Source organism: Vicia villosa, unplaced genomic scaffold, assembly GCF_029867415.1.
Source record: "Vicia villosa cultivar HV-30 ecotype Madison, WI unplaced genomic scaffold, Vvil1.0 ctg.000327F_1_1, whole genome shotgun sequence".
NCBI classification, from domain to species: Eukaryota; Viridiplantae; Streptophyta; class Magnoliopsida; order Fabales; family Fabaceae; genus Vicia; species Vicia villosa.
Window position 1 is genome coordinate 813,419 of NW_026705147.1, and position 72,089 is coordinate 885,507.

The window sequence follows — 72,089 nt, forward strand, 5'->3', positions numbered from 1 at the left end:
GAAGAAACGAGGCTTTTGTAAATATCATGGTTTTTTAGGCCATAAAACCTCACAATGTTTTCTTTTCAGGGATCTAATCCAGAATGCTATCAAGGATGGACGTCTGAAATTTGCTGATAAGGCAAATAACCATATGAAGGTTGACGCAGATCCCTTGAATGTTGCTGACACTAACTTGTGTGAACCATTCGATGTCAACATGGTGGAAGTGTCTGAAACTGATATTGCTGAATTGGAATTAATTTCATCTGGAAAGCAGGCTACTGAGAGCCTAAATGACGGTACAACCTTTAATACTGATGTTGAAGAATCTGCCAAGACCGAAATCAATGAAGATGCAGAGGGGAAAACCAGCGAGGCCACTAAATACCTCAGGATGAAACTCCAACAGATAAAGATCTCCGAGGTTTCCCCAGCAGGTGTCAACATGGTGAATGTTAGACAGCCTTTGTCTGAAATAGAGGAGTTAGAAAAGTGTTTATTGAGAGAACAAGGAAATGTCAATGTGGTGAAATTCCCACTAAAAGTTGAAAGTTTGAAAGACTATCTCTGGAGGTGTCACGAGAGGAATTCTTGACAAATGCTAATGTGTCCAAGATGCTCGATCATGCTGAATCGAAAGGTCCAAGCTAACTATGATAGGGCCCAACGTGAAAGGATGGAACAACCTTGGAGAGGAGGAAACCTGTTGCTGAAGGTTTATCCAAGGCCAGAAGAAAGCTTGGTGGGTTTCTTAGTCAGGTGTCACAAGGAAAACACAAAAATAGTTATGTGCCCCAGATGCGGGGCAGTCTATGATAGCCTTATGGCACAATCATTCGAAAGAACTATACTCACTACTGGTAGAGAGTCTCAAGGACTCCGTCCCAACATGTATGTGTTCGACAATCGAACACCATCAAGAAGGCCTGATAGTCCTCATCCTAAAGCTCGAAGAGTGACATTCAAGCTTCATGCAAACATACCCATGGATAGATGGACATAAGCTGGTGCAAGAAACAACAAGTGGCGAAGTTGGGACCAAGGAGGAAGGACTGCAATGGCTTATAGAAAGCAATTCCAGACCTCAATTCGAGAGATGTACAGGTTGGAGAATTATAAAGGCAAGCATCCTATGTCCAGATCCTAGTGGAGAAGGCACCAAAGGATGAAGAAAGCCCAGAAGGAATACAAGGCAAAGGAGGTTGGAGAGTCTAGTAGTACCAAAGTCCCAATGCAGGGGGCAAGATCAAGCAAACCTATGTTAGAACGCTAGCTATTCAGTTCTGAAAATGAGAAAGAAGAAGAAAAGATGCATTCCAGTCCTTGGAAAGAGGACGATAGGATGACAAATGACTTCGACTCAGACGGAGTGTCATCCATAAACTTTAATTGCAATGTTGTGTCAGTACTCCCTCATGAGTTTACCCAAGAGACAGAAGCTGAAGATTGTGAGGAAGCTGATGTAGAAGAGATGGCAAGACACAAACCTGTGTGTTATTATGTGCTAAACAACGGGGCTGTCGAAAAGCAGAATGCCTTCTTTGAGAGGCCTGATGAAGGTATGAGAAACCATCTAAAACCACTTTACATGAGGGCTAAGATTGAAAATGTTGGCATTAACAAAGTCCTAGTAGATGGGGCGGGTAGCAGTGAATCTAATTCCCCAGTACATGTTGAAAAGAATTGGAATGTTTGACACTGATATAAGGCCACATAACATGGTCTTGTCTAACTACGAAGGCAAAGTAGGGCAAACTTTGGGAGTCATCCAAGTGAACTTAACCGTGGGTTCGGTCACAAGGCCAACGATGTTCATGGTGATACCAGCAAAAGCGAATTATAACCTTTTGCTAGGAAGAGAATGGATCCATGGAGTTGCTGTAGTACCTTCGACTATGCATCAGAGGTTAACCATCTGGAGAGAGGATGGCATAGTCGAAAACATCAAAGGAGATCAAAGTTACTACATGGCTGAAGTTAACCAAGTCAATAAAACCAGTTTCGACAGGAACTTGGCTAACATAGGGCCTTGCCATGCTGTGGAAGATTTATACTCCCCGACTAAGAATGCTCTATACTATTTATCTTTACATCCAAACGAATTTCAGTGGAACAAAGAAATAATGGATGGTCTAGAAGATACGACACCAATGGAGCATTTGCCACCAATACGGCCAACAGGCTGGGACGACGACGTTGATGATGTCTGAGTCATCCTTCTTCGAAAGGATTTCGGCTTACATAGCCGAGAACAAAAGAAAAACGGCTCTCGAAGCCGAATTATTAAACATGATTGTCGATGCAATTCAAAAAGAGGCAGAAGCGACGGGTCCTGGGATACATTTTATCCCTCAACCTCTTGACGACAGAGTTCAAGTTGAAAAGATCTCAGGTGAAGAGGCAAATCAAAGGCTGGACGCGATCTACGATGAAGAACCCTTGGGATTCGAGAAAGAACCAATGGCGTCAAATATAAAGATGTTAGCCCAAGATCCACTCGAAGAAGTAAATCTTGGAGACGAAAATCAGAAGAGGGTAACATACGTCAGTGCAAAGTTAGAGCCAGCCTTGAAATCAAGAGTCATTGCGTTATTGAAAGAAAACAAAGATTGCTTCGCCTGGGACTACGATGAGATGCCTAGTTTAGGGAGAGATTTGGTCGAATTAAAGCTGCCTATAAAGGAAGGGAAGAAGCCCATCAAGCAAACTCCTAGGAGGTTCGCTTCAAAGTTTCTCTCGAAGATCAAAATAGAGGTCGAAAGACTTCTCCGCTGCAAGTTCATCAGAACTACAAGGTATGTTGAGTGGGTTGCTAGTATTGTGCCTGTTATTAAAAAGAACGGTTCATTAAGAGTATGCTTAGATTTTTGTGATCTAAATGCAGCAACTCCTAAGGATGAATATCCCATGCCTGTGGCAGAAATGCTAGTAGATTCAGCCGCAGGCTTCGAGTACCTAAGTATGTTGGATGGATATTCTGGGTATAACCAGATCTTCATTGCAGAAGAAGATGTGTCCAAAACAGCTTTTCGTTGCCCGGGGGCAATAGACACCTACGAATGGGTTGTAATGCCTTTTGGTCTGAAAAATGCTGGGGCAACTTATCAAAGAGCAATGAATTCTATATTCCATGATTTTATAGAAACTTCATGCAAGTGTACATAGATGACATTGTTATAAAATTTGTTTCAGATCACAGTCATCTTGGCCATCTGAGCCAATCATTCGAAAGAATGAGAAAACATGGCTTAAAGATGAATCCCCTTAAATGTGCTTTCTTTGTGCAGGCTGGAGATTTCCTGGGCTTCGTAGTCCACAAAAAGGGAATAGAAATTAATCAGAATAAAACAAAGGCTATTATGGAAATAAAGCCTCTATCCACGAAGAAAGAACTACAATCTTTATTGGGAAAGATAAACTTCTTAAGAAGATTTATCTCTAACTTGAGTGGACGCACGCAAGCTTTTTCCCCTTACTTCGACTGAAGCAAGGAAGGTTCGAATGGCATGCTGAACATCAAGAAGCTTTTGAGAAAATTAAGCAATATTTGATGCATCCACCAATATTGTCTCCCCCAAATGGGAAGAAGCACATGCGCCTGTATATCTCAGCTTCAGATAATACAATAGGCAGCATGTTAGCTCAAGAAGATGACAATGACATCGAAAGAGCCATTTATTACTTAAGTAGAGTACTCAATGATGCAGAGACTAGGTATAGCGCAATAGAAAAACTCTGCCTTTGTTTATATTTCTCTTGTATTAAACTCAAGTATTATATAAAGGCAATTGATGTTTATGTTTCATCTCATTTTGATGTCATTAAACATATGCTATCTAAACCAATATTGCATAGTCGAATTGGCAAATGGGCTTTGGCCCTTACTGAGTACTCTCTAATCTTTCAACCCCTTAAGGCAATGAAGGGACAAATCGTGTCAGACTTCATTGTTGACCATGCAGTGATTGATAATCCTCAGCAATATGTAGAGTTGAAGCCTTGGAAGTTATACTTCGATGGTTCAGCGCATAAAGAAGAAAGTGGCGTTGGGATACTAATAATTTCTCCTGATGGAATTCCAACAAAGCTCAAGTACAAGATTGAAGGCCCCTTATGCTCTAACAACGAAGCTGAGTACGAAGCGCTGATCGCTGGACTTGAAGCTTTGTTAGAATTGGGCGCAACCAGAGTCGAAATTAAAGGATACTCAGAGCTAGTGATTAAGCAACCGACGAAGGAATACAAATGTATCAAAGAGAATCTGATCATGTATTTTGTCATAGCAAATAGACTGCTTAAAAAAATAGAGTATGTGGAGTTAAAACACGTCTCAAGGGTGAACAATCAAGAAGCGGATGATTTGGCATAATTAGCCTCAGGATACAGGGTATCAAAGGAAAAACTAGAAGAACTGATCGAAGTAAGAGGCAAAGCAATGGCCTAAAAGCTATGTCCAAGTGATCTGGAGAATTCACAATTAGGCTTCGCTAACGAAGAGGAATTTGAAGTTCTAAATATCGACTCCTTAGCAGATACAGATTGGAGGAGTCTAATTATAAACTATTTGAAAGATCCTTCAACGGATACAGATAAAAAGGTGAAGTATAGAGCCTTATCATACATCTTGATGGGAAATGAATTGTTTAAGAAAACTCCTGAAGGTGTTTTACTAAAGTGTCTGGGCGAAGCTGAAGCATACTTGGCTCTCTCGAACGTACACAATGGGGCATGTGGTGCTCACTAAGCGGGGCAAAAAATGAAATGGCTTTTGTTTCGCTATGGAATGTATTGGCCCACTATGTTAAAAGATTGCATAGAGTTTGCAAAAGGGTGTCAAGAATGTCAAAAACATGCAAGTATTCAACATGCACCTGCAAATGAATTAAGTTCAATAATAAACCCATGGCCTTTCAGAGGCTGGGCATTAGACTTAATTGGAGAAATTCGTCCCACATCGTCCAAAGATCAAAGATATATTTTAGTAGGAATAAACTACTACACAAAATAGGTCGAGGCGATACCACTAGCTAATGTGGATCAAGAGGCCGTAATTGAGTTCATTCAAAGACACATTTTATATAGATTTGGAATCTCAGAAAGTATAACCACAGATCAAGGATCAGTGTTTACTGGTCGAAAGATGCAAGAATTCGCCAAAGAAATGGGGTTCAAGTTATTTACTTCTACACCTTATTATGCTCAAGCAAATGGACAGGTCGAAGCAGCCAATAAAGTGATAATTGGTCTTATTAAGAAACATGTAGGGAAGAAACCTAAGAATTGGCATAAGACTTTGGACCAAGCACTTTGGGCTTGTCGAACATCACCAAAAGAAGCTACTAATACTACACCTTTCCAGTTGACGTTTGGACACGATGTAGTGCTTCCAGTCGAAATATACTTACAATCAGTCCGGATCCAAATTCAAGCAGAAATTCCCCCAAACATGTATTGGGAAATGATGATGAACAAATTAGTTGATCTGGACGAAGACAGACTTCGAGCGCTGGAAATGATAAAAAGACAAAAAGAAAGAGTGTCGAGAGCATACAACTAAAAGGTGAAAGGTAAAACATTTATTAATAATGACTTAGTTTGGAAAGTTATTTTGCCTATAGATCGAAAGAATCAGGCTTTAGGCAAATGGTCCCCACACTAGGAAGGACCCTTTCGAATCTTAAAAGTGTTCTCAAATAATGCTTATGAGATAGAAGAGTTGGCAGAAGATCGTAGGATTTTGAGAGTGAATGGGAAGTATCTGAAAAGGTACAAGCCACTCATGCACGAAGTAAAAATTGCAAAAACGTAAACATTAAAAGTATGCGCCATAGGCCAAAATGGTAAAACAAGCACCAAAATGGCTTCGTATCTAAGTGAGACATATTGTAAGAAAACTAAGAAGATAGAGCAATGCCAAAATATATTTCATTACAATTAAAAGAGTACATTCATCTTGGAAGATTGTGTTTGCATGCAAACCAAAGTTACAAAAATAGGGCACGCTAGAAGCTATCAAAAAAGCGTTTAAAAATTATAAACAATAAATAAGGCCTACAACGCCTCTAACAATGCCTCAAACAATGCACCCTTTAGTTGATCCTTTGCTCCAAACCTTCCAAGGATAACAAGGGCAATCTTTCTGCTTCAAAGAGATCTAGAGATCCCTCCATGCGCATTCTCCTCACTATGCCCTGTTTGACAAACATGTAGGATAACAACCTGCCGTAAGGAAGACATGTCGCTATGCCTTGACGAGAAGCAGCGATAGCAACAGCTTCGGCAAGTTGTTTGAAGATCAGCAATGGAAAATTGATTTTCCTTCCCCGGATAGCACAGAGTATGAACTCCATATCCTCCACCATTATGCTTTCTTGATCCTGATTTCGTGGGTGAAAGTTGCCCACTAAAAGTTGATGCTAAATCCTGATGATCTTGGCACTAAAAGGATCATTATCCAAGAGGGCCCTCAAGACAGAAGAGGTGGTCATGTTGAAGGAGTTATCATCAAACACTTCTCCAAAATTCTCACATCTCAGCAGTTCAGAGATAGTCGAGGGAGAAATGGTAATAGGGGATCTTCGAACCTTAGACACGATGGTGGTTCTTCCTTCTGGATCTATACGGAGGGACACAAACATCCAGAAGTCTGCCAACATGTTTGGATAAACAAATCCCTCCAAGATTCCCTGGTAAACCTGTAGTTGTTGGTTGGCAAAGAGTGCGTCAACATTGATTTGGTTCTCATCGAACTCTTCTACAGAAAGTTTGAATTCTTTCTTGATAAAAGACCTGATAGTACTGTAAGTTAAAGGTGTCATTGTAAACGAGGGAGTACAAAAAAGAAATTCTTCAAACTTTGTATTTAAAGGAGTACAAGAAGAAGAGAGAAAACTTTGATAGGAATATGGAAAGAGGATTAAGAAATGAGCATAATACTAAGGCTTATATATAGGAAGTTGGCCATAAAAGAGTGATTATTCTTTAAGTTTTGATTGGACCGTGTTTGGTTTTCCCAAGAGAAGTTATGGACTCCGCCGTTTCCCGCCTTGGAAGTTGAAGTGTAATCATTTTAGAAACTGATACACGCACGTCTCAAGTAGACGTTTTGAAAAAGTAATGTCATCATTTAATGATGGTTGAGGCAAGAGAAGTAGAAAAGTCAAGTCTAGGCTTGAGAGGTTGCGAAGAGTAATCATGTCACGTGGGTACACGAGGTCATTATGATAGTGGGAAAATGAATTTTTGACAATTTTAGGAATTGTTAAAATGTTATTTGTGACAGTCGCAGAATATAATGTATGGAGAATTGAAAGATAAATTGCACATACATTCCTTGGATAGTTTGATTATAAAATAAAGACTAAGTACGAAACAAAAAAAATAGTACAAGGGTTAAAACAATTAATCAAAGTCCTTAGGAAGATTAACTTTCATCTTGGAATATTAGGATTCCCATAGAGACAGACGGCGTTCGATTAATGCCTGTTGTTTTTTCAGCTCTTCGATTTCTGGCACTAATTTCTGTGCCATCTCGAGGTGTCGAATCCCCAACTGCGCCACTTCAGTCAATTTTTTCTGGTGGGATTGTTTGATTTCCTCCTGGCGAGACCTGGCAGTTTTTATCTTCTCTTCTAGGCGTTTAATTTCTTGTTCCCAGGATTTGATATCCACTTTACAAGTTTCATATTCCTTTTGGCATTTCTTACGCTTAAGATCAAGGGCATCATCCTTTTTTGTTGCATCTCCAGCAGCTTTCCACGAAGAACTATGAGAAGTCACTTTTGCTTTGAGTTGTTCTTCAACATTTCGCTTTCGAAGAGTATAAGCTTGAAGTTGATAAATCAGCAAACTCAGCGAAACAATTACTTAAGAAACTTCCTCGGAGACCAAGAGTAAATCCACCTTCTTCAAAAGATTGCTCAAACTAAAACAGCTGGTGGAATCCTTGCTTAGACCTTCGATGAGGTTGGTTTCAAAGAACTTTTCCTTTATTTGATGAAGAAGGTTTGGAATATCATCCTTCTTACCACCTTCCGCCAAGACATTTGAAGAAGTTTCAAGCCTGATAGGCGAAACACTATCGGCATTCATCATAGTCTTAAGGAAGCTTACAGGATCAGTATTCTTGAGTTGCTCTAGTTCTGTAGGAGTGAACGTAGCAGGGGTCTGCTTCGAAGTAGCCGCAGGAATAACGATAGTCCCGAAGGTCGATGTTTCATTAGTGCCTGGCGGAGGCAAATTGGAAGCCTCATCCGCAGCCTCATGTTCAGAGATAGTGTCTTCGCTTCCAGTTGGCTGCTCAACTACATTGGCACTGTTAGAACATTGAGGATTTTCTTCCATGTCTTCGTATTTACGGGTAGGTGGAGAAGCATCATTTGAATGACTTTCTTCAGCATGCACAGGTGGAACGATGGTTGCAATAGGATGAACGTCTTCGAGAACTGGAGAAAGGACAGGAGATTTACGTCGGGGAATACCTGTACGTGCAATTAAAACCTGTTAAGACTGAAAGGTTGAAAAATTGTGTGTTAATTAAAAAGAGCGGACGCGTACCTTGAAGATTATCAAGATCAATATTGAGATCTGATGTTTTGAGGTCAGAAGTAGCTGTGCCCACGTCATCCTACATTTACAAGGTAAGATGTAAACTTAGCCATTGAAGTTAAATATGAAAAAATGGTTATGTTATAAAATCCAAATACCTTGGTTGGGATATTATCTGGGATCGAGTTATGGCTCTCCACAACTGGGATAGTACTAGTAACCTTTAAAGGAGATTCTTCAGAAGATACCTTATCACTCGAAGAAGCAAGCTTCGAAGTCCCAGATCCTTTTTCTTTGGTCAAAGAAATGGTAGTCTTTTGTCTTTTCTTCGTTGCTTGTCTAGTACGAGGAGGAGATTTGTCCTCATCATCTGAAGCATTAGTGCGAGAAATTTTCCGCTTTAAGGGTGTCGGAGGCTTTGAACTCTGAAAATGCACATTAATCAAAGTGAGTAATATTCAGAAAATCGCACAAGTTAGAATATAAGGTATGTACGTACCGTGGGTTTCTTGCCAGTAGGGACAGAGTCACTCCCACTTGTCTTGGTGCTTTTCGAAGCTCCAACATCTTTCTGTGTAGGGGCTTCATTAATAATTTTCTTTTGAGTCACAACTGCGAACAAGATGGAAATCAGTATTTAAGTGAGAAAAGAAAGTTAGTCGAAGGATAATCCAAACTCCAACCTTCAGGTATAGGAGTCAAAACACGAACATGCTCAAGACTTAAATGAAGATGTCCATTGAAATTATCCAAGGTGTGCTTAGTTGGAACCACCCGTTCAACGCGTTTTTTAGATTGTTCGCAAAGAATTTTGGGAACATTCCCACACACAAACCAGTCTGGAAAAGGAGGACTTAGAACCACACCAAAATCAGCACTAGGTAGTGGAGGGAATTTTGGAGGATTAAGTTTAAAAGCCACTTCATAACTTAGTTCAGGTCGAACATACGTGGGCAATTTTAACTTATCCAGTTTAGCAGAAAACTTTTCACGTAAAGTGACCACAGCTTCACGAACGGTCCAACTAAGGTCATCAGGCCTGTAGATAGTTTCAAAGAATTTTTGAAAGGCTTGGATTTCTTTGATATGAGTCGAAGTACCTTTATGGAAGTTCTCCTGCACATCAGCAAAAGCTTCAGTTAGTTCTTGAGTAAGGCTCTCAACATCGAAGATTTGTGTAGTATAATAATCTGTCCACCATTGATGAAAATCTATAGTAGAATAGAAGGCAGGCTCGAAGGAGATGGGAGAGAGAGTTGTAATGCCAACATATTTGGAGATTTTGGATTCATATTCATCTTCAGCTAAATGCAGAGTGTGTAGACACATGTGATTCCTCTTGTCATACATGGATTTTGGTTTAAGCTGAACCAATCCAAATTGTCTGGATACCAGATTTGGTTGATAGCAAAGTAGACAACAATGACTTTTTGGAGATCGAAGTCGGTGGCATAACATTTTAGAAGTGAGGAAAGCCTCCCAAATAACCATAGATTCGGCTTGTTGATCTAGAGAAGTTGCTGGAAATTCTCGAGTAAACCACTCAGGACCTACTTTCCTTTTTACAAAAGGAGCCATGGAAGGGCTAAATTGATAACGTTTAGCGAACATCATCATGTACGCTAAAAAAGATTCCTGAAGCTTTCCCGTTTCTTCTTTTGGAGTCAGGTGAGCCAACCTAGTTCCTTCTACTGTTCAATTTTTAATGGCTGTATCTTCTTCATCCACAATAGCTACAACAACAAGAAGGGGCCAGGGAAAAGGAGAGATAATGTTTTGTAGTTCTTGACGAGATCTGTTGCTTCACCAAGGTTCTCGTAAAGGAATCCTAGAATTAATTGGCTTAAATTTAACTTTTTCCCAGCATTTATCTGGTTAGCCATACAAAGATATCTCTTTGCTACGTGGATAGACCTAGAACAAAAAACGCATCTCGAAAGCCTGAGTGCTAGAAATGCAATATATTCTTCATCAGTGACTTCTATGGTCGTGTGGACATGGTATCTTTGGATAAAAGCAGTATGTCGCTACCGCGAAAATTAACAGAGTCGCCACTAACATATTTATCCTGAAAAGGAATGGAATGCCAGCAAACCACAAAACAAAACAATGGTCTCACGACCACAGGAAAAGGGTAAGGGAGTCGGTTACGCGAGGGGAAGGTATTAGCACCCCTCGCGCCCATCGTACTCGATGGTATCCACGCCTGTGTCTAAATCTATGGGTGTGTAACAAATATGCACTAATCTGGACTAAAATGAATGCAGAATGTAGGGAAAAGAAAGGATTGTGCTCGCACGGGCCCTACCCCGCTGCCTACGTATCTGTTTTGCAGAATCAGAGCTATCGTAGCTCGGCTAACTAATTTCTGTTTGTTTTGTGTTTTTTAGGTGAACGAGTTACATTCACACTCCGCTGCTCGACCTTTGGAGACTTATGCTGGGAATGGAGCGGAAATAACAAGCTCTTAAGAAAAGAAAATCAAAGAGTGTGGTTTTTATTTTAAAGAATGCATGAGGAAAACCTAAGCTAAGGGGGAAAGCTTGCTACCTAATGTTATCATACAAAGGGTACAAGTCTGCGCTAAGCTATCAACCTACGAGGGAAAAGGGAAGCAAACAAATAGCACACAAACGAGCATCCACTCGTAAAGCAAACAAACCAACGGTACTGACCGAATAATAGAAAAGCGGTCCCGCCATAGCCAAGGGGAGCAACTCAACCCAAGTCAACCAAGCATTAGACCTCGCGAAAATGATCGGGCCATAGACAAGAGGGCGGACCCCTCTCAGCAACCAAGCCGTCACGGATCGTAAAGGAAAACGGTGCGTGCGTACACCGAGCATCAACGTCGAGCGACGCGAGCTATAGGAAAGGAGGGGGTCCGGCTACATGAACCCTTTTCCTGACATACTCGATAACAAGATCTTGTGCAGGTTCGGAAGCGAGCGACGCGTAGCGTGCGCATACCAAACGGACTCGATGAGACTAGGCGGGGGTTAATTGCTAACCCTTTCCGCATGCCTTCCATGAGGACTTAACGGAGTGCCATATAGGACTTATTACACCATGACTCCCTGCCGCAAAGCACAAATGTAAACACACCAACAAAAACAGAGCCTCTTTCGAGGGCTTGGCCAGATGAATGTCTAGGTCCTACTTCTCATGTTATAGGATGATGCGAGAAAGCGATAAAGTGCGAGAGAAATAAAATGAAACGGAATCAATACCAAACGGATGATGATCCGTAAACTAAACGAAACAAGGCGAAGAAAGCAGAATCCCGCAAGCGAGCTAGCAAGCAAAAAGCAAATAGTCAGCACACCGATTAGCCACAAAAGCGCACAACGATCAACGTATGCATCAAGCATGATCACAATACACCTGCAAGACGAACAAGCAAACCAGACAAGCAGATATAAAGTAATAGTGATCGTATCTCCCGAATGAGAACACGATACGAGTGAATAGGATTGTGTCCTGAAAGTGAAACGGAACACACAAGTAACAAATGCCGGTCGGTGACTATCCAAGAGCCTTGCACACTAGCACACAAGTTAGAGATAACAAACATCGCAATCGGAATTGCGTTATTACCATAGAACGAAAGGAAATCGACAAGTAAGGTAAACATGAAATGGACAATGAAAAATCAAAGAGAAAACAAACATAAATGATCTACAAATTAATGGAAATCAAACATCTAGTAAGATAGTACATCTCATAAGCTTTCCGACGATATAAAGAACGAGCAAATCGGAGTTACGAGCAAAAAGTTATGCAAGATAGAAGTTAGAAAAGAAAACACAAAAAATTACACACAGGAACCGGTTCCTGCATAGGACAACCCGGTTCCTAGTACTAAAAACCAGAGGCAGAAAATTGGGAACTGGTTCCCACCTAGGGACAACCCGGTTCCTGGTACAAAATCACAGAAGCAAGCATATTTCAAGTTTCTGGGAACCGGTTCCCACCTAGGGACAACCCGGTTCCTGGCACACAAACCAGAGGGCAAACACAACGCAGGAAACGGTTCCCACCTAGGGACAACCCGGTTCCTGGTACTAAAAACCAGAGAATCAACAATTTTGGATTGAGTGGGAACCGGTTCCCGCCTGGGACAACCCGGTTCCTGGCGCAGCAAAACAGGTTTTTATGCATTTTTAAGGCTCCGGAGCCATTCACAATCAATCCAAACCGTACCGACTCGCCATCAAAGCAAACAAACATCGAATCATGGATTAAACGCGTGTCATACAAATCAAACGAGCATAATCATGCAAAGCGCGACGCGTCAAGCAAAGTAATTATCAAGCAAAAAGTGTGGTACATGCATTTATACAAACACGTTGAGTACATCGCAAACAACACGTATGAATATCGACAATTATACACACAAAATCATCAACGAATCACAGATTCAAACAGGAATATCACAATTCATCATCAACGAGCAACAATTATATGCAATCAACAAAAAATCCAAACACAATTCACATGAACACGACAAATTCGAGCAAAGTATGAACAAATTCACCGATCAATCATCATCAATCATCCATTAATCAAGAACAAGAGGTGGATCGGGATTCGAATTTGCATAATAATCAACAATTAAGAACTTAATTCGAGATCCGAAAACTTACCGAATGAAGATCTAACCGAAGCGCGAACACGAACACGATACGAACGCGAACACGACACGAACGCGACACGAACTCGAACGAAATCCAGAGGGAGAGAGAGTGAGGGCGCACAAGATTTGAGGAGAGAGATAAGGAAATCGAACTTCGAATCTTAATTCTTCAATCCATGTTCTTGATCTTGATGAAGATTGATGAGTTTTTGATGAAAGTTTTATGTAATTTGTGGTTTTGATAAGAGAATTGAGAGAAAGTGTTTGTGAAAAATTGGTGAATTCAAATTGTGAGCTTCCTCCCCGATTTGTGAAGAGCAATATGTTTATATAGTGTCAACGCGAAATGTCTAAATTGCCCTCGGTGCGTCTTATTTTGGCTCGTTTTTAAGGAAACTCGGTTCGGCTCTGAATTCCGGAATGAAACCAATGCCACTGTGAAGATGACCAAATTCTTGACTTGTCGCCGCGAGAATCACCTCGATCCGATAAGCGATGAAGAAAATACGCGCGTTTGAATGACGAGAAACGTCGATTCATCTGGCGCGACTGCGCGAAATTTTGTGAGTGTCGTTCAAAGAACTCAATAAAACCCTATCTTCGGCTCAAAATATGAACGGGCATGTGTGACGAAGAATTGAAGCTAACGAAATTTTTGAAAGAATGCCGCCGGAATGGACTTCATACGATAAAAATCGAAGAAGTTATGAATTTTTGAACTCGGCGCGACACACTCGAAAACACGCTCTTTCCCGAAACAACACGACGATCTTTAAAATTCTGGGAATTCTCCATGCATAATTGGCCTTTGGTCCGAACATATGAAATATTGATAATGATGCCACAGAGCTCCAGTTAAATTTTCAAGCGAATCCGACGAGCGGATTAGGAGATATGAATTTTCCGAGGCACGAAACCCTACATTCAGCACTGTTTTTCATTGCGAAACCTCAAGTAATTTGCAAATTTAACGACCTTCCTCAAAGAATTGGCTTCCGAGCCGAACACGAAAGTTGTAGATATCGTCGAAATAGTGGGGAAAACGCGGGAACTTAACTCATATCACCTCCCAAATAGGACTTGCGAATTTTCTAGCATTCCCACTATTTTAAACCATTCTTCACACCTTACTTCCTTAACACCTCAAGAACTCTTTATTATTTTTCTTGATTTTCGAGTGACGAAATAAACGTCGCTCATAACTTATAGCTAAAATAAAGAGGGCAAATTTTGGGGTGCAACACAGTATAAGTGACTTTTGCTTCATTAAACTAGATGGTGTCAGTATCCATGAAGTTGGGATCGAAGATTTCCCCAGTTGGTCGAAGCCCTGTAATAGCGGCTACATTGAAGAGGGTAGGGGTAATCATTCCACAAGGAAGGTGGAAAGTATTGTGAGAAGCATCCCAGAAGTGTACTGATGCTACTAACATGGTTTGGTTGTATTCTAAACCTGTTTTGGATAACTGGATTAGGTCATAAATCCCTAGTTCCTTCCAAAATGAAGCCTTTTGTTTTTCTACTTTAGTTAGCCAAGCGTAATACAGGTCGGGATCTTTTGCTAAAGGGGTTGACCTAAAGACTTTCACAAAATTGGTTAAATAGTTTAACCTAATTTTTTCTAAGGCTGCAGTAGCTTCAATTGAAGTATCATCTACATTGACAGGTTTAGCTAAGATTGGATGACCATCTTCATCTATTTTGTTCTTACTAACCAACGGCCTAGTTTTATAATAAGCAGGATAAAATTTACCCAGAGAAGGGTTATTTCCTCCAGGTAAAGGACCCATGAAGGCATGAGTTTTTCCAGAAAGTTCAAAAGGAATGATTACCTGAGAAGCGTAGATAGCGCGAGCCTCTGCGATATTTGGGTCTGGAATGTGTTGTTGATTCCCTATCTGTGTGGGATTTTGAAGCTTTTGAATAGGTTGGAGAGCATTTGAAGAAGACGCCATAGATGAGTTTGTTTTAAGAACTGGGTTAAACAAAACCAAAGAGGATTTCTTTTCTGTGATAATCGCAGGAGAATGAAAGTGGAAGTTGTGTGAAGGCAAAGGTTCAAGTATTTAAAGGTTTAACGGAAACCCTTTCAAATATTTTGGGTAAATGCCAAAGGACACACGGCAAGCGCTGATTTAATCCAACGGCGGTCGAACAATTGTTAGCCTTACTCCTAGTATATAGGAGCAATGATCACAAGTAATGACAAAACGTGGAAATGCACGTTCTGAAGAGACGTTTTTGAAAATGACAAGACGTTTTGAAAGTTGAGTTCTAAATGATTATGATGTTAGTCAGTTGTCTTGGAACTCTAAAAAATAAGTAAGACGAAATCTCATCATGACAAGAAACGCCTATTTCTCTTGTTTTCGAAACAGGCATTTATTGGGGGCAATTTGTTGGCTGGAGATTTCGTTTGAAGAAAATATTCTTTGAAGGATTAGAGTTCAAAGAAGAATGGTTACTGATGACCATTTCGAGAAATAAATGGCTACTGATGGCCATGTTCGAGGATGTTGTTTAAGTTGAAATAAAGATAATAAGTATTGGAGTTGGTTCGAAGTAAATTGTCTTTAAGACTTAAGCGTTTTTACGAAATACGAAGGGTACTGAAGCTTGGCGTGTTTTCGTAGCATTCTCGGTTTTGATCATGTTGCCACGTATCGAAAGAGAATTCAGGCGGGAGGATTTGAATTTCGAAATAGTCTGTGTAACCGAACAAGGACAGATGGCGCCCCAGGGATTCGAAGCGTATGCACGTGAGCAACGTGGCATCATGTTAATGTAGGACCGTTAGAGTCGAAATTAGTATAAATAAGGGTCTTAATGTTAGGATTCCGTGTGTTCATTTTGTACAAATCACTCACAAATTACTCAAGTATCAAGCGTTAAGAGAACGAGTTCGCTGAGAAATGTACGTATGACACCACCATTTTAAATACATTTGTATTCATCTTTATGCAAGTATATTTTCAATATTTTTCTATCTTTCGTTACATTCCAGTCATTTACATTCTTGCAACTTTATCTTTTGTTTAAACTTACTTCGGAGTATTTACTTTCTGCAATTTACATTCTTGTATTCTAAGTTTCTTGCAAGTTTATCTTTGCTCCATCTTTCACCAGAGTTATATTTACGTGTATAACAAGGTGATTGTTAGTCTTTACATTTTGTCTATTTATTTCTTATTTCGAAGACCAAATAACCAACCAATATGAACCAATTCATCACAAATGACAACCTTTTTGACTATGTCCTAGGATCAATCTAGTCGATCCTGCGAGTAACCAAAGTATATTTTATAGTTTGGAAGACTAGCGGTTGTTTACCGGAAATCACCGTAAACAATATCATAGAAGAAAGATGACTTCTGCCAATACTTCTAGATAAGAACTTTCTAAAGCTCAAGTCATATTCTTTCAAAATATGGTTCAGGCTAGGAATGGACTTTTCTGAGTCAGAAGGAGATCCAACATCTTTGTATAATTTTAAAACTTTTTCCTTTAGTTCAGAATTTTCCTCTTCCAGCTTCTTAGTTTCAGATTCAAATAGCTTTTTTAGCTTTTTGTATTTGATACTAAGATGAGCCTTGAGTTCCAGAAGTTCTGTTAGACTGGAAACTAACTCTTCTCTAGATAGTTCAGAAAATACCTCTTCAAAATCTGATTCTGATGTAGATTCTGATCCATCATCAACTGTGGCCATCAGTGCAATGTTTGCCTGCTCGCCTTCAGAGTCTAATTCTAGTTCAGATGAATCTGAATCATCCTAAGTTGCCATAAGACCTTTCTTCTTATGAAACTTCTTCTTGGGCTTCTCCTTCTGAAGCTTTGGACACTCATTCTTGTAGTGACCTGGCTCATTGCACTCAAAGCAAGTGACCTTCTTTTTGTCATATCTTCTGCTTCCATAAGATTCTCCTTTCTCAAGCTTCTTAGAACTTTTGAAGTTCTTAACCTTCCTATGCTTGCTCTTCCAGAGTTGGTTTACCCTTCTGGAGATCATGGACTGTTCATCTTCTTCTTCTGATTCTGATTCTTCAGAATCTTCTTCTTCAGCCTGAAAAGCGTTAGTGCATTTTTTATAATTATATTTTAATGCAATAGACTTACTTTTCTTCTGAGGTTCATTAGCATCCAGCTCTATTTCATGACTCCTCGGGGCGCTGATCAGCTCTTCCAAAGAGACTTCATTCAAATCCTTTGCTATCTTGAATGCAGTCACCATTGAGCCCCATCTTCTAGGCAAGCTTCTGATGATCTTCTTAACATGATCAGCTTTAGTGTATTACTTGTCAAGAACTCTTAATCCAGCAGTTAGCATTTGAAATCTTGAGAACATTTTCTCAATGTTTTCATCATCCTCCATCTTGAAGGCTTCATATTTCTGGATCAAGGCAAGAGCTTTAGTCTCCTTGACTTGGGCATTTCCCTCATGAGTCATTTTCAATGATTCATATATGTCATAGGCAGTTTCCCTGTTAGATATCTTCTCATACTCAGCGTGAGAGATAGCATTCAGCAAAACAGTCCTACACTTGTGATGATTTTTGAATTCTTTCTTTTGATCATCACTCATTTCTTGTCTTGTAAGCTTTACTCCTCTAGATTTCACTGGATGTTTGTAACCATCCACCAGAAGATCCCATAAGTCACCATCTAAACCAAGAAAGTAACTTTCAAGTTTATCTTTCCAATATTCAAAGTTTTCACCAATGTATATTGGTGGTCTAGTGTAACCATTGTTACCATTTCCATTGTGTTGCTCAGCAGAGCCAGATGTAGATGTAGTTATTGAAATTTCACCAGCCATCTAAACTTTGTGTTTTTCTCTTCCTGAATCTTTTCTAACACGGTTAAGTGCTTGTACCTTAGAACCGGCGCTCTGATGCCAATTGAAGGATAGAAAAACACTTAGAAAGGGGGGGGGGGTTGAATAAGTGTAGTTTTAAAACTCTTAAGATAAAAACAATTTGCACAATGATTTTTATCCTGGTTCGTTGTTAACTAAACTACTCCAGTCCACCCCCTTGGAGTGATTTACCTCACCTGAGGATTTAATCCACTAATCAACCTTGATTACAATGGTTTTCCACTTAGATACCCTCTAAGTCTTCTAGAGTATTCTGATCACACCTTGATCACTCTAGGAACCTTTTTCAAATGAATGTAAAATAAATTCTTACAAGAGTATTACAATGCTTCTTAATAAGCTATAATCACAACTGTGATATTTCTCTTAAGTTTAAGCTTAATCTCACTAAGATATTACAATAGTAATGAAGTGAGGTTGAAGATGAAGTTTGACAGCTTTTCACTTTGACAGCGTTTGTGTAAGTTTGCGTAGAGTATTGTATTGAGCTTCTCATCAGAACTTCTATTTATAGGCGTTTTGAGAAGATGACCGTTGGGATAATTTAATGCGTTGCGTGATCCGTACAACATTGCATTTAATGTTTCACTCTTTTGTCAACTACCTCGAGCCTTGCTTTTCCTGCTTTAATTGACTTTGCCTTTAATAGCTTCTAACATTCCTTTTGCCAGTCAGCGTAGCCTGCCATCTTGTACTTGCTTCTGATCTGATGTTTGTAGATACAATGTTTGAATTAATCAGAGTCAAACAGCTTGGTGCAGAGCATCTTCTTGTCTTCTGACCTTGAAGTGTTTCTAGTGTGATACCATGAGAACATCAGTGCTTCTGCTTCTGATCACAAGTTCTTCTGATGCTTCAATAGACCATGTTCTGATTCTGCTTGACCATCTTCTGATGTCTTGCCAGAGCATGTTCTGATGTTGCATGCTGAACCTTTTGTGTCAGTGCTTCTTGAGATGATTTTGTGCATACTCTTTATATATTTCCTGAAATGCAAATTGCATAGGATTAGAGTACCACATTGTCTCAAGCAAAATTCATATACATTGTTATCATCAAAACTAAGAATATTGATCAGAACAATTCTTGTTCTAACAATCTCGCGGCAATTTCGGCTCGTGCGAACCCAATTAACCATCTTGCAGTGAGCTTGTACAAGTCCCTTGACAATAGGCACGGGTAAACTCATCGAGGGTGCGTTCATTCTATAATCTAGCCGAGGTTTATTACACTTCTGGATTCCGCGTACTTGGGTATGGGTTTCGCATACTTGTTTGTCGTTTACTTGTGTACGATGAGTCCTATGGTGGACGATTCATGTGTTTGCTCCGTATGTGCACTGGATGTGAGGATAACCCCGAATCAATGGTGGATTCGGTTTTGTTGATGCATGTACCCTGTAGAACCGAGTGGACCCATAGGATATGAGGACTCACTGAGATTTAGTAATCTCACCCCAATCAACTTATCATTTTCAGGTGCAGTTTAGTAGTGGTTGGTCAGTAGCAGCTTTGGACTGAAGACTTGGAAGTGATGATGGCTCGGAGACCTCGTCAGATCTCATTTATCCGCTGTGCAGATCCATTGAAGACACATGTTTTGTAATTCTTATGAGAATTTCATGTTGTATTTTATATGGATCATCTTGTATCTTGACTTTTGTATGTACTCAATATCAATTTTTAACGTTTCATGCATAATATACTAGTCAGTCGTGTATGGGGTGTTACAGTTGGTATCAGAGCAGGTCGATTCTCAGCCGATCCATGAGACATCGCTAGCAAAATCCTTTCTTCCTCACATGTGTGCGTTGCTAGTCTGATTTTACTGTTATCTCATTCGGTCTTTCAACTTGATCAACTCATCGACTGAGTGCGTGACAGTAGGATTACGGCAGAGCCGCCACGAGGACTCGTAAACTTGTAATTGTTGTAACCCCAAGTAGTTGGAGTAGGATGAGTAATGGATTGTTTGGATGTTGTAAGTGGATAATATTGGAGTCGTCAAGCTTAAGGAGAGTGTTTGACGCGAAGTAGTGATACCCGAACTGTCAAGATGTAGATTGAGACAACTAGAACCCCTAGGATTTTGACTGGATGGAGTGAAACTTCCTCTAAGTCTTGGTAATAGCAAAGGAAATCCAGACAGGATTGAGAAAGAGCCTTGTAAGTGAGATTCTCCAAAGGTGTTGAGTTGGGAATTAGTAAGATTCAGTACCGATGATGCTGCCGGTGTTAGGTGTGACTGGTGAGCTGATAGGACAGAATGACCTTTGGAAATGCGGACAGGGGAGTCAGACCCTTCTGATTGCGCTGGTACGGACAGTAATTGGATGGGCGGAGTATTAGATCCTGATCCAACTTGAAGTACCCTAAGCAAGAGTAGTGACCTAGTAAATGTTGGTGGAATGTACGAATATGGTACCTTACGATTGGGCGAAGCTTGAACACCTTGTCGATAGAAGAGGACATGTTTTTCCCGTTCTTATCATTTTGTATTTAAGATCTGGAACTACGCTAGATGAAATAGGAAATGATATAGAAGCATGAAATGCAGTAACCTAAGTTCTTATTAGTTATGGTTCGTCTGACCCCGAGTGATGCCATAGAACTACGCTTGGCGTTGGGTGTTCAGGCAAACAAGAACTAGCACCTATCTGGAACGTCAGCAAGATGATCGCAGTTGCGTCGGTTGTTAGGAACCATATTATTCATATCTGAACTGAATTATCCTTGGAATCTATTGCGTGTGTGGGACGAGTGGGTACGCGCACTGCATGGTAATCCGAAGTTGAACTTCAATCTTCGTGCTTGGCGTTTTGGCTTTCCGAGTAAGTAAACCTTGATGTGTATCAGTCTCAGGTTTTAGCATCCTGAGGAGTATGATTCGAAGGACTTGAGGAACGATGAACCTATTGGCGACCGATGATGGAATATGCGAATTGTATCTTGGACTAGTTCGATGTGTGATGTATCTGGTAGAGTGTCTGTAGATACTCTGAGTAAGGAAATGTCAATCTTGGTAAAGCATAGACATTTTTGGTTTGAGAACTGCTAAGGAGTCTATAAGGGAGATGTTCGAAGTGCAAAGTGCAATTTATTGCATTGTGGCTACACTCTGATTGTTAGAAGCACTGCAATGAAGGATGCAGCCGTCGAGGAAGTCAGTTTAGTGTCAGATTCAAAGGTGGAACAAACATTAGATGACTGTGTGAATGGAGTGTGGCTATGGGAGGATTGTTATATCAGTAAGTCGCACGAGTTATCAGAGGTGATACTGCGCTAAGAGAATGAAGCCGTTTGGTTGGGAAGAAGCAATGCTAAACCGATAGAGTTTTCGTAAGCTGCAAAACGTTTATGAAGGGATCGTTATATCGGTTAAGTAACAAGACTTGTTGTAAGGGAAGACATAACAAGTTATGTGCTGTGGGAATCAATGGCGAGAGACGAATCTCTAAGTCAGGGAGAATTCGGCTTTCGACATTATGGAACCGTAGTGTGTGACTAAAGACGTGTTGAATGGATCTGACCCAGAATGATATAGTAAATAGAGACTTGGTTCTAGGAAGTACCCAACCTTGAGGAGTAGTCGACGTTGAGTGCTTAAATAGAAGTTCTGGAACGTGTTGTAACTGGACAACCGCAGATAAGGAACTGTTACATAGCAATGAAACTAATTGGATTGTGGACATGGTTGAATTCAGAGGATTTCAAGAAGTGTGTGTGTAACACCCGAGGCCGAAGAAGGCAAGGTTAGTCGCCACATCGGAATGAGAGGAATCCTGATGCTGTGTAGGTATGGGACTGCATGGTTGAAGGAAAGCTTGTAATGATTGATATGTACTACCTATACCAACAAGATACATGTTCTTTTTGGTAGCTCGTTCCATAAGAAATCCATAGTTAAGCGTGCTTGACTTGGAGCGATTCTGGGATGGATGACCTTCTGGGAAGTTTCCCAGGAAGCGTGCGAGTGAGGTCAAAGCATGCTGAAAATACCCGTGTTGGTTTATGGGGTCAGTCGATCGTCCCGAAAGCAGTCTGGACGTTACTGTGTGAGTGGTTGAAATCAGAGTAGTGCAACGGGTAAAGGAAGAACCAGATAAGTCTGAGGTAGGAACGAATGGACTATTTGTGGGATTTTATGTTGGGATGAAAGTATCTTCCTAAGGGAAATTGTCGAATCCGCATTTCGTTCATTCTAGTCTCTCGAGGATCCACCGTAAACTCGAGAGGTGTTGTCAATGGGTCAGCTTGGGAATATTTTTTGTGTGGATGGCATGCGGTCCGATGTTCGTAGGTTGTATCAGTTTAGCTTGTAAGTCACAAGGGTTGGACATAGTATCGTGACCGCCGGGATGCTGAAGGCTAGTGAGGACATTCAGTTGACGCAAGTTCTTTATGGTTATGTCTTGTGTACTATAATCGTGCAGGAAGACTTGGACAATGGTTACAGGTCAGCTGTTGAACTTCACCTCTCATCAGTGGAATCTTGTGTGAAGTTGTCAAATGTCAAGGCTATAGTTGCAAGATGATTACCCCTTTGCGGTTTACGGTGACAGTTGTTATGTCTAAACTGGAGTAAGGGTTAAAAGTGAGAAGATTCAGTTGTATAAAGTAAAGGTAAACTTGGGACAACCATCCTAACACTTTGGAAACCAGAAGTTAAGACCAAGACATTTGGCTAACGCCTAACGTCATTGTATGGACTTTTATGGAGAATAATTTGAAGTGTCATAATATAAAGGAATATTGTGGCAAAAATGTTTGGATGGGAAGTAATTCAAGTAGCCTGAGTGAATCAGTAAGTGTGTTGGACAAGGGTGAGCACAGCAGAGTTTGAACAGCAGATATCCAACATGAGTGGATTACTAGGGTTTCTGAAGTTTTGGAGATTCAGTGCAGAGCAATGAAGGTCAAAGACCTTGGAAGGATCTTTCCCCAAGTATGTCAAGACGAAGTACCTGAATAGACATGTTGCTTGACGGTTAAGCCTTCTAATCATGTATACTAGGACGCAAGAATTTTGGCAGATTATATTTCTTCGTATGGAATGACCCTCAGGCAGAGTAGTGAAGCTACCTAAAGGAGAAATGTAAGTAACATTTCGTCCCTTGTTGGGATAATTTGGAAAGGTTATTTCCCTGGTGATCAGATAGAATTCGAGGACGAATTCAATTTAAGTGGGGAAGAATGTAATATCCCACATTAATCTAAGCATAATTATGAAATACTAATAAGTATTGTGGATTAATTATGCATTAGGTAAGGTTAGTTGGGTTAGAAATAGATTGGTCAGAAACTAACCAAGTGGCATTGGTGTAATTATGGACTAGTTGGAGGGCATAAGGGGTATTAACCATCTTTTGCATGGCATTAAGGTAGTAGGTAGAGGCATATCTTTCCAATTCAGAATTTTGTGAAAGAGAAGTGGAGAGAGAAGTGGAAGAAGTCTTGCATCTCATTTCAAGTTTCCATTTTCGTATTCCATGGACAGCCCTCACTAAACAAGTCATAACTCTCTGCTCACAACTCCGATTCAGGTAATTCTCAAAGATTTGGATTCTACACGGAATTCTCTTCTATTTGGTATATTATTTTGTTCTAATAGCTTGTTTATTTGTGGAGAAAAAACGAGTTTGAAGTTGGGAGGTCCATGCTGAATGTGTGTCAAAGAGTGGTTACGGGTTTGATCATGTTAGAGGTGAAGTGTTGATCAAGGAGGAAGTCCAATGGCAGCAAGAACACAATCTTAACCTCTCTAAATCCATGGCGAGTCCTTAGTTAGAGGCTTGGGGGAAATTTGTGGTAATTTGCATGTTGGTGTTTAGGGATTTTTGAGTGATAATCCATGATCATTGATGCTAATGTGCTTTTAATGATTTATACTTCTTATTTATGTTGCAAATATGTTGTATTTATTGTTCTTCTGCACATGCAGGTGAAATAGAAGTGTTAAGGTACCCATGGCAGAACCAAAGCGTTTCTGCAATTTTTCTGGTTCTGAGATGGTCCGCTAAGCGGGCTAAGGCCGCTTAGCGGATGCTAAGCATTTTTCCAGAAATTCGAGATCCCGCTAAGCGGATGCTGTTTGTGAAAAATAAATTATCGCGAGTCCGCTAAGCGGATCCAAGCCGCTAAGCGGATACTGCTGATAGCAGAATTCTGTTTCTTACCCTTTAGGTGCAGTCTGGTTCCGGAATCGGTGTCGGGCTTTTCCTCAACCATTAGTACATATATGTACGTTTAATGTTTGGTGTTTTATAACACGAATTACCATTATTTCCGTTCGATTACTTATGTTGAATGTTATACATAATGTTAAATATGTTTATTCAACAATTCTTGTCTATTCATTTGTGATTGATTATGAATACTATGATGAGACAATGTATGAAAATATGTTGATATCCAAATGTTTTGGTTAAACATTCGGATTGGATTATCTTATGACCTTACGCTTGTTCTGTGTACGTATGCTTGAATCAAAGTGGCCGGTGGCTAGGTTGGGATGTATCTCTGACCATGGAGTCAAGGTATCTTCCTGGACCATGGGGTCCGTGGAATAGTCCGATGATGTGATCAAAGATCGTGCACCGGAGCTACCGTTGCAGTGTGCTTGTGAGGGTCGCGGGGCATTTTACTCACTTGGCGTTAACACACTTGTGTGCTCGGTATGGTGGAGTTATGTGGCCACGTAGGCTAATACATAATCGGTAACTCACCTCTAGTGAGGTCAAGTAGACTAACACTAGGCTTTCGCCCGATGGGCTCATGCGTCAAGGTGGCGGTTTGTACTCGGCGTAACCCACTTGCGTAAAGAAGGTTAATGGGACAATGAGGCCAATTAGGCTAAAGTCATCTCGCGGCCATTTCGGCTTGTGCGAACCCAATTAACCATCTTGTAGTGAGCTTGTACAAGTCCCCTGACAATAGGCATGGGTGAACTCATCGAGGGTGCGTTCATTCTATAATCTAGCAGAGGTTTATTACACTTCTGGATTCCCCGTACATGGGTATGGGTTTCGCATACTTGTTTGTCGTTTACTTGTGTACGATGAGTCCTATGGTGGAAGATTCATGTGTTTGCCCCGTATGTGTACTGGATGTGAGGATAACCCCGAATCAATGGTGGATTCGGTTTTGTTGATGCATGTACCCTGTAGAACCGAGTGGACCCATAGGATAGGAGGACTCACTGAGATTTAGTAATCTCACCCCAATCAACTTATCTTTTTCAGGTGCAGTTTAGTAGTGGTTGGTCAGTAGCAGGTTTGGACTGAAGACTTGGAAGTGATGATGGCTCGGAGACCTCGTCAGATCTGATTTTTCCGCTATGCAGATCTATTGAAGACACATGTTTTGTAATTCTTATGAGAATTTCATGTTGTATTTTATATGGATCATCCTGTATCTTGGCTTTTGTATGTACTCAATATCAATTTTTAATGTTTCATGCATAATATACTAGTCAGTTATGTATGGGGCGTTACAGTTGAATTAAAAATTACTTTATTATCACATATAATATTTTTAAAAAAATAAATTTATTCGACTCTCTATTAATTTAGTTAAATTTGTAGTATATTTAATATTTGATTTGATATTTGTTTCAAAAACTATAATAAGAATAAGAATGACTTAATTGGGTTTTTAATTGTCTAAACCTAATTCAATAGTATAAATAGGAAGATTTCTTTTTGAAAGATAGACACCTCAAAAAAATACGAAAGAAAAAACTAGTGAATTGAAGGAAATTGAAGGGCTGATACTCTTTTTTTCTTTTCTTATAATATAATTTATAGTTTTGTCGTTACATTTTTTGTTTCTCTTTTTTACCATTTGATTGATTAAATAATTAGGATCGATAGAGATTGAGGTAAAACATGACGGAAAGCTTCTTAATCTAAGATATTGTGTTCATAATGTTCTTATAAGTAATTTGAAGTTGAATTACTTTTTATTTATTAAAAATATAAAAATACAATAGTTGAAGTATACAAATTAAATTATTTCATTGTTTTTATAAATTATTTATTTATTTGTATAGGTGAATAAAAAATTACTTTAGTATCACATATACTATTTTTTTCTACATCAAAATGTATTTGATTTGATTTGATTTGATTGACTCTCAATTGATTTAATTTTAATGAATCTCTATTGATTTAATTTGATTTGTTTGGTATTTAACATTTGATTAAATTTTTGTTTCATAAACTTTAGTAAAGAATAAAATTGAATTAATTGGGTATTTTAATAGTCTTAACCTAATTCAACAGTATAAATAAGAACAATTCTTCTCGAAAAACAGACACCACCAAAAATTATAGAAGAGAAAACAACTGAATTAAGGAAATCAGAGAGCTGGTACTTTTTTTCTTCTTCTTTTCTTATGTTATAATTCATGGTTTGATCGTTACTTTTTCTTTATTTATTTTTTGAAAATATAGATGATATAACTAGTTTGTTTCTTATTATTTTGATTCCTTTGTTATTTTTTGTAATTATAGATGAACGAGAGAACAGAAAGTAACAATTATATCAATAATGATTAACAAAAATGACAAGTATACAATTAGAATTTAATGAGAAGTTTCTCTGTTATTATTAGGATCCTTTTCACATATCACTAAGCTTGTATTACATTGTTTAATCTGTATTTCATATTATATTTATTTATGATTAATCTCAGATGCTAATATAGTATATATAACATGTTTATTTCTTTGTTAATTCAGTTTTCAATGTCTGGAGATTACATATGCAATGCACCCGGATGTAACCGGTCTTTCGGATCTGTTATGGGTTTGCAAGGACATCAACGTGTTCATAAAGAACAAAAACCAAAGCAACCAAGACAAAGTCTAATATGCAGTCAGATCTGAACAAGGTTTTCTTATACATATGACGGAAACACACGGCGGATGGTCTTACGGTTCAAGAAACTAATTTGAACTATTTGCATTAAAATTAACATAGGAATAACATAAAATTTTTATGAATAATTAGGATTTTATTTTATTGGAATTTATGATATTTAATTTTATGAATTATAAAATTTAGTTGATTTGAAGACTATATCTTTGTAAAGGTTTTATATTGTCCTTTCAATTAATGTTATATATATATATATATATATATATATATATATATATATATATATATATATATATATATATATATATATATATGGATGAAAAATCTTTTTTCTTTAAAATTAATGTTTGACCACACAATTTAACGATTTATCATTAGCATCAATTACTAGCACTACTTGGTATATTAACATCAATTAATTGCTACTTTTGCACATCATATTAATCCATTGGAAAAATAAAGGAATCAAATATGTCACAATAAATAAATTGAAACAAAAATTTCAAAAGAAAAAAAATATATTTATAATAAAAAGGTGATTGGTGAACCATTTAACTTTCATATTTAGTTTAAGTATCCATGAATCCTGGTTAATTATATATGTGTATATGTATGTGTGTGTGTATATATATATATATATATATATATATATATATATATATATATATATATATATATATATATATATATATATATGTATATATATATATATATATATGTATATATATATATATATATATATATATATATATATATATATATATATATATATATATATATATATATATATATATAAATACTTTTTCTCTTTTAAATGATCCACTAATGCTTTTCTCAATATATACATCAGTTATTTTACCATTAAATTGCTTAAATAATTATGATCGAGAGAGATTGCGGTAAAACATAATAGAAAACATCTAAATATAAGATAATGTGGTTGTAATGTTCTTATAAGTAATATGAATTAAAGTTACTATTTATTTATGAAAAATATATAAATACTCTATCTAAAATATAAAAAGTTAATTTATTTAATTGATATTTTTTTAAAACATTTTTTTGTTATTACAGTTGAATTAAAAATTACTTTAGTATTACATATAATATTTTTAAAAAATAAATTTATTCGACTCTCTATTAATTTAGTTAAATTAGTAGTATATTTAATAATTGATTTTATATTTGTTTCAAAAACTATAATAAGAATAAGAATGATTTAATTGGGTTTTTAATTGTCTAAACCTAATTCAATAGTATAAATAGGAAGCTTTCTTTTTGAAAGATAGACACCACAAAAAAATACGAAAGAAAAAACTAGTGAATTAAAGGAAATTGAAGGGCTGGTACTCTTTTTTTATTTTCTTATAATATAATTTATAGTTTTGTCGTTACTTTTTTTGTTTCTCTTTTTTACCATTTGATTGATTAAATAATTAAGATCGAGAGAGATTGAGGTAAAACATGATAGAAGGCATCTAAATCTAAGATAATATGTGTTGATAATGTTCTTATAAGTAATTTGAAGTTAAATTACTTTTTATTTATTAAAAATATAAAAATACAATAGTTGAAGTATACAAATTAAATTATTTCATTGTTTTTATAAATTATTTATTTATTTGTATAGGTGAATAAAAAATTACTTTAGTATCACATATACTTTTTTTTTCAACATCAAAATGTATTTGATTTGATTTGATTGACTCTCTATTGATTTAATTTTATTGAATCTCTATTAATTTAATTTGATTTGTATGGTATTTAACATTTGATTAAATTTTTGTTTCATAAACTTTACTAAAGAATAAAATTGAATTAATTGGGTTTTTAATAGGGTAAACCTAATTTAATAGCATAAATAAGAACCTTTCTTCTCGAATAATAGACACCACTAAAAAAATAGAGAAGAAAAAACTAGTGAGTTAAGGAAATCAAAAGGCTGGTATTTTTTTTTATTTTCTTATGTTATCATTTATAGTTTTATCGTTACTTTTTCTTTATCTCTTTTTTAATATATATTAAATGTTTTATGCATCTGTTATTTTACCATTTGATTGATTAAATGATCAGGATTGAGAGAGATTGGGGTAAAACATGATGGAAAGCATCTAAATCTAATATAATTTGTTGGTAATGTCCTTTTAAGTAATTATAAGTTAAATTTTATTTCTTAAAAATATAAAAACACTATAATTGAAATATACAAAGTTAAGTTATTTCATTAATGTTTTTTTAAATTATTTATTTATTTGTATAGTTGAATAAAAAATTACTTTAGTATCACATATAATATTTTTCAAGACATCTAAATGTATTTGATTTGATTTTATTGACTCTCTAGTGATTTAACTTGATTGAATCTCAATTGATTTAATTTGATTTGTACGATATTTAACATTTGATTAGATTTTTGTTTCAGAAACTTTAATAAAAAATAAATTTGAATTAATTGGTATTTTAATAGTCTTAACCTAATTCAACAGTATAAATAAGAATCTTTCTTCTCGAAAAATTGACACCACATAAAAATATAGAAGAAAAATCAAGTGAATTAAAGAAATCAGGGAGCTGGTACTTTTTTACTTCTTCTTTTCTTATGTTATAATTTATGGTTTGATCGTTACTTTTTCTTTATTTATTTTTTGAAAATATAGATGATATAACTAGTTTGTTTCTTATTATTTTGATTCCTATGTTATTTTTTGTAATTATAGATGAACGAGAGAAAAAAAAGTAACAATTATATCAATAATGATTAACGAAAATGACAAGTATACAATTAGAATTTAATGAGAAGTTTCTCTGTTACTATTAGGATCCTTTTCACATATCACTAAGCTTGTATTACATTATTTAATCTCTATTTCATATTATATTTATTTATGATTAATCTCAGATGCTAATATAGTATATACTAGTAAAGGACCCGTGCGTTCGCACGGGTCACGCAAATTCGATATAGATAATAATAAAATATATAATAATATAAAATGCATATAAAAATTAGTTTCATTTAGTATGAAATTCATAGAATTGGGTAGTCAGCTACCATTATGTCCGCGCGCGTTCATTATTGTTTAAAATATACCATAAGTATCCATTACCCCTGCGTTCGCACGGGTCACGTAATAATATATCTAACTAATAATAATATTATTTTGTAAATTGTTTTAAAATGTACCACATATAAATTCATTAATTATTATATTGTGTATGAAAATCCATTCCGATATTTAAATAATGATGTATAAAAAAAATATATTTGTTTAGAAATTAATTTATTTTAGCATAATAAATTTTAGCTTGTCAAAAATATATAACAAAAAATATATAAAAAAAGGGAATATATTATATTTTTTTGGCGAAAAATATAGAAGACAAAAAAAGTAATGTTTATAATTTAATCTTATAGATAATGTTAATTAATAATATAAATTAAAGCATATTATATAGTTTTCTTATGGCCAAATATGAATGAAGATAATTAATATTAAATTAAATAGTAAAGGTATTGTAAAAAATAAATTCAGTTAATGTAATTAAAAATTTATCGAATTGAATTTTGAAAAAATCAAGTGAAGAAACAATTTAAATAATTCAATGTATTAAATTTTATCAAAATTAACAGAATGATGTGTATATTGATAAAACGATATTAATTATTCATTTGAAGAGTTTAATATATTTATTATGTAGTCAACTAAAAAGCTAGTTTAACAGTTTCCCACATTTTTTGCACGTTTCCCTACTAAGTAATGATAATGTATGTGAAGTTGTACTTTGGAAAAAGAAGTCTAAGAGGTTGGAACGTTTCAGTATATAAGTGGATGAGAGGAACTTGAAATTAGGTTTTAGTCTCAAAACCGAAATCTACTCCATCGGTTGAACGAAAATGGGTAGCTTCTCACAGGTTAAGAAAGCATGCAGGTGGTGGATTCTTTTCTTCTAAATCCAATATTTTTCTTTCATTTTTTTTAAGAGTTTGATTTTGATTTAACCTTGTTCTTTATCATGTAGATCTTTGAAATTTATTCTGGTTGAAGATCGTTTACAACGATTCGCCATTAAAAGGAAGATTAAACAAAGATCTAAACTACTGCGCATGAGAGCGAAGATGAAGAAAGAACGGATTACGAAGATGTGCACTGATTTGGCTGTTTATGTACAGGACAATGTTGCATGCATGTGGGAGAGTGATATCAAGGTGAAGAACATCGCACGGGTGTGGCAGAATGAGATGGTTGCAATCAATTGGATGCAGAGTCATGAAGGAATCAGAGCTGGATTGAGGTTTGCTGTTGTTGAAGATGTTCAGTTTGTAGCTGATGTTATGTGCAGTGTGGGATTGGATATGAAACCCAGAATGGTAGAGATATCCGATGGAGTGTGTGTTGGGTGGATACGCTTTGAAAATGAAAGGTATGACTTTATTGTTCCAAGATTTACGAAAAGTTTGAAATTATGTTAGATGATATTATTTGGGTTTCAGAATCATAAAATGTTTGTATTATGGATGACAGTGAATGGAAGATCTGGACAGAGTTGGTGAAGAAACTGAAAACAATGGTTAGGATTGTATTTGTTGACATATAATGTTGTATAACATTGATATTGAATGCTTTGCATGTTAATCTGTATGTTTCTGGAATTTTTTTAACATTGTTATGTATGTAAAATGCAGGTTTAGGTGATGGTGATTTGTTGATGTTTTAATGGTTAGGCTGGATGCATTGATGACGACTATTTGAAGAACAATATTTTTTGGATTAATCATTTTGCTTGGTTTAGTAATTTTGCATTCTTATTTGAATGTAATTTTAAAAACTTGTTTTATTTAATCTTCAGAATTTCTGTTTGGTTAGTAATTGCCTATGGATTGATAAGAACTTATGCAAATTTAATGTTATGATATTCTGTTCTGCAATTGCTCTTATTTGCTGGTTTTGTAGCAGTCATTGTTTGACAGATACAATTTGTTATTGATTGGGTATGTTTTATATTTTACTTATTTATGGAAGATATGTGAAGTTAATAGGGGGAATATATATGGCTAATGTCCTGGGGATCTGGGGATGTACAAAATTTAAATTATTAAAGAAATTAGTTTATGTTGGGATTTGATTTTGTTATGTCTATGTACTTTTTTTTCAAAATATTATTAGTTCAATATAATTGTTAAGAGTAGATTTGCAATAAAATATACATATGACAATCATTGTATATATGAAAGACTTTAAACAGTTGAATTTTGATGCCCAACAAAAATGTTTTGACATTGTGTGGATTTCATATATTAAATTAAATATACATGATATGAAATGGAAATATATTTTAATGCATTGATTAGAAATGTTACATATGATATGAGTGGTAAAAAATATATTGGACACATTTTGTTACATATGATATGAGTGGTAAAAAATATATTGGACACATTTTGTCTGTTAAAATTATTTTAACGTGTATTTAATAGTGGTAAATAAGATGTAAATAATAATAAAAAATTCATATATGGGTAATTTAGTTATATAAAAAAAACCATTAGTTTTAATATGATGAGTGGGTTATTTTAAAAAAGAATCTGTTAATTATTAATTGCGTTTGTTAAAGAAACATATTAGTCAATCGCTTCTACATTTCTTGGGCTATTGGAAATTTTCTTGGTCAGGGCAACCCAACAATTTTCTTGGCCCATTGGAAATTAATAGCTGTAAATTGCCCAACATTATGCGGAAGCAGAGAGACAGCTTATAAATTCATTTTTTATTGAAAACAAAAGCAGCCTCGGCAAACCAAACGCGCGAGCTTTTTGAACAGTACGGTCAATCCAGATTTCCTGTATGCTAGAGAAGATGACCGGAGGAAGGAAAACTGTCCACGGATGTAAATCAGACGAAGACGGCGTAGAAATCAGGTACTGCTTTTCATCGTTACTTTAAGAATATAAATCTGATTGTTATTATTTCAAGTTTCAGTGTTGAAGCATTATTGTTTCTAAATGGGTTGAGATGCATGTGTTTGGTAAAGGAGAAAATTTATCTACAATTGAAAAATTTTCTGAAATCAACTTTTTAAAGATTAACTGTGATATATGCCCTCTTATGGCTATTATAGATGTATGGGTGATGAAACATTGTCGGTTGTGTCGTGTTTTTTCTGTGAAGGTTTTTTGAAGATTCTCTAACTATGTAGGTGTATGTTAAAAAAATACGGACCAAGAGTCGTTAGGGTTTATGTGTATTTGAAACTGAATTGGCAAAAACAGAGTACATCAGGTTCGATTAGTGATTCTTGGGTTTTTACTACTGTTGGGTAATCTTTTGTTCGTATTAAGTCTGTGTTTCTATTAAGGATCGTTTTACATATTTGTTTGTTCATATTCTGAATATTTGTTGATTGTTCATATTCATTTCCTGTGAAGCATCAGTAATCTTGAATTTGTTCGTATCAAGATAATTTTTATTGAGTAATTCAAATGGCTTAATAATTTCGTTAAATTTATAAGACAAATATTTAATTATTGTTATGATTGTTTTTGGTTGTTAGCGACGAAGGAGCATGGAGGGTGATAGAGGGATTGGTTGCTGAAACGAGGTACAATGCAGATAAGGCAAAAAAAAGCTTCGAAGAAAGCGCAAAGAGTAAAAGAACATGGGAAAATACATCAGGTTGATCAAATGGCTACGACATCCGCCACTGCAGTTCCTCAACCTTCAAGTCATGAAAATGTTGTGATTCTGGATGTAAAGGAGGAGCCAATGGAAGAAACGATTGGGGATAAGACGATTGACAGTGTTAATGGGGATCCAGGGATGGTTTCAAAGAAAAATATGTGTAGTGAACGAAGTGTAGGAATTAAAGAAAAGGAAAAAAAGACTGTTCGGGCAGTTTCATCACGGGGAAAAGTCAATCCGCATATATTGAGAAAGGGAAATCAGTCAAAGAAAGGGAAAGGGAAGGCGTCTACTGATATTACAGAGGAGTTGTCGAATGGGGCAAAGAAATTCACTTGGAAACCTCGCATTACAAACGGCAAAAAAAGTGCAAAAAATGTGATGGTAAAAAAACACAATCTAATGTGATTCGTATTCATTTAATATACGAACAATATGAAATGTAAGCTAAAATATCTGTGTATTTATGCAGCATTTTCCAAAGGAAATAGCTAAGAAATGCCTCCGAGTATATCAGGATGAAATTAAAGTTGTAGACGCGGCGACTCGAAATATGTTCAACTGCAACATTCATAAGGCGAGGAGGAAAGGAGTCCCAAGCACTTATGAAAGGTACATGGCTCAGGGCTGGTATGAATTAGCTAAGAGTATCAAACTTTGCAATGGCGATACTTTAGTCTGGAGCATGTTGCGGTTTTCGCCTTATGTGCATTTAATTGTGGAAAGGCGTTAGGATGGTGACTTTGTAAAGAGCTGTTTTTTATAATTGCGAATGATACAATCAAATGTTTTTATAATTGTAAAAACCTGTATAACATGAGTTTAATCTTTATGTAGTAATGTTGGATTTTATATCAACCATTCTACCATTACAAACAGAAACTTGATATGTGTTGTTTAACACTGTCAAATAGAAAAAAGATATAACCTATAATTTAATCATTTGGAGGCAGTTTTATTTGTCTAATAAATTGATAAAACATCCAATGAATTTAATAAAATATTTTAAAAACGGTGTACTAAATTTATGAAGCAAACTTCTTTCAATAATGTACATTGTTTTCGAGTATGGTTGTAGATAATTATCCTGATTATATTAAATTATGGGACTGATAAAAGGGAACTGTAAAAGAAAACGGTAATAATTTTACTTTTAAAAAAGTTTAATAGTTGAATAAATTAAAAAATTTGTAGGCCTTAATTGTTGAAAATCAAGACATAATAATTTCCTTCCATAAATATGTAAGTCATATTAAGTAATCTTAAACGTTAAAAAATGTATCAAAAGAAATTGAAATTTAAAAATTGTATGACGCGGCCCAATTAAAATTTCCAACATGTTAAGGGCCAACAATATGTGTTTTGATATAATATTATTGAGAAATATAAATTTCATATTTTCTTGATAGAATATTATTTTGAAATATAATTTTCATAATATACGAATATAGTTTTTGTTTGTCTGCACATTATAAGTTTTTTTGTATGTCATGGAAAAATATAGTGACATCTAACTTTAATGTGGTTTTTTTAATGGAAATATGAAAACTATAATTTTGTTACAATGCTGTCCTTTATAAATAGTTAGTGCATCTATTATATATAGATTACAATATGTGTGGACATGTTCCACGGCCCAACATTTAAGTGTGTGCCTATTATCATATATAGGAAGTTGTTGAAAAATGGAAATCGCTTGGTCTATTATAACCAAAAAAACTGTTGAGTATCCAAAAATAAGCATTTAGATTTTATTGGAATCGTGCGCTCGGACCTCCTATCTTAACCAATTGTATTACATTTCTATTCAACTAAACTTTCAGATACATTTGTTTCCTTTACTATAGTATTAAATTATCGTCGTTTGGTTCAAGAAGTATAGATAAAGAAGTTGGGATCCTAAGTGAAGAAACATTACTTCTCAAAAGGACGTTAGGGTTTCGTACTGGTGAGGAGCAGTTGGTCGACGTAGCAAAGAAAACTTTCGCTGGGCAATGACGTACTCTCCGCCATATGACATTCCCGATCGGTGAGTTGCATGTATATTGAATGTATAGATCGTCTAATAAATATGTAGATGTTGTTAAATCTGAAGAGATGTGAATAACATTTAGCTTGAATGCTTAGATTGTCTATTAAATATGTAGATGTTGTTAAATCTGAAGAAAAGTGAGTTGCATGTTCATTGTTGTTGTTTTTTTCCCCTATAATTTTTGTTGTTGCAATTTTTAGGACGATCGAGCAACTTGGAATGGAGAACAATTGGGAAAGACTGAGGAGGGAGGCTGAGATTCGCAGGGTGTTGGAACTGATTCATGTTGTAGTGGAATGGAGGAAAGTTTGGGAGAGGAATAACCGTAAAAAATGGAAGGGATGCCTTTGGAGACGCGAAAGTGATTTTAAGGCAATAATGGCTGGTCTTGCGAAACATCGCACTTCAATAGAATGGAAGGCAGCATGGCAATCAAGCAAATCTGGGGTGTACAGAAAGCGTTCTGCAAACACTGAAGCAAAAACTGAAGAACATGTAGTTGTTGGTGCCGGGAAAAGGAAAAGAATGTCGAGAAGAGAAGCCCAACGAAATGTGATTGTATTGTCTTCAGATTCTGAAAGGTAAAACGTATACACTATATATGTTACTTAGATATTAATTGCTTAGCCTGTCTATTGTTTTAAAAATTATGTCCGTTAATGTTTGGATGCATTTCTGGATGAATGTTGGATGTCTCTAAGATAAAATGTGATAATAAGTAAGTAATAAAGAATGATAAAAGTAGTGTGATTATAGTTTAAATGTTTAGATACAATAGACTTGCTATTTCGTATTTAGATATTTATTATTTGCATGTTAGTAGTACCCTGATAGCAGGAAAAGATTTAATACATGTAATTTAAAGATGATAATAAGCGCGTAATAAATAATGATAATAAGGCTGTGTTTGTAGTTAAAATGTTAGAAAGAATGGTTTATTGTGTTTCTTCTGGATGCAGTGAAGAGAGGTATGGCAAAGAATTTAATAAGCCGTCTAAGAGCAAAATAAACCAAGAAGGACCAAGTAACATTACAAAAGAAAGGGATTCATACAGGAAGGGAAAAGAAGTTATGGAAGAGGTTGAAGATGACCACGTTTCAATATCATCAGATATGGAAGGGTAAGTATAATTAATTTATGTTATATGTTTAAAACTATATAGAAGTGTCGTATTTGTAAATGTATATTCCGTTTTAGTATTAGATTTGGTTAATTATATAATAGTTTTAAATGTTTATTTGAAATACAGGCATAATGATGATTCGGTTGTAATTCAAAATGAAAAAAGTTGGATTAAGGTAGTTACAAACCCACCATCAATGGGCACGCAAGTTCTTATAAGTTCTTAATAAAACAATAAGTTATGTATGATTTAAATTAAAGTGACCGAAAGTATTCCATTTGCTAATGTCTGTAATTTATAATGAATTGTAGCAAATTCCTGCTGAGGTCATAACTGGGTGTGAATTGGAAGGCAAGAACACCATTGGGCTGTATGACACGGACAGACGCAGGGCCTACAATTGTGTGCTCAAGAAGAGAGAAGATAAGAATGAAATGTTTCTTTGCAGGGGGTGGTATGAGTTTGGGAAGAGCAGGACTTTCAAGAAAGGTGATGTTTTGCAATTCACCATTAGGTACCCACCTGTCGAAGAAATTCTGGTCTGTGTTGTCCGTGGGAATTACTGAAGAATGTGTTGCTGATATATTATGTGTTGTTTTATAATTCTGTGAACTATTTTGGCTTTTTAAGAAAGTTTAATTTCATTTTGTTGTAAACAATTTATGGATAACCATACAGGATAGTATCAGTACTTTTTTTTAATTGGTAATTATAGTAGTAATTTTATATGAATGGGTGCTGGATATATATATATATATATATATATATATATATATATATATATATATATATATATATATATATATATATATATATATATATAATATATAACTATAGTATTAATTTTAAAAGAATTAGAAAGTTGTTAACTTTAAGTTGTTCTGTCTGTTTTAGAATTTCAAATGGTGTGTGTGTGATATATGTAGGCTTCTGTTTTGGATTCTCAGATTATATTAATTCTTAACCCTTTTTTGAATATGGTAACTTTAAAATAGATGTGAAATTTTATTAAAATAAGAAAGGAACCGTGTGTTGGGCTTTGGAATGTACCCAAAAAACTCAGATGATGCATTTATCAGGTTCAGTATTTGTAATTTAATACCAACACTACAACAATCAACCCCATGACAATTTGAACAACACTGGATTACAAAATGATACTAATTAAATGGATTATAATTAGACATTTTCAAAGACTTCTTTGAATACCACGTTGGTGGTAGTGTCTGCCGCTTCATTGTCTTTGTCGTGGATTAGTATCTTGAGACCGTTTTTGCTTTTCACTCTTGATATTGCAACGTACAACTGACCGTGGCTGAAGACATTCCTTGGCAGATACAACCCAACATAGTCTAACGACTGACCTTGCGACTTGTTAATCGTCATTGCGTAGGACACAATGATTGGAAATTGCCTTCTTGTTAATTTAAAAGGCCAGGGTGATTGTGTTGGAGAGATATCCATTCTTGGAATATAAAATGAACTTCCGATATTTTTAACGGAGATAATCCTTGCCTCTATAACATGGTCGGCCAATTTTGTAACAATGAGTCTTGTACCGTTGCACAACCCTTCAGATTGATCGATGTTTCTCAGGAGCATTATAGGGGTCCCAACTTTAAGTCTAATGCTGTGTTGTGGAAGACCGGATGCCGTCAGGGTGTTCAAAAATTCCGTTGTCAAAGCATCAAAAGAATCGCAAGCATTAGTGTCCATTTGATCAACTGAGTCGGAGCTCAAAAAAATCTTTTCATCTCCTACATAATTTCAATCTAGGTAAAAGATTGTATCAGAATGTAAAAATATAATTTATCAGTAAAAAGATTTAATTGATAAACATTTCCCAACAACGTATATTATAATTACCTGGAATCATATCTAGCGCATAACGATTTACGACATCAACTGTCTCTAAAGTTCCAGCCAATATTGCTCTACATTGAAGGTATTGGGGATCTTTGTAATTCTGCAGAAAGTTAGGATAGGTTGAATCTATAATTGCCTTTATCGGTTCATCAAAATTGGATATCAACATGTCCTTTGGTATGTCAATATATGCATATCCATCATTCGGTTCAGCCAGTTTTCCATCTCCAACATCTAAAATCCAACTGAAAACTCTTCTAATTCTGTTGAACTTGAAGGTGTGGTGGATTGCAACAAACGCATGTTTTTTGTTAGTCTGAGAACTTTGCAGTGATCCAATATGTATGAAGAGTTGATGCTCGCGTGAATGATGTCAGAACGGCTGCCCCTTGGAATAACAGGAAGGATCTGACGAAAATCCCCGCCAAAAACAACAACTTTACCACCAAAAATAGACTTGGAAGGCTTTGTGTCGGACATAAGGTCCTTAAGGATTTTATCCAGTGCTTCAAAAAAATACTTGTTAGCCATTGGAGCTTCGTCCCAGATAATTAATTTGGCTGACCGAAGCGACTCGGCTCGATCAGTATTCTTTGGGATGTCAAATATGGATTCCTCCAATGTTGGGATTGGAATTTTGAACATTGAATGTGCTGTTCTACCTCCTGGTAGCAAGAGACAAGCTATACCAGATGAAGCAACAGTCAAGCAAATCTGTTTTCTCGAACGTATGCAAGACGCCAATGTCCTCCAAATGTACGTCTTTCCCGTGCCGCCATAGCCGTACAGAAAAAAGACACCTCCTCTTTCGTTATTGACAACGCCGATAATAGTGTTAAAAACAGTTCTTTGTTCATCTAATTATAATCGTAATAAATTATATGTTACGGTTTTCAACAAATAAGATACGAAAAATGGTAACAGATAAAACTCAAAAAAATGAAATGCACAAATACCTGTGAGATGTTGATATAATGTATTGTATTCTTGACTTTGTTCTATGATGTCGTAGTTACGTTCATCATAAATCAACCTGTTGCCTAATTGCTGAACAACATATCCATTTGGCTGTGGCATTCCCACAAAATCGGATAAACTCTTCCTGTTCTTTTGAAGTAATTTTTCAACTTCTACCAATGTCGAATTGACCAATTCTTCATTTGACAAAATCAACTCTGCAAAAAATAATTCAATAGCGTTATGGGTTGCATGCTCTATATATTTTTTTTATATAGTATTGATCAATACTAACCTCTATTGTTTGCGATTCTACATTGTTCATATAATATGCCGTCCGATAATAATTGCCATGTTTTTTTCCAAACATGTGTTGGTCTATTCAAGCTGCTTGATAGTAGCATATGAACAAAAAGTAACCTCAAATAATGCCCAGATCCCCAATGACTTGCCTCTTCAATGGTAGCGATGTACTCCCTATCGTCGCCAATAAATCCCATAGCAAAGCAAGCATCGCGGAAAGAATTACATCTCTTGTTGTTAACTATTTTTATGTCTTCGTAACTCTGTGGACCTTTTACATGCGTTAACATCATTCTGAGATAGTACAACTCACCCGAGCTTGGAGGAACCCATACCAATCTACCAATTGTATAACCCTTTTTCCGCGGTTTCCATTCCCTTATTTTCTTTACATAAACAAACTTTCCAACAAACTTGCTGTATGTTAACTCCTTGGCTTCAGGATATTTTTTGTTTGCCTCAAACCAAGCAGTAAACATTGATTCTGTGACACTTGGCTTTTCCAACACGGTATCTAAGCGATCCATGTCTCTGTAAAACACAGAATTCTCTCCTTCACAGTGAAAAAATAACCTCTCAACCGCGGGTTTTCTTCCATGTATGGGAAAAGAGAATATTCTCCAACATGCTTCGCAAGGAGAAACATATCTGCAATCAAGATATTGTTTAATCTCGACGATATTTTTTTGGGCATTTTGGCTCACCTCATCATTCCTAACACGGCAGCAGTGATTCTGTCGTAACCTTTGTTGATGTATTTAAACAGATACTTTATCGAAGAACTTTGATTGCACCACTCCATATTTATGTGACCTCGAAACTTCTTTAACAATCCTGAATTGTATGGTACAACGTGACGGTTATCAAACCGAATTCCATTCTTTAACACAGTGTGACCATTGTCTCTTCTTCGATAAACAGGGAAGCCATCTTGATCGACTATTGTTTGAGGACGGAATTCCTTTGGAAAATACTTGGAACATTTCCCATCCCTTGTACACGGTGCATTTAGGTTAAGTCTTCCGCATGGACCGTGTATCATATGTGACTTTACCAAGTTATAGAGCTCATGATCAGAATTCTCGTCAGGTATTTCGGCTGAAATTATCTTATCAATATCATCTGCATTTGGATACTTGCTGGTCGGATGAAGAAAAATTATTATGTGAGCATGTGGCAAACCCTTCTTTTGAAATTCAATGGTATACATATCTGTTAATGAAATGTCATATATTTCCTATTAAATTGCAGCATCTAAATATGTGAACCAATTTAAAACGAAAAATTTAAGTTTGGAAGAATGAAGGAAAGCAAATGTACTTACAGGCAAGGACCTTGCCCATGACAGATTTCTTGGTTAGATCGGACAATAACGCATCAAACTTCATTTTAAATACTCGACAAATAATGTCTGGACGATCGGCCGGTTTCAAGTTTGATTGTCTTACATAACGTTGAATCTCCGGCCAGTTTGGATTACATGTAAATGTAATAAATAGGTCAGGAAAACCAACATAGCTGCAAATTTCCATTCCGTCAAAATACAGTTGATCCATATATCTACGACTGCCAACATATGAAGACGGCAAAACTACTCTTTTTCCGGTGCTTGAGCCTTGTGTCACACTGTTTGATTTTAACTCATTCAAATTGTGATATTTTCCAACCCTTAATTTGGATTTATTTTTACGAAGCCATCTAAGTCTCTCCGATTCTAACATTGTATAACCATCAACTAAAAATTGTTGGAATAGCCTTCGAGCTCTTAACAGTGTCGGTGCCTCGTTCTGTCTTGATTGTATTCAGAATGCCATCCATTCTCTTATCGTTAGCCTGTTTCTCTTTGTAGCTTCTTCCCATGGAACATCGTCATATTCCAATTCATCACGACTGTTTGGTGTGGTGGAACGTACAACGTGACCGTGATCCCGATGTTTCACATTTGGCCTATATCCATCCTCACCATATGGAAAAAGCAATGGATATTGATATCCAAGATAAGAAGTATGATACTCATCAATTCTTTGGAGATCGCCCGACTGTTTGTGCATTATGATATCTCTTTTTTCAGTTGTATCGACATCACCAACTATCAAAGCGGCAACCTCGGAAACAGTTGGCTGATTATAAATACGTCCATCAGTATTTCTGTCTGAAATAAGTCTCAATTTCAAATCTGTTACCCTTCGTTGAGACAAAATATCTCTTGCCATTTGGAAAGACTGAGCATGTACGTTGTGTTCGTACAACATTTGAGATGATTTTGTAACAATATCAATGTCAACGCCAGTTTTTGTTCTACATAATAAAATTAAAAAAATTATGAAAAAGTCTCAACAAACAAATATGGACGTAAAAAAAATAATTGGCAAATAAATACCTCATCCCATTAATCCTGTGTTGTAATTCATGTTCAGTGTCGTAAATATAGAGCTGGGCAAATTTTAGAGTCTGTCCCGGCATGGGTAACATACTACCAATTCTATGAAAGGCCTGCCCTTGAATACGGAAAGTAGGAGGACCACCTCCATTGTTAAAACGGTTATCCATCTTAGTACCAGGAGATGTGAATGTAAACATCATGTTATACATTCGTATGTTTTGCTGGAAATTGCGAGACTGAACCGTATCACTGTCAAATAGGAGATGTTGCAAATATTTAGATGGCATCTTGAGAAATGGAAGTTGAATCTTTCCATGTCGACAACACATTGAAAATTTTGGAATAGATCTATTTCGATTCTTTTCCTTTCTTTCAAGATACCACATTTGCGCATCGCACTGTTGACATACAGAATTAGCGTCTCCTACATCGTAGTATCCTATAAAAATAAAAAGTATTTGAGTATAATATTTTTGACTCCGATATTACATTCAACTACATAGTATAATCCTTGCATTATGTAATAATGAGTTTAACATGCACAGGGGAATGCATTACCATTTAAAGAAGTCGTTGCAGAATGCATGTCTGTAGAGATGTTATAATCTTCATCCAAGTATTCAATATCGGAGTCCGCTTCAAAACCTGAAGCATAAAAAAAAATTGCATGTTATTTGGTAATTACAATCTGATAAGGGGTTATGAATGATAGAAGTACTTAATATTCATATACTTTCTGTACTATTGTCATCTGAATCCGAAAATAAATTGCTATTGTCCGTGTCCGGGACAGGAGATGCAGAAACCTCAGGATGATCATTTGAACCACTAACGGTGCTGTTAAATTTTTTTGTCAAATTCAAACCCAATCCGTTCGTACGATATATGATGGGTCTCCGAGATTTTAAAATCCCAACAGTTGAAGGTTGAGTTCTTGAAGAAGATGGTTGACATGTGTTAGGTGAAGATGACTCAGAAACGTTGATGGTATTCATTGTTATGGTTGATAACGGTGTTCGGAAGGAGGAAGATTGTTTGACGGAAATTGGAGAGAAGAAAAAGTCATTATCTTTGTTTGTTAGATTCAGACCCAATCTGTTTGAAGGTTGGGGACTTGAAGAAGATGGTTGAAAGTGGTTAGGTGAATATGATGAGGAAATGTTGATGGTATTCATAGTTATTGTTGATAAAGGTGTTCGAAATGACGAAGATTGTTGGACGAAAGATGGAGAGAAGAAACACTCGTTCTCTTTGTTTGCTCTCTTCAACCGCTTTGCCTTCTTCTGCCTGAGGACATTCATTCTATTAAACCTTGCCTTAGCAGCTTTCATTTTGTTGATCTGACGTAAAAATATTAAATTCTCATCATCCATATTAAAATCCACTGATGGATTACCAAACTCTATTTAATATGTTTATGAGCATCTGCAGTATTCTAAGTGTAATATATAGATGACATGTTGTTAATCAAGATTCATTTTATGTTAACGAAATCATTAAGGGGAATAGCATGCTTTAACAAAATATGCACGCCATCAATGAATAGCTAGCATGGAAAAACGAAATGTCATTATTAATACGTAACACAATTATTTTAGCTTGCAATTATTAAAATTAACCCTATATGACATCACTGACAGCTATTTAATTTATTTTGCTACATTATAAAACAAAGGAATACCAATAGTTATGAAGTAGGTGAACACATTATTGTGTTAAGATGTATAATACCTTATTCTCTTAAGTATATATATTATTTGACATTTTAGTTACATGGGTCTGCCAAAAGTTGCGTATAGCACAAAACATATACTACATATTCGCGCTTTTAGGGCAAATTTACATATAAATTAATACTAAAAGTTACGTATAAAGGTAGCTCCTCAAAAAAATATTTGTTGCAAAAAAGTGTTTGATAGTGTGTTTTTATATATGCGACATGTTACTGTATATTTATAAAAGCGACTTGTTAGTGTATTTTTATATATGGGAATTTTTATTCTAAACCCAAAAGCATTAATGCAAAAATTATTATTTGAGATTATAAAATAAATTCATGAGTATATTCTTGTAACAGAATTAAAATATATTAAGAAGACACTCAAAATCTCCTATTATTTTTCTTACATGCATGTGTTAATAAAGCATATTGTCCAAGACACTCCAAAGTTGCGTATAGCACAAAACATAAACTACATATTAATAATTATCCTTTGATCGCGCTTTTAGGGCAAATTTACATATAAATTAATACGAAAAGTTACGTATAAAGGTAGCTCCTTATATTATATTTATTTGCTGCAAAAAAGTGTTTGATATTGTGTTTTTATATATGCGACATGTTACTGTATATTTATAAAAGCGACTTGTTAGTGTATTTTTATATATGGGAATTTTTATTCTAAACCCAAAAACATTAATGCAAAAAATATTATTTGAGCTTATAAAATAAATTCATGACAATAATCTTGTAACAGAATTAAACTATATTAAGAAGACACTCAAAATCTCCTATTATTTTTCATACATGCATGTGTTAATAAAGCATATTGTCCAACGTGATTTGAATATTTTTTCAGGCGGTATATATAAGACAACATTTGAAAAGAATCACGGTGTTGTAAATAATAGAAGCAATATAATAAAACCTTGATAAGCATATATTATCCAAAATGGGGTGGTCTTAGGGAATACCAAGTTTGAAAGGAACATACTTTTACAACCAAATATGATTATCCAAATATTAAACAAAAATTTAAAACATAAAATTGAAAATGAACATTCTTCTTAAAGTAAGTGCTTTTTAAATCATCAACATATCAGTTGGTTCCTTCTATCTTCACTTTTTTTAGGGGTTTGGTACCCGAGTACTGTGTAGCTCCGACAAACTCACATTCATTTTCACCGTCTGGTGCACTTGATGACTTCGCCTTTGTTGGGGTGACTATACTGTTAATTTCGGGTTCATTTTCTCCACATGCCGAAAGTGAATGCTACAGGATAATAAAAATGTATTATATTTAATTAACAACGTGTTTAATAATTAATGTATTAAACTCTAAGAATGCAATGTTTAGCTAAATGATTGAGGAGTTTGATATGTACTTACAGCTGAAAAATCAATGGTATCTTCCTTTCTTGGATCCTTACCAGCAATGTTGAAATTCTGAAAAAAAATGGAGAAATTAGGAATTAATTTCGATAATAGCCGAACAGTTATGGAAAAACTTAGATAAAATATAGCAGTGACTACCAAGGTATCTGTTGGTGTTTTTGGTTCATTGACTACAATGTCTTTAGTTTGCTCATCTTGCAGTTTGATGTAGTTTTCTAAAATCTGATCAACAGAAGATGCATCTGTTAAAAGTTTCTGAACGGATCCTTGATTGAAGTTTGGCTGCACTTTAACTCTAAAAGCAATTCTCTTTTTCAAAAGTACTTCAAGTTCGTCTGGATAGACCATAGGATCATCTTCACCATTCTGTAAAGGAAGCATGGAAAATAGATTATGCCATATTTAGATTAGAAATTAAAATATGAAAACATCTATTATAATCACATAAGGTAAATTTTTATTCATAATTAAAAACCTCTATCATGGATTTGCGCATATCGTCGGCTGTTTTTCCAATGATATTAAAACAATCAGTATCCCAAAATACAAAGCGGAACTTGGATTCTCCATCAATTACATGAATCTCAACCTTGTACCTAACATTTGATGTAAAAAAATATATTTAATAAGTAGTTAGGATATAAAAATGAAAATAAGGAAGAAAAACCTAAACATCGTCTTTAGAGCACCTTGGTACAGGTTTCACAACATTTTCACCACATCCACATTTAAACGGATTATCTGGATTGGGAGCCTTCAAAGTGCAGCCGGTGCATCCATAGTAGAACCATCCATATTTGGAAATAGCAAATTTCAAAGTAGTAGCCACAGTTACACAGACAGATTCCTGCAAACAAAAATTTTATTCATTAAGACATATGTGGAATTTATGGATTCAGAAAAATAAAAATCCATGTACCAGTACAATGTAAAAAAGGTCTCAGACTTATACCTGTTTTAACTTTGCCACTTCAGCTAGCGACATACATTTGGGATTATAAACAAACTTATCAATAGATGTGTATTGGGTTGACCCAGACCAAGAAGACATCGTCTGAGTGGATTGCAATGGTTTTTCATTCCTCTGAGATTCAGACAGCCTAAAAAATAACACAATTACCATAAAGCAAACGTTGTAGAATTCTTATTTAAAACCACAATTAATATAAAAAACACAAAATACAATATTTGTGATATACTTTGACATGAATTCATTGATAACAGCAATATCGTCATTGATAAACAGTTTTGAGCCACTCCAGCCATTAGAGACTGCAAAAAAGTAAAAGTTAATAAGTTTATTAAAAATCCATTCATGATTTCTGATTATAAAAAGATCACTCTATTTACCCTGAGAATCCTTAATGATTGCATGAGTTAGAACAATGACTATTGCTCCACATTTTGAATCGTCATTATAGTAATTTAAAAACCTGGTTCCGTAAGTGTCCCACAGCGTGCAAGTTACAATGTTCCCACTACAAATTATAAATAGCCATCAAAATGTGTAATTAACAGCAAAATAAGAATACTGTATGACAGTATTATCGAAATATACCTCAAATCTTTGAGTTTAAAAGAAATGACAATCTTTTTTCCTCCTGTCTTGGATTGGCAGTTTTCAATCTCATCAACCACACCTATGATATCTGAATATTAAAAGAATGTAACAATAAATTATTACAGAGATTTAATATGTATTAAGCAACTCATAATATATATTCAAACATAATATCTTTGACATACCTTGAAGTCTGTCCATCTTACATCCTCCCGCGAGTATGTCGGAGAAATCTTTAAAGAAATATTTCTCAGATGGTATATTGTTAAGGTCAACTGGTTTAACAGTTGTACCGCTCAAGAAAACAAATTTTTTTGGATGATCGCACAACTTCCACTGGTAATCATTTTCATAAACATTTCCATTATTAATGACGCAGGTCATATCCTCTTTCAGCAGCTGCTTCCACTTCGAAGTATGGTCACCACGGACCAAGGCTTGAATACGATCTCCCTAAATAAATAACAACAAACAGAACAATATTAGATAAGCTGATAGCGGAAAAAAAATACAGAAGATGAATAAGAAACCCTTGCTATACAAAGACCCATAAAATAAAGATTCAACCTTTGAATCAATCAACACCATCTCAAGATGCTCGACACCTCTACTATTTACGACAGTCCAGAGATCGTTGATACGAACAACAAGGCACCATGTTTCTTTAGAATCATCAACATCACGTATGAAATCGGTTCTGCGAGACATTAAAGCTGAAAAGAAAGAAAATCGAATTTTTTAGGGTTTAAGATGGAGCAAGAAATATGTTTGGGAGGGTCTATACGGATGACATTGATATAGAGGAAGTATAAGAAACCGAAGGGGCAATAGTTGGAAGGATTCATTGGAAGTTGTTAAAAATTGAATTCAGAAGTTGGAAAGGTTCAAAACTGGCGCATGGAAGGCATGGGATATTGGACCAAATGGTAGCAGCTTGTGTGATGATTATGTCTGCAGCATCAAATACGTAAAAACATCAAAAATAATTAATGAAAATACTTAATACATTAATGACAGAATCAATATATTTGTAATGACAATTTTATCCTTAAAATGAAAGTAATCTATGGATTATTATGGGATTAGAATGTAATTAACAGAGGCATTACTTTTCTTAGTATAGTATTGATAACATGTTTATTTCTTTGTTAATTCAGTTTTCAATGTCTGGAGATTACATATGCAATGCACCCGGATGTAACCGGTCTTTCGGATCTGCTATGGGTTTGCAAGGACATCAACGTGTTCATAAAGAACAAAAACCAAAGCAACCAAGACAGTGTCTAATATGCAGTCAGATCTTTTCATCGGAACAAGGTTTTCTTATACATATGACGAAAACACACGGCGGATGGTCTTACGGTCCAAGAAACTAATTTGAACTATTTGCATTAAAATTAACATAGGAATAACATAATATTTTTATGAATAATTAGGATTTTATTTTATTGTAATTTATGATATTTAATTTTATGAATTATAAAATTTAGTTGATTTGAAGACTATATCTTTGTAAAGGTTTTATATTGTCCTTTCAATTAATGTTATATATAAATATATATATATATATATATATATATATATATATATATATATATATATATATGGATGAAAAATATTTTTTCTTTAATAAATTAATGTTTGACCACACAATTTAACGATTTATCATTAGCATCAATTACTAGCACTACTTGGTATATTAACATCAATTAATTGCTACTTTTGCACATCATATTAATCCATTGGAAAATTAAAGGTGTAACACCCCACACATATTTGTCTAGAATAATATGCATAAAGTATTAAATATGGTTCACAAGACAACAATTACATAATAGTTGCAGCGGAAAATAGAAGTACACGAATACATAAGCCGAATGTATCATGGCCAAAACATAAGTACATCATATCAGTACATATCCAAAATACACGAACTAGTAAGCACGATAAGAAACTAAAAGAAACATCCAAAGCATCGCCAAGAGATCTAATCCATCTTTCCCTTACCACGATCTTGCCTCGAGCCACCTGAAAAATAAATAATTGGAATGGGATGAGATTACTAAATATCAGTGAGTCCGCTTATCCTATTAGTCCGCTCGGATCTAAAGGGAACATACAAATAATGAGCGAATCCACCATGAATTCGGGGTTGTTCTCACTTCCGGTACAAAAACAGAGTAAACAAAGTGACTCGTCCACCATTGGACTTGTCTCAAGCGAATACACACTGTATAGAAAACAAGTATGCAAACCCGCATCCACACACGGGGAATCCAGAAGCGTAACAACCTCGGCTAGATTATGGAATAAATGCATCCTCGATGAGTAACCTCCTGCCTAGTTGTCAAGGGACTTGTACAAGCACACTGCAGGATGGTTAAACGGGTTCACACAAACCTAAATGGCCATGAGATGGCATAAGCCTAATTGGCGTCATTGTCCCGTTAACCTCCTTCACACTAGTGAGTTACGCCGAGTAAAAACCGCCACCTTGACGCCTGAGCCCATCGGGCGAAAGCCTAGTGTTAGTCTACGTGACTTTACTAGAGGTGAGTACCTCATTATGCATTAGCCTACTTGGCCGCATAACCCCACCATACCGAGCACGCAAGTGTGTTAACGGCAAGTGAGTAAAACCCCGTACGGAAACTCACAAGCACACTGCAACGGTAGCTCAGATGCACACCATATCGAACAATACACATGAACGGGTTATTCCATTGGACTACACGGTCCGGGAGGGCTCATATACTACACGGTCAGAGCAGCGTCCCAATCTAGCCTTCCAGCCACTTCGATTCAAGCATACAGAAATATGACATAAAGCCAAGGTCACAAACAAAGCAATCAATCCAATCGTTTAACCAAAACGATGGAGTCCATAGATTTTCATGTATAAAACATAATGGCATAACGCTTTCAAATATGGGTATCACAATCATAATAAGCAATAAACAAACTATGCCATGCTTAACATAAGAATTATTAATCAATTGGTAAAGACATAAGTTCCCATACTAATTCATTGATTCACTAAGTGGGGCTCCACTATTATTAAATCAAACATTCTGGTTTGGGAACCAATTTTATTAGAAAGTACACGTCGCTAGCTTTCCAACGATATAAAATTTGCGCAATTCCGATACCCGAGCCGAAAGTTACGAATTTCCGAAGTTTGCTGATTTTTCCCCCTGCGCCCAGGGTAACCGATTACCCAAAGTCAGTAACCGATTACTGGCACTAATAACAGTCCAAAATTGCATTTTTAACAGAGTAATCGGTTACCCAAAGACCCGTAACCGAATACCCTGTAGCAGAATCAATTTTCTGTGTTTTAAAAGCTCTAAACCAGTTCCAAACACCCTATAATTGATCCCTTACATTTGTATAACAGTCCAGACGAAATGGTATCACACAAATGCAATTAGAAACATCAGCATGCAAAGATTAGAGCAAAGTAAACAGATTTAGCATCATTGATTCATAGGTTCATTCACAATCCCTAAACCCCAATTGAAACCCCACATGCAAAACCCCAAGTTACTATCTAAGGACTCACCTTAGAGATGAAGAAGATGATGATGAAGCTGTAGCAAGATGGAGATGATGAAAGGAACAAGGTTTGGACAGAATTCTGGTGCATGCAAGAAGTGAGCTTGGACCAAGTTTTTGGAACTTTCTTCCTCTTCCTCTCTTTCCACGCTTCCTTCTCTTTCTCTCCCTCTCAAAATTCTGTTTTTGGACAAGGAAAGAATGAGGGATCCAAACAAGTCCCAATTCTATATTAAGGGTGAAAGTACTATAATGCCCCCATAGTTACTAATTGGCCTAATTGTTACATTAAGCCTACTAATAAAAAGGCGTATTATATTTGTCTCACTAATCATATCACATTATATTAATGATAATAATTCGGACGATATAATACCGGGTATTACAAAAGGAATCAAATATGTCAAAATAAATAAATTGAAACAAAAATTTCAAAAGAAAAAAAATATATTTATAATAAAAAGGTGATTGGTGAACCATTTAACTTTCATATTGAGTTTAAGTATCCATGAATCCTGGTTAATTATATATGTGTATATATATATATATATATATATATATATATATATATATATATATATATATATATATATATATATATATATATATATTCTTTTTATCTTTTAAGTGATCCATTAATGCTTTTCTCAATATATACATCAGTTATTTTACCATTTAATTGCTGAAATAATTATGATCGAGAGAGATTGCGGTAAAACATAATAGAAAACATCTAAATATAAGATAATGTGGTTGTAATGTTCTTATAAGTAATATGAAGTAAAGTTACTATTTATTTATGAAAAATATATAAATACTATATCAAAAATATAAAACGTTAATTTATTTAATTGATTTTTTTTAAAACATTTTTTTTATTACGGTTGAATTAAAAATTACTTTAGTATCACATATAATATTTTTAAAAAAATAAATGTATTAGACTCTTTATTAATTTAGTTAAATTTGTAGTATATTTAATATTTGATTTGATAATTGTTTCAAAAACTATAATTGTAACACCCCACACATATATGTCTAGAATAATATGCATAAAGTATTAAATATGGTTCATAAGACAACATTCACATAATGTTTGCAGAAATGATAGAAGTACATGAATACACAAGCCGAATGTATCATGGCCAAAATATAAGTACATCATAAGAGTACATGTCCAAAATACAAGAACTAGTAAGCACGATAAAGAACTAAAAGAAACATCCAAGCATCGCCAAAAGATCTAATCCATCTTTCCCTTACCACGATCTTGTCTCGAACCACCTGAAAAAATATAATTTGAATGGGATGAGATTACTAAATCTCAGTGAGTCCGCCTATCCTATTAGTCCGCTCGGATCTAAAGGGAACATACAAAAATGAGCGAATCCACCATAGATTTGGGGTTATTCTCACTTCCGGTACAAATACGGAGTAATCAAAGTGACTCGTCCACCATTGGACTTGCCTCAAACAAATACACATTGTATAGCAAACAAGTATGCAAACCTGCATCCACATACGGGGAATCCAGAAGTGTAAATAGAACCTCGATTAGATTATGGAATAAATGCATCCTCGATGAGTAACCTCCTGCCTATTGTCAAGGGACTTGTACAAGCACACAGCAAGACAGTTAAACGGGTTCGCACAAGCCTAAATGGCCGCGAGATGACCTTAGCCTAATTGGCGTCATTGTCCCATTAACCTTCTTCACGCTAGTGAGTTACGCCGAGTACAAACCGCCACCTTGACGCCAGAGCCCATCGGGCGAAAGCCTAGTGTTAGTCTACGTGATTTCACTAGAGGTGAGTTACCTCATTATGCATTAGCCTACATGGCCGCATAACCCCGTCATACCGAGCACGGGAGTGTGTTAACGCCAAGTGAGTAAAAACCCCGTACGGCACTTACGAGCACACTGCAACGGTAGCTCAGATGCACACCTTATCGAACAATACACATGAACGGGCTATTCCATTGGACTGCACGGTCCGGGAAGACTCATTGACCACATAGTCGGGGTAACATCCCAATCTAGCCTTCCGGCCACTTCGATTCAAACATACAGAAAATATGACGTAATGTCAAAGTCACATACAATACAATCAATTCCAATCGTTTAACCAAAACGACGGTGTCCATATATTTTCATGTAAAAAAAACATAATGGCATAACTGTTACCCTAGGATTTCGACTTACTAATAAATGGGCAACTAAGACCCAAAATTGGCAATTGGGCCTCAATTTGGTAAAAAGGCCCTAAATTGGTAATTGGGCCTCAAGTTAATATATACATTGCCATTTGGGTCGAAGCGATTCGACCAAATAACGCTTAGTAGTCGAAGTTGTTCGACTAGGAAGATCATCTGAGGTTTCAACGTTCGACCAGACCAAAAAGATGCGAAGACTTAAGGATTTTTGGCTGTAGAAACTGAAGTGGAAGTCGAGAGGCAGTAGAAGTTAAGAGGCAGTTCCAGGCAGTTTTCTGGCAGTTCTCATAGGACGCGTGGAAGTCTCATAATTGAAGATCTTGCATGTCGAAGACACGTGTTGACTGATGGCCAGTCGACCGTTAGCAGTAGTTATTTTATTTTTCTATTTAAGCAAGTTTCATAGGAATAGTTAGGGGTCCGAATTTTCTACATAAACACAAGTAAACTCAAACCTCTGCGCAATAATGAGTAACGAGTGCAACTTTGGAATGTACGTATGCGTACCAGTTTAATTAATGCAATCATTTTACATTACATTTTATCTTTCAGTGCACATTTACTGCCTTTTTATTGCTTTGGTTTACTTTAAAGCCTTTTAATTTCAGTGTTTACTTTTACGTTAAAGTCACTATTTACATTTAGTATAAACCAGATACACATAATATAACAAAATAAAGCAATCAGTCCTGGAGTATTCTAGTTGACTCCGCAAAGTAACCTTTAAAAAGGAAACTAGCGCTTGTTTACCAGTTTTCTGGGTAAACAAATTGGCACACCCAGTGGGACCCGTCGATTGTTCTTTATTTTTCTATAGTTATGAATGATATTAAGAAGTGGTCAGAAATTAACTGACATGGCTGAAGTTAATACAAATAATTCTGATCTTTCTGGAAATCAAGGAGGTGTTCTGACTGGAGGAACACCACAAAATGCCGCAGATTCGTCCCTAGTTGGAGCAACAAATACTGGTGGATCGACGGCAGCAATATTGGTATCATCACCAACGAATGTACGGTCACCATTTAATCCATTACGACCGTCGTTTCACGGAATGCTACCTCCACCAGGTTTTAATCCTCAGTTTGGAATGCCCATGTCTATGATGCAAGGTTTGCACATAAATCCTTCATTATATTCTGACAGCATGATGGCTACAAGCACATCAAATCTAGGGGGTCGACCCATAAGCATAGGATATAATCACCAGACTTTACCATCTTTAAGTACCACGTCAATGTTGTCAATTCGACAACAAATGGACGAAAGTAATCATGAAATGGTGAATGCCCTTACTCAACAAATGGGAACTGTTTTTACTCCCATGATAAATAACACGAATCAAAGTTATGAAATATTGGCTGGACAGATGGCCAGAATTGCAGATTTCTTTGGAGCGCCCCCACGACCAAACCTTTCGACTGCTCAAGGGTCGAACACGAGAGGGGCCGAACCTTTAGGACAAGGAGACCAAATTGAGCAGGAGATACCTAGAATAGTACAAAGGCATCAAGATGCTGACCATGTTCTTAGGAACATCCAGCAAGATGTCAATGTTGGACACAATAATATCTCTAATGTAGTCGAACAAATTTTAGTTCAGAACGGGATAAATGTAGGTTTACATAGACCAAATTTTGTCTCCCCGTTGTCAGAGTATGTAAGGCAAACAGAATTGCCCAAGGGTTGGAAAGTTCCAAAGTTTACTAAATTTGCATGTGAGACTAGTGAGTCGACAGTTGAACACATTGCTAGGTTCCAGACGGAGGCTGGAGAAATAGCAAACAATGAAAACCTAAAAATGAAGTATTTTCCAAGTTCGTTGACGAAAAATGCATTTACTTGGTTCACGACCTTAGCTCCCCAATCTTTGTTCTCATGGAACCAATTAGAACGATTGTTCCATGAACAATTTTATATGGGACAGTCGAAAATCAGTTTGAATGAATTAGCTGGAGTTAGACGAAAGGGTACAGAACTAGTCGATGACTATCTAAACCGTTTTAGGTTACTAAAAGCTAGATGTTTTACAAAAATTCCTGAACATGAGTTAGTCGAAATGGCTGCAGGTGGGTTAGATTATTCTATAAGGAAGAAGTTAGATACCCAACATTTGAGAGATATGGCGCAACTAGCAGACAGAGTACGCCAGGTCGAAAGGTTGAAGGCTGAAAAGGCTAGGGCGAACAAATATCATAAGAAAGAGAAAATAGCTTACGTTACTACAAGTGAGTTCGACTCTAATAGCGACGATGAATACGAAGAGGGAGAGGTTAACGTGGCTGAATTAAAGCCAGGACCACCATATATTTGTAAATTGCTTAGACCTTCAAAAGATAAAAATCTGGTTGAAAGTAAAAATGAGAAATCTTCTAGTAAAACGTATTCATTCGATATAACGAAATTTGATGAAATATTTGATTTGTTGGTTTCTGATGGACAAATCATAGTACCCCCAGGACTTAAGAATCATCCTCTTGAACAGAAGAAAAAGAGAGGATTTTGTAAATTTCATAATTTCTTGGGTCATAAAACTTCTCAATGTGTCCTTTTCAGGGATTTGGTGCAAAAAGCTTTAAAAGAAGGAAGGTTACAGTTCGGAGAAAAGCCAAAGTCATCAATGTAAGTTGATACTGATCCTTTGCAGGTCGAAGAGGCTCACTATATTGAGCTTGCTGACGTGATGATGGTCGAAACTACTGATGGTTTCGTTAGAAAGCAAAACGGTGCTACTGATGGCAAAGTTTTGAACATGGTTTATCCTGAACCAAAAGAAAGTCTTTTGAAATTCCTGTAGAGATGCCACAATAACAACTCTCAAGTTGGATTATGTCCAAGGTGTGATGCTGTTTTCAATGTTGATGCTGCAAATAAAGTGAGGTTCGACCCTCGTCGAGGCAAGAATCGTCAATTCATGTATACAGGAGAAAACAGTGGTCGAAGGGCTGGAGAATACAGGAAGATGTTTGAAAAGCCAAGGACTTTCCGTCCCAAAACGGATGTCCCTGAAGACAAATGGGTGAAACCCATTAACTTCAGAGGTAAACGTCCAGAATGGCAGATACAGGGCGATGGAACCAATGCTGAAGGTTCTTGGACGGATAGTGGATCTAAAAGAAAAGATTACATATCTCCAAACTACAAAGGAAAGAACCCCATGACTCGAACGCATTGGAGGCGTTACCAAAGAAGCCACAAGAATGGACAATAGGGTTCGAAAATGGTGCAGGCAGGATTTTCTCACTATCAGTCAAAACCCTTTCACAGGAAGTTGACTGAGGAGCAGGCTAAAATAGAAAACGAAAGGTTAGCTGCTGGGATGATCCTAGGAAAGAAACTGATCAAAGAATTGGTTGACGATGATGCTCCGATCCTCAATACAGAGAAAGAGCCTGAGTATTCTCCATTGTCGGACGAAGAGGTCGATGATAACTTTGACATAGAGTCAGATGAATTGCTAATCGACTGTGGGATTGTCTCTGTACTCCCGGATGAGTTCGACAGAATCTCTGAGGTATCTGAGAACGAAGATGATTTTCTTCCTGACGAGAATGTGGAAGAGACACCTGTTTGTTACTATGTAATGGTAAAAGGAGTAGTAGAAGAACAAAAAGCTGTGTTTGAGAGGCCAGGTCGAGGAATGATGTATCATTTGAAGCCCCTCTTCATAAGGGCAAAAGTGGATGGAGTGCCTATAAACAAAGTGTTTGTTGATGGTGGAGCTGCAGTAAACTTAATGCCTTATTCCTCACTCCAGAAAGTAGGAAAGACCGATAAAGACTTAAGACCCCATAATATGGTACTGTCTAATTATGAGGGTAAAACAAGTGGGATACTTGGAGTAATTCAAGTAAAACTAGCTGTTGGTTCGTCTGTCAGGTCAACCGTATTCATGGTGATCGCATCTCAGGCAAATTTTAAACTGCTGTTGGGTCGGGAATGGATCCATGGTATTGGAGCAGTTCCGTCCACCTTACATTAGCGTGTGGCCATTTGGAGGTCAGATGGTATAGTGGAGAATATTGAAGCTGACCAAAGTTATTACAAAACTGAAAGCGGTCGCAGACATTTCGACCAGCATTTGGCAAATGTAGCTCCTTGCTATAAAGCAGAAGATGTATATCCTTCTGATGAAAGCGTGTCTAATTATCTGAACTTAGATCCAAATTATGGTTTCATTTGGAATAAAGAAGATCCTAATGAACCATTGAACCATGAAAGTCCTCCAGAACAGAGGACAACGGTCAAAGACGATGACCACTGAGTCAGAATACCTGGCTCGAATAACTGCTTATTTGGCCGAAAACAACGAAAGAGCGGCTTTAGAAGCCGAATTAGACAAATAAATGGCTATTGGGACCATGATGATGGTAAAGAATGAAAACAATCAAGAAGTCAATCACCAAGTCGAAAGACTCGACGAGATATACGATGACGAACCTTTGGGTTTCGAAATGGATCCATCAGGATCGGTAAAAAGGATGCAAGCTCAAGACCCTCTTGAGGAAATTGATTTAGGTGATGGGATCATTAAAAGGCCTACTTATGTAAGTACAAAGCTTACAAGTGACCTAAAGGCCAAGTTGATTCGACTTTTGAAGGAATACAAAGATTGTTTTGCATGGGATTACAACGAAATGCCTGGTTTAAGTCGACAGGTGGTGGAGCATCGACTACCATTAAACCCAGGAAAGAAACCTATCAAGCAGTTTCCTAGGAGATTTGCGCCAGAAGTTATGGAAAAAATCAAAGTGGAAATTGAAAGATTGCTGAAAAGCAAGTTTATTCGAACTGCGAGGTATGTCGAATGGTTAGCTAATATAGTACCTGTCATAAAGAAAAATGGTAGCCTTCGTGTATGCATAGATTTCAGAGATTTAAATAAGGCTACTCCCAAAGACGAATATCCCATGCCGGTCGCTGAAATGTTAGTCGACTCTGCAGCCGGATTTGAATACCTCAGCTTATTGGATGGATATTCAGGTTATAACCAAATTTTATAGCTGACGAGGATGTACCAAAGACGGCGTTTCGATGCCCAGGTGCTTTGGGAACTTATGAATGGGTAGTAATGCCTTTTGGTTTAAAGAATGTTGGAGCTACGTACCAACGAGCCATGAATTCCATGTTTCATGATTTTATTGACAAATTTATGCAGGTTTATATTGATGATATTGTAATAAAATCTAACTCTGAAAATGGTCACCTAGACCATCTTCGACAGTCTTTTGAACGAATGAGGAAATATGGACTCAAAATGAATCCTTTAAAATGTGCTTTTGGTGTACATGCAGGGGATTTCCTGGGTTTCGTGGTTCACAAGAAAGGCATTGAAATAAATCAAAATAAGACGAAAGCGATCTTGGAGCTTAAAGCGCCAGAAACAAAGAAACAACTCCAGTCATTGTTGGGGAAGATTAATTTCTAGAGGATATTTATCTCAAATTTAAGTGGCAAGACGAAGATCTTTTCACCACTTGTGAAGCTCAAGAACCAAGATCAGTTCAAATGGGAGCTAGAGCATCAACAGGCATTCGACCAAATAAAAGCTTATTTAACTAAGCCTCCTATTTTATTACCCCCCAATAGGACAAAAAGTATGAAATTATACATAGCTGCATCAGGCTCGACAATTGGGAGTATGTTGGCCCAAGAAGATGATAATGGCGTCGAAAGAGCTATATATTATCTAAGTCGAACCCTAGTAGATGCTGAGACTAGGTATAATGATATTGAAAAATTATTCTTATGCTTATATTTCTCATGTAACAAACTTAAGCAATATATAAAGCCTGTTGATGTGTATGTGTCCTCTCATTTTGATATCATTAAACATATGTTGTCTAAGCCAATTTTGCATAGTCGAATTGGTAAGTGGGCCTTAGCGCTAACTGAATTTTCCTTAACATATGTTCCTTTAAAGGCTATGAAAGGACAAGTTGTGGCTGATTTTATAGTCGACCATGGGTTAGTCGAATTGTCTGTAAATCAAGTCGAGCAAACTAACTGGAAACTGTTTTTTGATGGTTCTAGTCACAAAAATGGTTCAGGCATTGGAGTCCTGATTATTTCCCCTAAAGGACTTCCAACTAAGTTCCATTACAAAATTAAAGAAGTATGCTCTAACAATGAAGTCGAATATGAAGCCTTAATTGCTGGTTTGAAGGCCCTAAAAGATTTAGGGGCAACCCGGGTTGAGATTCGAGGTGATTCTGAACTAGTGATTCGACAAATCAAAAAAGAGTATAAGTGCATTAAAGAAAATCTAATAATGTATTATGCAATCGTGATACGCTTATTAGAAAGCTTCGAACATGTTGAGATCTTGCATGTACCAAGATCTAACAATTACATTGCCAATGAATTGGCACAAATTGCTTCTGGGTATAAAGTTTCTAAAGACAAGTTGGAAGATATGGTTGAGATCAAGAACAAAGAAACTCATGAAGTATTAGACAAATTGGGTCAATTGTCGACGTCAAAATTCGAGGGGGTAGATGATGATGTTGATAATAAAAATTTGTATGCCTTGGAAATTTTTGCCATCAACAATATGACTGATGCTGATTGGAGAAACCCATTGGTCCAATACCTAAGTAATCCAGTCGGAGGAACTGATCGAAAGATTAAATACAGAGCTCTAAATTATGTGATATTAGGAAATGATTTATACAAGAAAACAGCTGAGGGTGTGTTGTTGAAATGCTTAAGCGAAGCTGAAGCGTATTTTTTCGTTTTGAGAAGATACAAACTCACACTTCAAAATATTCACATAAGAAAATAAAAGACCAAGAGACTATATTAAAATGGCTAAATTTAGCCAATCATTACAAAAGTTTCTTACAAAGCATATTGGCGATCATTACAAAATTATAGCCAGTCAGTCAAGGAACGAAATTACAAAGTAGGGAAATTGTTCCTAAAATAGTCTAACTTCAGTGTCTCAAAATCAATTTTAGAATCAAGTCGAGACAGGTTTTGTTTAAGCTGTCGAATGTTACTTTCTAACTTGAGTGCATTTTCACCATGACCAAGTCCTTTCAAGACTTCTTGGTTAATAATTTCAGGCCAAGGGACCTTTTCAGTTTGAGCCAAACTAATTTTCTCTCGCTCAAGACTTTGAATTTTTTTGTTAAGGTCATCAATTTGAGCTTTGTAATCAGCAATCTTGTTGTTGATCTCTCCTTGCTTATCAGAAAACTTCAGAGTTTTCTCCTGAAATTCTTCAACCTTTTTGGTCGAAGCTGCGCTGGCATCCCATTCTCTCTCCAGTTCACGCTCTTTATTCTTTGCCTGAAGAGTAAGGTTCTTCTTCGTCATAAGGTCCCTCCAAAGTTGGTCGAAGTACGCCTCAAAATCAAAGAAGAACTGAACAACAACTGGTGGAAGAGAAGCTTTGATCAATAAATCTAGGATCTTACGAATTTCCCCACCAAGATGTTCAGAACTCTCAAGAACAGCGAGAAACTCAGGTTCGTTCAGATGGGCTTTCAGCTGGCATATAGTTTCGACAAGGGAAGCATCAATCTCAGCATCAGGATTGGTCGATTGAGCCGGAATCTCAAAAGAGCTTGGTCGCAGCTTCTGAAGTCGAAAGAGAGCCTCCAAAGGATTAGTCTTCTTCAAGTCTAGAATCTCTTCCTGACTAAGAGAACTGTTGGAGTTGGTATCATCAGCAATAGAATGATGTTTTGACTGAGAAGCTGCCTTATGTTCTGGTCGAGGGATATCTTCAGCAATTTTTGTGGCAGGAGTCTGTTCGACGATGGGTTTGCCCTGAGGATCTGTTCGGCTTTGACCCGGAGTGTTCGCCGAATCAGTATTGCTTCCAAAAGCATCAGTCCTTTGAGGGCTAAAAGGATTGGAGTCAAGAGTAGCTTCAGCAATCTTTTCAGCAACCTCGACAATCTTCTCTTGAGTATGGTCGACAGTTGGTGCATTCTATTCAAGAAAGGTATTAGAAAATAGAGGTATTAAAAGCAATATATTGGAAAAGAATTTTAAGTTACCTCAATAAGGATTTGAGATGAGGAAATTGTTGGAGCTGTTTGAGGTTCGACGACCACGTTGGGAACGTTTTTAGTAACTTTCCGTTGCTTTGGTGGAGACGGAAGCGGGGTTTGTGAAAAAATGTCACTTTCATGATTTGGTGGAGAGGTAGTTTCCTCTGAGTCAGCAGAAACTACCAACTGAAGAGGAAAATGATAATCAACAAAGGTTGAAATAGTATCGACGAAAGAGTAAAAGTTAGGACAAAAACCTTTCTAACAGTCTTATTCTTCTTGGTGGTGGCGTTGCTTGATGTACTGGGACGTTTTCGACCGGATTTAGGAGCAGAAACTTTGACTTGAGTGGTAGGATCAGGCCCTGAAAGGTCTAAGCTAGGAATTAGAACATTGCTGTTAACAATAAGGAAACGAAAGCAAACGAAAAAATACTTACTTATCGTGAGTTGTTTCTCCAGCTGGTCGAATGCAATATTCAACTTCTTGGAAAAAGAGTCTCCATCAAATAGTTGGTAATATTCAGACCACCATTCATTAAACTCTTTAGTCGTGAAGTAGGAGTTTTGAAAGGTGAAAGTTGGATGTTCCAGAGATTGTTTATTATGGAACTTTAAACAGTCAAGATGTTGACGAGCCGTGAATAGTCGACCAGAATAACAAATGTCTTTGTCATGGGAGTACAGGCTTTTGGGTAGCATCTGGCTCAAGCCAAACTGTCGAGAGACCAAGTTTGGTTGGTAGCTTACAAACCCGTACCATTTGCCTGTCGACTCAATGCGGTGGGAAAGAAGCGTTGGAGTCAAAAAAGCAGCCCAAATAGCATTTAAGTGAGCTCGAAGGGTTGGAGTACTTCCAGGGAAAACGGCTTTAAACCAGGTTGGCCCAAAACATCTGTTGGAAAAAGGGGCCATAGAAGCTATGAATGTTTTACATTCAGAAAACAATCTCACATATTTGAGAAGGTTAGGCCTGTTAGACTCATCTTGAGGAGTTTGAAAAGCAAGTTTGATACCTTCGACCCTCCTATCATACATGACCTCCAGAACAGAGCGGGAGACGGTATATCCAATATGTGACTCGAAGGTGGCATTCAACCAATATTGTAAAAGCCAATAAGGTCCCGACAAAGAAAGTTGTTTTGGGGTTTCATGAAGACGTTTGATTCTTAGAGATGCTATGCTTAAAGTATGGTAAAGATAAGCGAGAAGAAGCTTACCTAAGGAGACTCTTCGACCTTCATGAATTTGAATAGCCAAAGGAATGTAACCTTTAGCAATCTGAACCGATCCTGGGCAGAACAGAAAGTATGATAACCAGTAGGTGAGAAAAGCAACATGCTCTTCGTCAGAAACTTCTTCTGTTGTCTTATCAAAATGATCTTGCATGTACTTGGTAATGGTAGCATTGCCAAAGTTGAAATTCATTTCTGTAGGGAGAGTTGGGTCGAAAATCTCACCCAATGGCGAAAGCCCTGTGATGGCAGCCACGTCGAAGAGAGTGGAAGTCATCATCCCACAAGGAAAGTGGAAGGTGTTAGTCGAACCTTCCCAGAAGAAAATCGAAGCAATTAGCATGGGAGGACAAACTCTATGACCCGTTCTGGATAATTGTATGACGTCGAAAATGCCCAATTCTTCCCATCGTTGTTGTTTTTTCGCTTGAATTTTGTTAAGCCAAGCCAAGTATTCCTTGTTACCAGGAGCTGGAGTTGAACGATAAACCCTAAGCGAAGGATCCATAAACTTCAAATCAAGGGGGCGTGGTTTGTCGAAAGCCACAGGCATGGTAGTTTGGAAGCAAGGAAAGAAACCAGCGGTTTGCTCTGGGGGGTAACGGTGGTCAGGTAATGGCCCTGAGAAAGCCATCAGTTTATCAGTAATCTGGAAAGGGATTAACATCTGGTTTTGCCAAATGATGGCTTTAGCTTCAGAAAGGTTAGGTTGGGGAATGAAATCTACTCCTTGTTCCTCTTCTTCACGAGACATAATAAACCCTAAAGGGTTCGCACCCGTAGCATACACAGTGGTGTTGGTGGTTGTAGCTGCCATTGTTGTGTACGAAGAAAAGAAGAAGGAAATGGGTAAAAGGTTAAAGGAAATAGGTGAGTCTTTCTGAAATGTATGAGAAGAGGAGTGCTTTCTGAATGAGAAGAGAAGTAAAACGAGGAGAAAGAAAGAAAAAGAGAAAGAGGCTGTATATATATATATGCAAGCTGTTGATGACGTCATTAGAAATCGTGTAAAAAAGAAGTTGTAAAATCAAAAGTCACGTCAAGGAAATGCTTTGAAAGCTGGGTTCAGAAAGTGGGAGCAGTTAATAGCCCATTACCTAGCGTTTAGGTAATAATTAGTGCCTGGGAAAATGAAACGTAATCATGGCGTAATGGGAAGTAACAAAAGTCGAAACCCAAGGAAGAACTGAAACGAAATTTCTTCTCTTTCCTAAAAGTCAGTCGAAAGAAGTCGCTTGGAGGGGCAATTTGTTACCCTAGGATTTCGACTTACTAATAAATGGGCAACTAAGGCCCAAAATTGGCAATTGGGCCTCAATTTGGTAAAAAGGCCATAAATTGGTAATTGGGCCTCAAGTTAATATATACATTGCCATTTGGGTCGAAGCGATTCGACCAAATAACGCTTAGTAGTCGAAGCTGTTCGACTAGGAAGATCATCTGAGGTTTCAATGTTCGACCAGACCAAAAAGATGCGAAGACTTAAGGATTTTTGGCTGCAGAAACTGAAGTGGAAGTCGAGAGGCAGTAGAAGTTAAGAGGCAGTTCCAGGCAGTTTTCTGGCAGTTCTCATAGGACGCGTGGAAGTCTCACAATTGAAGATCTTGCATGTCGAAGACACGTGTTGACTGATGGCCAGTCGACTGTTAGCAGTAGTTATTTTATTTTTCTATTTAAGCAAGTTTCATAGGAATAGTTAGGGGTCCGCATTTTCTACATAAACACAAGTAAACTCAAACCTCTGCGCAATAATGAGTAACGAGTGCAACTTTGGAATGTACGTATGCGTACTAGTTTAATTAATGCAATCATTTTACATTACATTTTATCTTTCAGTGCACATTTACTGTCTTTTTATTGCTTTGGTTTACTTTAAAGCCTTTTAATTTCAGTGTTTACTTTTACGTTAAAGTCACTATTTACATTTAATATAAACCAGATACACATAATATAAATAAAGCAATCAGTCCTAGAGTATTCTAGTTGACTCCGCAAAGTAACCTTTAAAAAGGAAACTAGCGCTTGTTTACCAGTTTTTTGGGTAAACAATAACATTCTCAAATATGGATGTCACATTCATAGTAAGCAATAGATAATTTATGCCATGCATAACATAAGAATTGTTAATCAATTGGTAAAGACATAAGTTCTTATACTAATCTAGTGATTCACTAAGTGGGGTTCCACTATTGTTAAATCAAACATTCTGGTTTGGGGACCTATTTCATTAGATAGTACATGTTACTAGCTTTCCAACGATATAAAAGTTTACGCGAAACGGAGTTACGACGCAAAAGTTATGAATTTTCGAAGTTATGGAAAATCTGCCCAAACAGTGATGTAACGGGTTACATGAATCATGTAACCGGTTACATGATCCAAAAACTGCGTTTTTCACCATTTTTCACACATGTAACCGGTTACATGATCCAAAAACTGCGTTTTTCACCATTTTTCACACATGTAACCGGTTACATCAACCATGTAACCGGTTACATCATTGACAGACCCAAAAATTCTGCATTTTAAGAGTTCTAAACCAGTGCCAAACCTATCCAAATAATTCCCAGCTTCACATACGATGCATAAACGAATTCTAACATGCAATAATGATCCAAAACATTCAATATACTCATGAAAACATATTTCTATCATTAAGTCAAACATGCATCATGTTATCTCAATCTATACCCTTAATCATGCATAAATCCCAATTCCTACCCCAAGTTCTAACTATGGACTCACCTTGGATCAATAGGGCTTAAGATTGTGTTCTTGCTTCCATTAAACTTCCTTCTTGATCAAATCTTCATCTCCAACAAGAACAAACCCGTAATCCCTCTTTTCACACTTTCAGCATGACTGACACAACTTCAAGCTCGATTTTCTCCTTTAATACAGAAGCTATAAACATGAATTAGTATACCAAAACGAAGAGAATTTCGTTAGCTTTCCAACGGGACCAGAATCGTTACAAACGGAGTTACGAGCAGAGAGATATGACCTGTTTTGTGGAGCTGTACCAAGGGTTGCGAAAATGACTTTGATGAACATAAACTCTTCTTTCTCCTCCATGCTCTTAAGCTCTTTTCTCATAAATTCTGATTTTTGTAAGTCTTCCACCAAACATGGCCTTATGTTCACATGCAAATGATGTTTATGGTCTCTTTTATCCTCCAACTAAGTGTTATTTACCACTTTGCCATCTAGTTCATTTCTAACCAAACTCTTGATTCTAACCATTCTAAATAAAATCTTTTCTTAGAAATTTCTCAATAATGCTTAGTGTTATATTGACACTTAGTTGTCATAAGGTCTCACTATTTATTCTTGTTTTGACAAATAGAGATGTTACAACAATAAGAATAAGAATGAATTAATTGGGTTTTTAATTGCCTAAACCTAATTCAATAGTATAAATAGGAAGCTTTCTTTTTGAAAGATAGACACCACAAAAAAATACGAAAGAAAAAACTAGTGAATTAAAGGAAATTGAAGGGCTGGTACTCTGTTTTTATTTTCTTATAATATAATTTATAGTTTTGTCGTTACTTTTTTGGTTTCTCTTTTTTACCATTTGATTGATTAAATAATTAAGATCGAGAGAGATTGAGGTAAAACATGATAGAAAGCATCTAAATCTAAGATAATGTGTTGATAATGTTCTTGTAAGTAATTTGAAGTTAAATTACTTTTTATTTATTAAAAATATAAAAATACAATAGTTGAAGTATACAAATTAGAATTTAATGAGAAGTTTCTCTGTTACTATTAGGATCCTTTTCACATATCACTAAGCTTGTATTAAATTATTTAATGTGTATTTCATATTATATTTATTTATGATTAATCTCAGATGCTAATATAGTATATATAACATGTTTATTTCTTTGTTAATTCAGTTTTCAATGTCTGGAGATTACATATGCAATGCACCCGGATGTAACCGGTCTTTCGGATTTGCTGTGGGTTTGCAAGGACATCAACATGTTCATAAAGAACAAAAACCAAGGCAACCAAGACAGTGTCTAGTGTCTAATATGTAGTCAGATCTTTTCATCTGAACAAGGTTTTCTTATACATATGACGAAAACACACGGCGGATGGTCTTACGGTCCAAGAAACTAATGTGAACTATTTGCATTAAAATTAACATAGGAATAATATAATATTTTTATGAATAATTAGGATTTTATTTTATTGTAATTTATGATATTTAATTTTATGAATTATAAAATTTAGTTGATTTGAAGACTATATCTTTGTAAAGGTTTTATATTGTCCTTTCAATTAATGTTATATATATATGGATGAAAAATCTTTTTTCTTTAATAAATTAATGTTTGACCACACAATTTAACGATTTATCATTAGCATCAATTACTAGCACTACTTGGTATATTAACATCAATTAATTGCTACTTTTGCACATCATATTAATCCATTGGAAAAATAAAGGAATCAAATATGTCAAAATAAAAAAATTGAAACAAAAATTTCAAAAGAAAAAAAAAATTTATAATAAAAAGGTGATTGGTGAACCATTTAACTTTCATATTTAGTTTAAGTATCCATGAATCCTGGTTAATTATATATGTGTATATGTGTGTGTGTGTGTATATATATATATGTATATATATATATATATATATATATATATATATATATATATATATATATATATATATATATATATATATATATATATATATATTAATTCTTTTTCTCTTTTAAATGATCTACTAATGCTTTTCTCAATATATACATCAGTCATTTTACCATTTAATTGCTTAAATAATTAGGATCGAGAGAGATTGCGGTAAAACATAATAGAAAACATCTAAATATAAGATAATGTGGTTGTAATGTTCTTATAAGTAATATGAAGTAAAGTAGCTATTTATTTATGAAAAATATTTAAATACTATATCTAAAATATAAAAAGATAATTTATTTAATTGATATTTTTTTAAAACATTTGTTTTTTATTCCAGTTGAATTAAAAATTACTTTAGTATTACATATAAAATTTTTTAAAAAATAAATTTATTCGACTCTCTATTAATTTAGTTAAATTAGTAGTATATTTAATATTTGATTTGATATTTGTTTCAAAAACTATAGTAAGAATAAGAATTAATTAAATGGGTTTTTAATTGTCTAAACCTAATTCAATAGTATAAATAGGAAGCTTTCTTTTTGAAAGATAGACACCACAAAAAAATACGAAAGAAAAAACTTGTGAATTAAAGGAAATTGAAGGGCTGGTACTCTGTTTTTATTTTCTTATAATATAATTTATAGTTTTGTCGTTACTTTTTTGGTTTCTCTTTTTTACCATTTGATTGATTAAATAATTAAGATCAAGAGAGATTGAGGTAAAACATGATAGAAAGCATCTAAATCTAAGATAATGTGTTTATAATGTTCTTGTAAGTAATATGAAGTTAAATTACTTTTTATTTATTAAAAATATAAAAATACAATAGTTGAAGTATACAAATTAAATTATTTCATTGTTTTTATAAATTATTTATTTATTTGTATAGGTGGATAAAAAATTACTTTAGTATCACATATACTATTTTTTTCAACATCAAAATGTATTTGATTTGATTTGATTGACTCTCTATTGAATTAATTTTATTGAATCTCTATTAATTTAATTTGATTTGTATGGTATTTAACTTTTGATTAAATTTTTGTTTCATAAACTTTACTAAGGAATAAAATTGAATTAATTGGGTTTTTAATAGGGTAAACCTAATTTAATAGCATATATAAGAACCTTTCTTCTAGAATAATAGACAGCACTAAAAAAATAGAGAAGAAAAAACTAGTGAGTTAAGGAAATCAAAATGTAATACCCCATATTTGTGTAAGCATGATTATTTATATACATTATAAGTGACTAAGATGGTGAGTGGATTAGTTAGAACCAAAAGAAATTGGTTAGAAACTAACTAAGTGGCAGTGGTGTAAATATGACTTAGTTAGAGGGTATTATGGACCTTAACCTTATATTGCATGACACATGATTGCTTAGTTAGAGACACATTATTCCAAACTCAGAATTTGTGAAGAGAGAAGTAGAAGAAGCTTTGCATCTCCATTCATGTTTCATTTTCGTATTCCAATGGCAGCCTCCACTAAATCAGGTACAACTCTTTGCTCGTAACTCCGATCGTAACGATTCTGGTCCCATTGGAAAGCTAACGAATTTCTCTTCGATTTACACCTATGGTTCGCGTTCATAGCTTGGTTATTGGTGGAGATAAACGCATTTGAAGATTGATGATTGATGCTGAAAGTGAGTGCAAGAGTGGTTACGGGTTTGATCATATTAGAGGTGAAGTGTTGGTCAAAGAGAGAGTTCAATGGCAGCAAGAGTATTCTCATAACCTCCATTAAATCCATGGTGAGTCCTTAGTTAGAGACTTTGGGGAAAATCATGGGAATTGCATGTTTGGGGTTTAGGGATTGTGAGATAAATCCATGAAATCCATGATGCTAAAACATGCTATGTGATAATTGTTGGTTGTTGTGATGCATATTACTATTCTATGTTGTAATTTGACACATGCAGGTGAATTCTAGGGGTTAGAATACCCCCATAGCGGGACTGGTGCGTTCAGCATTTTTCTGATTCTGCTATGGTCCGCTAAGCGGGCTAAGGCCGCTTAGCGGATGCTGATCATTTTTCCAGAAAATCGCGAGTCCGCTAAGCGGACGTGAGGCCGCTAAGCGGAAGATGCTGTTTGTGGAAAAATAAAATATCGCGAATCCGCTAAGCGGACAGGAGCCGCTAAGCGGAAGATGCTGATTGCAGAATTCTATTTCTTACCCCTTGAGTGTAGTTCTGGTTTTATTCGTAACCGGACTCCTCCCTATTCGATTACGTGTACCTGTTGATGGTATGTGATACCGTTAAGCATTAAAGTTTTGTATTTCCATTTGATTATTCGGAAATTGTGAATTATGCATAATTTGAATGTGATGGTGTAACTACTAATGCTTGTTCCTTAATGCTTTATGAATGCAATGTGATGGAACATGAAAATGTGGTGATGTCCAATGTTTTGGTTAAACATTCGGACTGGTTTGTATTATGACCTTACACTTGATGTGTGTACGTATGCTTGAATCGAAGTGGCCGGGGGCTAGGTTGGGATATACCTCTTACTATGATGTAAGGTATTATCCTGGATCATGTGGTCCGTGGAATAGTCCGATGTTATGATCAGAGGTCGCGCACCTGAGCAACCGTTGTAGTGTGCTCGTGAGTGCCGTGAGGGGCTTATACTCATTGATGTTGACACACTTGCGTGCTCGGTATGGTGGGGTTATGTGGCCATGTAGGCTATTACATAATGATTGTAACTCACCTCTAGTAAAGTCATGTAGACAAATACTAGGCTTTCACCCGGTGGGACCATGCGTCAAGGTGGCGGTTTGTACTCGGTGTAACCCACTTGCGTGAAGAAGGTTAATGGGACAATGACGCCATTTAGGCTAATGTCATCTCGCGGCCACTTAGGCTTGTGCGAACCCATTTAACCATCTTGCAGTGAGCTTGTACAAGTCCCTTGACACTAAGCATGGGTGGACTCATCGAGGGTGCGTTCGTTCCATAATCTAGCCGAGGTTTATGGCACTTCTGGATTCCCCGTACATGGGTATGGGTTTTGGCATACTTGTTTGTTGATATACTTGTGTGTTTGTATAAGATGAGTCCAATGGTGGATGAATCATTTGTTTGCTCCGTATCTGTACCGGATGTAAGGATAACCCCGAATCAATGGTGGATTCGGTTTTGATGCATGTGCCCTGTAGATCCGAGTGGACCCATAGGATAGGAGGACTCACTGAGATTTAGTAATCTCACCCCAATCATCTTATATTTTTCAGGTACAGTTTAGAAGTGTCTGATTAGTAGCAGGTTTGGATTTGAAGACTTGGAAGTAGTGATGGCTCGGAGACCTCGTCAGATCTCATTTTTCGCTCTGCAAGATCCACTGAAGACTAATGTATTATACTATTTAGTAGAATTTCATGTTGTACTCAATATGGATCTTTATATACCTATAGCTTTTGTATGTACTCAGTATCAATTTTTAATGTTTCATGCATAATATACTAGTCAGTTATGTGTGGAGCGTTACACAAAAGGCTGGTATTATTTTTTATTTTCTTATGTTATCATTTATAGTTTGATCGTTACTTTTTCTGTATCTCTTTTTTAATATATATATATATATATATATATATATATATATATATATATATATATATATATATATATATATATATATATATATATATATATATATATAATGTTTTATGCATCTGTTATTTTACCATTTGATTGATTAAATAATCAGGATTGAGAGAGATTGGGGGAAAACATGATGGAAAACATCTAAATCTAATATAATTTGTTGGTAATGTCCTTTTAAGTAATTTTAAGTTAAATTTAATTTCTTAAAAATATAAATACACTATAATTGAAATATACAAAGTTAAATTATTTCATTAATGTTTTTTTAAATTATTGATTTGTATAGTTGAATAAAAAATTACTTTAGTATCACATATAATATTTTTCAAGACATCAAAATGTATTTGATTTGATTTTATTGTCTCTCTAGTGATTTAACTTGATTGAATCTCAATTGATTTAATTTGATTTGTACGATATTTAACATTTGATTAGATTTTTGTTTCAGAAACTTCAATAAAAAATAAATTTGAATTAATTGGTATTTTAATAGTCTTAACCTAATTCAACAGTATAAATAAGAACCTTTCTTCTCGAAAAATAGACACCACAAAAAAATATAGAAGAAAAATCAAGTGAATTAAGGAAATCAGAGAGCTGGTACTTTTTTACTTCTTCTTTTCTTATGTTATAATTTATGGTTCGATCGTTACTTTTTCTTTACTTATTTTTTGAAAATATAGATGATATAACTAGTTTGTTTCTTATTATTTTGATTCCTATGTTATTTTTTTGTAATTATAGATGAACGAGAGAACAGAAAGTAACAATTATATCAATAATGATTAACGAAAATGACAAGTATACAATTAGAATTTAATGAGAAGTTTCTCTGTTATTATTAGGATCCTTTTCACATATCACTAAGCTTGTATTACATTATTTAATCTGTATTTCATATTATATTTATTTATGATTAATCTCAGATGCTAATATAGTATATATAACATGTTTATTTCTTTGTTAATTCAGTTTTCAATGTCTGGAGATTACATATGCAATGCACCCAGATGTAACCGGTCTTTCGGATCTGCTATGGGTTTGCAAGGACATCAACGTGTTCATAAAGAACAAAAACCAAAGCAACCAAGACAGTGTCTAATATGCAGTCAGTTCTTTTCATCTGAACAAGGTTTTCTTATACATATGACGAAAACACACGGCGGATGGTCTTACGGTCCAAGAAACTAATTTGAACTATTTGCATTAAAATTAACATAGGAATAACATAATATTTTTATGAATAATTAGGATTTTATTTTATTGTAATTTATGATATTTAATTTTATGAATTATAAAATTTAGTTGATTTGAAGACTGAATCTTTGTAAAGGTTTTATATTGTCCTTTCAATTAATGTTATATATATATGGATGAAAAATCTTTTTTCTTTAATAAATTATTGTTTGACCACACAATTTAACGATTTATCATTAGCATCAATTACTAGCACTACTTGGTAAATTAACATCAATTGATTACTACTTTTGCGCGCACACACACACACACACACACACACACACACACACACACACACACACACACACACACACACACACACACACACACACACACACACACACACACACACACACACACACACACACACACACACACACACACACACACACACACACACACACACACACACACACACACACACACACACACATATATATATATATATATATATATATATATAAATTCTTTTTCTCTTTTAACTGATCCACTAATGCTTTTCTCAATATATACATCAGTTATTTTACCATTTAATTGCTTAAATAATTATGATCGAGAGAGATTGCGGTAAAACATAATAGAAAACATCTGAATATAAGATAATGTGGTTGTAATGTTCTTATAAGTAATA

General features: G+C 35.7%; 3 protein-coding genes and 1 long non-coding RNA gene across 4 annotated transcripts; all 4 read right to left on the minus strand.

Annotated features, from left to right (window-relative positions):
* Positions 1-37,929: 37,929 nt before the first annotated feature.
* Positions 37,930-38,785, minus strand: LOC131626878 (uncharacterized). Its single transcript, XM_058897715.1, has 2 exons — positions 38,617-38,785; positions 37,930-38,507 (listed from the first exon to the last, which is right to left on the minus strand). Exons 1-2 carry the CDS (start codon positions 38,783-38,785, stop codon positions 37,930-37,932), a joined length of 747 nt encoding a protein of 248 aa, XP_058753698.1.
* A 65-nt stretch (positions 38,786-38,850) lies between these two features.
* LOC131626879 (uncharacterized) lies at positions 38,851-41,597 on the minus strand. The gene is made up of 5 exons (XM_058897716.1): positions 41,201-41,597; positions 40,581-41,088; positions 39,869-40,524; positions 39,573-39,791; positions 38,851-39,473 (listed from the first exon to the last, which is right to left on the minus strand). The coding sequence occupies exons 1-5, from the start codon at positions 41,595-41,597 to the stop codon at positions 38,851-38,853; spliced, it is 2,403 nt and encodes an 800-aa protein (XP_058753699.1).
* Positions 41,598-45,078: 3,481 nt separating this feature from the next.
* LOC131626880 (uncharacterized) lies at positions 45,079-46,425 on the minus strand. The gene is made up of 6 exons (XM_058897717.1): positions 46,327-46,425; positions 46,064-46,221; positions 45,850-45,970; positions 45,513-45,740; positions 45,369-45,425; positions 45,079-45,252 (listed from the first exon to the last, which is right to left on the minus strand). Exons 1-6 carry the CDS (start codon positions 46,423-46,425, stop codon positions 45,079-45,081), a joined length of 837 nt encoding a protein of 278 aa, XP_058753700.1.
* A 147-nt stretch (positions 46,426-46,572) lies between these two features.
* LOC131626882 (uncharacterized) lies at positions 46,573-47,014 on the minus strand. The gene is made up of 3 exons (XR_009291337.1): positions 46,933-47,014; positions 46,725-46,852; positions 46,573-46,646 (listed from the first exon to the last, which is right to left on the minus strand). It is a non-coding gene; the product is annotated as an uncharacterized LOC131626882 (long non-coding RNA).
* Between the last annotated feature and the right edge of the window lie 25,075 nt (positions 47,015-72,089).

Coding starts and splice junctions, on each gene's coding strand:
- LOC131626879 (XM_058897716.1), bottom strand. CDS start 41,597: ATGTTAGAATCGGAGAGACTTAGATGGCTTCGTAAAAATAAATCCAAA. Junction 41,089..41,200: donor CATGGGCAAGGTCCTTGCCT/GTAAGTACATTT, acceptor TTTCATTAACAG/ATATGTATACCATTGAATTT. Junction 39,792..39,868: donor TAGAATCGCAAACAATAGAG/GTTAGTATTGAT, acceptor TATTTTTTGCAG/AGTTGATTTTGTCAAATGAA.
- LOC131626878 (XM_058897715.1), bottom strand. CDS start 38,785: ATGTTGATATCCAATTTTGATGAACCGATAAAGGCAATTATAGATTCA. Junction 38,508..38,616: donor TGCGCTAGATATGATTCCAG/GTAATTATAATA, acceptor GAAATTATGTAG/GAGATGAAAAGATTTTTTTG.
- LOC131626880 (XM_058897717.1), bottom strand. CDS start 46,425: ATGTCTTCTTGGTCTGGGTCAACCCAATACACATCTATTGATAAGTTT. Junction 46,222..46,326: donor AAGTGGCAAAGTTAAAACAG/GTATAAGTCTGA, acceptor TTTTGTTTGCAG/GAATCTGTCTGTGTAACTGT. Junction 45,426..45,512: donor AAACACCAACAGATACCTTG/GTAGTCACTGCT, acceptor ATTTTTTTTCAG/AATTTCAACATTGCTGGTAA.